Source organism: Monomorium pharaonis, chromosome 5 (genome assembly GCF_013373865.1).
Source record: "Monomorium pharaonis isolate MP-MQ-018 chromosome 5, ASM1337386v2, whole genome shotgun sequence".
Lineage (NCBI taxonomy): Eukaryota > Metazoa > Arthropoda > Insecta > Hymenoptera > Formicidae > Monomorium > Monomorium pharaonis.
The window spans coordinates 21668317-21740405 of record NC_050471.1 but is presented as its reverse complement, the minus strand read 5'-3'; the positions used below and the strand labels follow the sequence as shown (position 1 = coordinate 21740405).

At 32.0% G+C, this 72089-nt stretch overlaps 2 protein-coding genes and 2 long non-coding RNA genes across 6 annotated transcripts; 1 reads left to right on the top strand and 3 right to left on the bottom strand.

Annotated features, from left to right (window-relative positions):
• Positions 1-13419: 13419 nt before the first annotated feature.
• LOC118645553 (glucose dehydrogenase [FAD, quinone]-like) lies at positions 13420-16214 on the bottom strand. The gene is given in 4 exon segments (XM_036286861.1): positions 13420-13511; positions 13514-13607; positions 13771-14576; positions 14579-16214. Coding segments are annotated over 4 exon segments (1929 nt in total). The 5' UTR covers positions 15561-16214; the 3' UTR covers positions 13420-13464.
• Positions 16215-25991: 9777 nt separating this feature from the next.
• Positions 25992-40763, bottom strand: LOC118645554 (fatty acyl-CoA reductase wat-like). Of its 3 annotated transcripts, none has more exons than XM_036286864.1 (11): positions 40104-40188; positions 39737-39813; positions 35345-35484; positions 35132-35254; positions 33695-33820; positions 33009-33154; positions 32827-32936; positions 29896-30091; positions 27264-27503; positions 26861-27118; positions 25992-26780 (listed from the first exon to the last, which is right to left on the bottom strand). In XM_036286864.1, the coding sequence occupies exons 2-11, from the start codon at positions 39801-39803 to the stop codon at positions 26690-26692; spliced, it is 1497 nt and encodes a 498-aa protein (XP_036142757.1). In that variant the 5' UTR covers positions 39804-39813; positions 40104-40188; the 3' UTR covers positions 25992-26689. The 3 variants fall into 3 exon arrangements, with proteins under 3 accessions (XP_036142757.1, XP_036142755.1, XP_036142756.1); XM_036286862.1 differs by having other exon boundaries at positions 25993-26780; positions 39737-39838; positions 40098-40763; XM_036286863.1 differs by having other exon boundaries at positions 25993-26780; positions 40098-40761.
• Positions 36137-37019, top strand: LOC118645555. The gene is made up of 3 exons (XR_004963263.1): positions 36137-36188; positions 36514-36714; positions 36976-37019. It is a non-coding gene; the product is annotated as an uncharacterized LOC118645555 (long non-coding RNA).
• Positions 40764-53459: 12696 nt separating the features above from the next.
• LOC118645556 lies at positions 53460-70053 on the bottom strand. Its single transcript, XR_004963264.1, has 3 exons — positions 69408-70053; positions 53874-53880; positions 53460-53470 (listed from the first exon to the last, which is right to left on the bottom strand). It is a non-coding gene; the product is annotated as an uncharacterized LOC118645556 (long non-coding RNA).
• Between the last annotated feature and the right edge of the window lie 2036 nt (positions 70054-72089).

Here is a 72089-nt window from a genome sequence, read left to right as displayed (position 1 = left end):
CAGCATATATAATTATATATAAATTATTTATGGGCACTATATATAATTTATATATAATTTATATATATTTATATATATTTTTATATATGGACTCCATTGTTCTTGCCGGCTTATATCTGAAGAAATGCAAATGCTTTATATGATTATATATAATAATATCAGGTCATATCTGATTGTACCTATTGAAGTTGAGTAATCATATATAGATATATATATAATCCTATAAAGTCATATATAGTTTCATATATGAAAGAATAAGAACAACTGAGTCTATATATGAATCTTTCCGAGAAAAAATAATTATATATAATTATATCTAAATTATTTTTTCATGAGATAATATTAATGTGAGTTTTCAATTGCAACCAATCCAAATAAATTGGTACACTCAATTTTGAGATATCAAGATTTCTTTCTCGTAAAAGTTCAATAACATTATTTTCTTCAGATCTTCAAATGACATTATATACAATCATATAAAAAAATGGCATTATACAATCACATACGATTGTATGTAACCATATATAAACATATATAACCACATACCCATATATAATTATATACAACCATATATAATTATATATAATCATATATGATTATATATAATTAACATTATATACAATCAGATTGTATGTAACCATATACAGATATATAAATATTTATATATAAATAACCATATATAGATATTTCTAATGAGTAAATCATAAAAATAGTGGCAGTCCTCTTCCACATCAGACAGGAACAAGAAGCTAATTTTTGCTTGCCTTAACCACGCTACGAGTGATCTTTATGTAGCCGATCGACTGCACTTTGCTCCTGAGAGAGTACGCCGCCTATCGACGGCGCCGCGCTCTAACTAGCGGGCAAGTCTGCATATCTAATTGTATATGGCGCCATATATAATGCTATATATAATTATATATAGGATGCTCACATAGCATTATATCTGGCGTCACATACAATTATATAAAATTAGATATGGTGCTATATCTGATTATATATGGACCCAGATTAGCGACATTAATATATATGGCTATATATGACTATATAGTTGTATATAATGCTATATATAATTATATACAAAATGCACTACTAACACAGCATTATATATGGCGCCACATACAATTATATACAATTAGATATGGTATTCAGTTAAACGTATCTGCAATTAAAAATATACATTTTACATAACAATATATTAATTTTTTAATTAATACAAATAAAAAAAAGAATTATAATTATATTTAATGTATTGGCAAAAAAGATAATTAAGATAATTAAAAATTACTTGATAAATATGTGTTACTGTCGTGGGGTTCAACGTCTCTTCTCTATCCTTCTAACAGCGATGGAGTAACAATATAGTATTGGCACCCGTAATAGTTCTAGAGTTCCTGATAGATTTCAGCAATAGTTCTGTACATTAAATATATTTAAACAGTTTTTTAATTTGGCTGTTGGCATTGCACTACAAGAGTAAGGTACCACTTTTTGGCGAGTTTCAACTAACTTTATGGCATTTTCTAACAGTTCCGCAATAGTTTCAAAGCTTTTTATATGTTTCGTCGACAGTTCCGGTCTTTAAGCATTTTTAAACAATTTTTTTATTAGACGGCTGGCACCGCACTACAAGAGTAAACTACCATTTTATAGCGAGTTCCAGACGAGTACATAGCATTTTTCAATAATTCTGTAATAATTCCGAAGCTATTTGCAAGTTTCGTCGACATATCAGGTTTTTAAGCATTTTTAAGCAATTTTTTTATTAGACGGCTGGCACCGCACTACAAGAGTAAATTACCATTTTATAGCGAGTTCCATACGAATACATAAAATATTTAAAAAAATAAAATTTAAAAAAATGAGGTGCTAACTTCCAGTGGCACCTCATTAATGAAAATTGAACATTTTAACAGCAGTTCTACTTGCACCCGTAATAGTTCTAAAGTTCCTGATAGATTTTAGCAATAGTTCTGTACATTAAATATATTTAAACAGTTTTTTAATTTGGCTGTTGGCATTGCACCACAAGAGTAAAGTACCACTGTTTGGCGAGTTTCAGTCAACTTTATGACATTTTCTAAAAGTTCTGCAATAATGTCAAAGCTTTTGTAGATTTCGTCGACAGTTCCGGTCTTTAAGCATTTTTAAGCAATTTTTTTATTAGACGGCTGGCACCGCACTACAAGAGTAAACTACCATTTTATAGCGAGTGCCAGACGAGTACATAGCATTTCTCAATAGTTCTGCAATAGTTCCAAAGCTTTTTGCAGGTTTCGTCGACAGTTCCGGTCTTTAAGCATTTTTAGGTAATTTGTTTATTAGACGGCTGGCACCGCACTACAAGAGTAAACTACCATTTTATAGCGAATTTCAGAAGAGTACATAGCATGTTTTAATAGTTCTGCAATAGGTCCAAAGCTTTTTGCAGATTTCGTCGACAGTTCCGGTTTTTAAGCATTTTTAAACAATTTTTTTATTAGACGGCTAACACCGCACTACAAGAGTAAATTACCATTTTATAGCGAGATCCAGACGAATACATAACATATTTTAATAGTTCTGCAATAGTGACAAAGCTTTCTGTAGGTTTCGTCGACATATCAGGTTTTTAAGCATTTTTAAGCAATTTTTTTATTAGACGGCTGGCACCGCACTACAAGAGTAAATTACCATTTTATAGCGAGTTCCATACGAATACATAAAATATTTAAAAAAATACAATTTAAAAAAATGAGGTGCTAACTTCCAGTGGCACCTCATTAATGAAAATTGAACATTTTAACAGCAGTTCTACTTGCACCCGTAATAGTTCTAAAGTTCCTGATAGATTTTAGCAATAGTTCTGTACATTAAATATATTTAAACAGTTTTTTAATTTGGCTGTTGGCATTGCACCACAAGAGTAAAGTACCACTGTTTGGCGAGTTTCAGTCAACTTTATGACATTTTCTAAAAGTTCTGCAATAATGTCAAAGCTTTTGTAGATTTTGTCGACAGTTCCGGTCTTTAAGCATTTTTAAGCAATTTTTTTATTAGACGGCTGGCACCGCACTACAAGAGTAAACTACCATTTTATAGCGAGTGCCAGACGAGTACATAGCATATTTTAATAGTTCTGCAATAGTTTCAAAGCTTTTTGCAGGTTTTGTCGACACTTCCGGTCTTTAAGTATTTTAAAACAATTTTTTAGTAGACCGCTGGCACCGCACTACAAGAGTAAACTACCATTTTATAGCGAATTTCAGAAGAGTACATAGCATGTTTTAATAGTTCTGCAATAGGTCCAAAGCTTTTTGCAGATTTCGTCGACAGTTCCGGTTTTTAAGCATTTTTAAACAATTTTTTTATTAGACGGCTAACACCGCACTACAAGAGTAAATTACCATTTTATAGCGAGATCCAGACGAATACATAACATATTTTAATAGTTCTGCAATAGTGACAAAGCTTTCTGTAGGTTTCGTCGACAGTTCCGGTCTTTGAGCATTTTTAAGAATTTTTTAATTAGACGGCTGGCACCGCACTACAAGAATAAATTACAATTTTATAGCGAGTTCCAGACAAGTACATATTTTAATAGTTCTGCAATAGTGACAAAGTTTTTTGTAGGTTTCGTCGACAGTTTCGGTCTTTAAGCATTTTTAAAGAATTTTTTTATTAGACGGCTGGCACCGCACTACAAGAGTAAACTACAATTTTATAGCGAGTTCCAGACAAGTACATAGCATATTTTAATAGTTCTGCAATAGTTCCAAAGCTTTTTGCAGGTTTCGTCGACAGTTCCGGTCTTTAAGTATTTTTAAACAATTTTTTAGTAGATCGCTGGCACCGTACTACAAGAGTAAACTACCATTTTATAGCGAGTTCCAGACAAGTACATTTTTCAATAGTTCTGCAATAGTTTCAAAGCTTTTTGCAGGTTTCGTCGACAGTTCCAGTCTTTAAGCATTTTTAAAAAATTTTTTTATTAGACGGCTGGCACCGCACTACAAGAGTAACCTACAATTTTATAGCGAGTTTCAGACGAGTACATAGCATTTCTCAATAGTTCTGCAATAGTTCCAAAGCTTTTGGCAGGTTTCGTCGACAGTTCCGGTCTTTAAGTATTTTTAAACAATTTTTTAGTAGACCTCTGGCACCGCACTACAAAAGTAAACTACAATTTTATAGCGAGTTTCAGACGAGTACATAGCATTTCTCAATAGTTCTGCAATAGTTCCAAAGCTTTTTGCAGGTTTCGTCGACAGTTCCGGTCTTTAAGCATTTTTAGGTAATTTGTTCATTAGACGGCTGGCACCGCACTACAGGAGTAAACTACCATTTTATAGTGAGTTCCAGACGAGTACATAACATTTTTCAATAGTTCTGCAATAGTGACAAAGCTTTTTGTAGGTTTCGTCGACATTTTCGATCTTTAAGTATTTTTAAACAATTTTTTTTATTAGACTGCTGGCACTCCACTACAAGAGTAAACTACCATTTTATAGCAAGTTCCAGACGAGTACATAGCATTTCTCAATAGTTCTGCAATAGTTCCAAAGCTTTTTGCAGATTTCGTCGACAGTTCCGGTCTTTAAGTATTTTTAAACAATTTTTTAGTAGACCGCTGGCACCGCACTACAAGAGTAAACTACCATTTTATAGCGAGTTCCAGACGAGTACATAGCATTTCTCAATAGTTCTGCAATAGTTCCAAAGCTTTTTGCAGGTTTCGTCGACAGTTCCGGTCTTTAAGTATTTTTAAACAATTTTTTAGTAGACCGCTGGCACCGTACTACAAGAGTAAACTACCATTTTATAGCGAATTCCAGAAGAGTACATAGCATATTTTAATAGTTCTGCAATAGTGTTAAAGTTTTTTGTAGGTTTCGTCGACAGTTCCGATCTTTAAGTATTTTTAAACAATTTTTTAGTAGACCGCTGGCACCGCACTACAGGAGTAAACTACCATTTTATAATGAGTTCCAGACGAGTACATAACATTTTTCAATAGTTCTGCAATAGTGACAAAGCTTTTTGTAGGTTTCGTCGACATTTTCGATCTTTAAGTATTTTTAAACAATTTTTTTTATTAGACTGCTGGCACTCCACTACAAGAGTAAACTACCATTTTATAGCAAGTTCCAGACGAGTACATAGCATTTTTTAATAGTTTTGCAATAGTTCCAAATCTTTATGCAGGTTTTGTCGACAGTTCCGGTTTTTAGCATTTTTAGGCGATTTGTTTATTAGACGGCTGGCACCGCACTACAAAAGTAAACTACAATTTTATAGCGAGTTCCAGACAACCACACAGCATTCTCCAATATATTTCTGCAATAGTTTCAAAGCTTTTTGTAGGTTTTATCGACAGTTCGTTTAACAAACAATGGTATTTATAAGTAACCTCTTTCTAAACCTCTAAGGATAAGTATTTATACATGTCATGAATTACTGGTTAACAATAGAGCGACATTGTAAGTTGATTTACAAATAAAATATTATATTAAAATTAAATATATTTGACAAATAATATTGTAATTATGTTGGTAATTTAACTTAAACAAATCATATGACTTTTTAATTTAATATAAAAAAGTTTCTCATAATTAACTTTTACTTTAACTAGAAACAAATTAATCTTAACGTAAATTTAATAGAATTAGTATTTATTTACGTAACTTTTAACATAATAGAATTCATTTCATAATCAATTAAATTTCATTAACTTAGTTAAAAATTAGATTAACTAACCCAACTCTAAAATTTAAAAAATGTCAATTACATTACTAACACATACCTATCAGATACCATAAAATTGGCTGAAGTTTAAATACCATAGCGTAGTATTCATATCTGATAGTGCGAGACAGGATCAAATAAAAAATTGTTTAAAAATGTTTAAAGACCGGAACTGTCGACAAAATCTACAAAAAGCTTTAGAACTATTGCAGAACTATTGAAAAATGCTATGTACTCGTCTGGAATTTGCTATAAAATAGTAGTTTACTCTTGTAGTGCGGTGCCAGCCGTCTAATAAAAAAATTGTTTAAACATGCTTAAAGACCGGAATTGTCGACGAAACCTGCAAAAAGCTTTGGAACTATTGCTGAACTATTGAAAAATGCTATGTAATCGTCTGGAACTCGCTATAAAATGGTAGTTTACTTTTTTAGTGCGGTGCCAGCCGTATAATTAAAAAATTGTTTAAATATATTTAATGTAGAATACAGAACTATTGTTAAAATCTATCAAAAACTCTAGAACTATTACGGGTGCAAGTATAACTGCTGTTAAAACGTTCAATTTTTATTAATGAGGTGCCAGGGGAAAATAGCACCTCATATTTTCAAATATCAATTTTTTTTAAATAAATCAACGGAACTATTTCTGAAACTTATCAGGAATTCTATGAAAAAACTTTATGTATATACATAACTTAGTTAGAAAAATAACCCATCAAATTGATATCAAATTAAGGGAGAATTGATATAAATTGCATTGATCAAATCAAATTGATGTCGATTTGATGGTTATTTCTCACTGGAAGGGTTAGAAAGATAAACAGAGACGAACAAAAACAAGGAAGATATGAAAAAATAATATGGGCAAAATATAATAGAGTGTACAAAGAAATTAAAATAGATGAGAAGCTTTTGTATATTTTAGTCATAATATCAATGAGTCAGGTGTAGAAAATCAATATATTATTCGGTTTGTAGTTAATATTGACGCCAAACGGGTAGATATATTGATTTTCTTATAGCTGTCTTAAAATCAATCAATACAGCTGATACGGACATAAAACCATATATACACTGCAAAAAAATGTAATATATTTAATAAAATATGTAGTTGCGGACTGCCAACTACAGATGTACTCAAAGCAATAATATATGTTATTGCAGTATCAACATTGTACTTGCAGTAAATATTATTGTATTGAGTATTTTATGTAGTTGGCAGCTCGCAATTACAAATGTTATTGGCTATATATTTTTTCCGTGTGTGTATATTTGTACGTGTGCGCGCCTTAATAATACAACTTTAAAATTAAACTTCTTAAATCTTTCAGATTGCAAGAATTAAGTGATAAGTAGAAGGAGAGAGAGAGAGAGAGAGAGAGAGAGAGAGAGAGAGAGAGAAGAGAGAGAGAGAGAGAGAGAGAGAGAGAGAGAGAGAGAGAGAGAGAGTGAGGAGGAGAGGGAAGGAAGGGAGAGAGTGAGAAAGCGTGAGAGATAAAGAAGGGGATTAAGTAAGAAGGTAAAGTGTGTAAGAGTGATATTAGAAAACATAAAAATATAATATGATTAATAATTTGTGTTTAGACAGAGAAAGAGATAGAGGGAGGAAAGTGAGAGAGCGTGAAAGATAAAGAAGGAGATTACATAAGAAGGTAAAGTATGTAAGAGTAATATTGAACAACATAAAAATATAATTAATAATTTGTGTTGAGAGAGAAAAAGAGGGAGAGAAGGAGAGTGAGAGAGCGTGTGATAGAAAAAAATAAAAAATAAAATTTAAAATAATTAAGTAAATAATAATTTTTAATAAAATATGTTTTTATATAATATTATGTAGTTATTTATAAAATTACACTTACACGTTTTTTATTCAAAATTATAGAAGATAAAGGATAGATTAAAGAAAGGGAAAGAGATAAAGAAAAGAAAGAAGAATAGGAAAAGAGAGAGAAGATTCAAGAAAGCATAATTCTTTTAAATTAGTAAAGATTAAGACATTTTCTTATAAAAACGGAGGGAGAAAAAGAAAGAAAGACGAAAAAGGTATATAATAATTAAAGATGAGGTGATGGTTGTGCAGGAGAAGTTGCAATTTTTTATAAGAAGGATTTTTATAAAAGCGGATGCATTACACATTACTAATGAAAAAAACATTTTAAATAATCTGGATATTTTAGGTATTAAAATCAATTTAAAAAATAAAAATAAACTCTAATATATTGGTATTTATAAAAAACATGGTTAAATAGAAGACAAAGGAACATAAAAACAACTCATGGAGTAAATTCCATCGGATTTTGAGACAGCTATAAGAAAATCGATATACTATATCTATCCGGTCGGAGTCAACGTTAATTACAACCGAACGATATATTGATTTTCTATACCTGACTCGACTTAATAATCATTAATATTATGTACCTTTTTATAATATTATATAAAAATAGATTTTATTAGAAAATTATATTTATTTATGTTTTTAAATTTTTATTTTTTATAAATATCTATATACAGAATGTTTGGTAAAGATTTATGCAATCTTTATAAACAGGTAGAGCGCATTAAACTAAACAGAAAAGTCCTTTACCGTTTTTCCATTTTCGCAATAGTTAACGAGTTATTGATTACACAGGTACACAAAAAAGTGGTGTTTCCTTTTGAAATTAGGAAAAAATAAGCCAATTCAGCAATTCTGATCTTGGATTTGAATTCAGTAATTAAAATACATAAGGATTAATTAGTTTGGTCCGCCGAACCAACCACTTTTTTGTGTGCCTGTGTAATCAACAACTTATTAACTATTGCGAAAATCGCAAAATGTTAAAGAACTTTTCTGTTCAATTTAATGCGCTCTACCTGTTTATAAAAATTGTATAAACTTTTACAAAACACCCTGTATATTTACATATAAATGTACATATACATACGCATGTATATATGATATATGATACAAAACATATATATGTTCATAACATAACATAACATGCTATTTTATACAAAAATAAGGCACAAAAAATAACGCAACAGCTTTTTAAATAATTATTATATACTTTTTTGTCTTTTTTCCTTCTTTCTTTCTCCGTTTCTTTATGAAAATGTCTTAATCTTTACTAATTCAAAAGAATTATGCTTCCTTGAATCATCTCTCTCTTTTCCTTTTTCTCTTTCTCTTCTTTATCTCTTTTCCTTTCTTTAATCTATCCTTTATCTTTTGTAATTTTGAATAAAAAATGTATAAGTATAATTTTATAAATAATTACGTAATATTATATAAAAACATATTTTTCAAAAAATTAGTATTTACTTAATAATTTTAATTTTAATTTATTTTTTATAAAGTATTTACTTGATAATTTTAATTTTAATTTATTTTTTATAAACACACACACACGCACACACACACTCACACACGTATGTATGTATGTATTTATTTTAAAAAAGTTAAAAAATTAAGTAAATAATAATTAAAAAAAACATGTTTTTAAATAATATTGTGTAAAATAATTATTTATAAATTTACATAATTTTACACACACGCGCGCCCGCGCGCGCGCATGCTCACATAAAAAAAAATACAGCCAATAACATATGTAATAGCGAGCTGATAACTACATAAAATATTCAATACAATATTTACTCTTAACGCAAGTACAATGTTAATACTGCAATAACATATAATATTGCATTGAGTAGGCAGTCCTCAACTATGTTAATTACAACAAAACGATACATTGATTTTCAACATCTGACTCATTAATATTATGTACCTTCTTTATTTCTATTTTCAGTATATACCTTTTTAATATTTCTTTCTTTCTTCTCTTATTTTCTGCTCCCTCTATTTTTTTCTTTCTTTTTTAAACATAATGCTTATCTTCTTTAACCTTAAATAAAAAAAAACATTTAGATATGATAAAAGTAAAAACGCAAATAAGTCATATTAAAACATGACAAAACAAGCTTTATATTGTAAAAGAAAGGAAAAAAGGCATTTCAAAGAAAAAATTTAAAAAATATTTTTTTTAAATTATAGATATATAAATATTATTGTTTATAGAAATAAAATACTTAATGTTATAAAGAATTAAGCTTTTTTACTTTTCTGTCTCTCTCCCTCCCCCCCCCTCTCTCTCTTTCTCTCTCTCTCTCATACTTTACCATATTGACATGTATTTTTTTTAAATTGCTTAGAAAAGAATGAACTTTAAGAATCTGGATTAATATTAGCCAGATTTTAACGAGAAACTTGTGAAAAATGATAACAAACTTTTACTTTTTTTAATTAAAAAATACATGTTTGGTTTTTATGCGATACAAAAGATTCGCACTTAACAAATCAAATTTTCGCCTAGGGATTCTCAAAGTAGGGTCTTTGCCCTTTAATTTAAAAAAAAGTACATGTAATTTAGATGATTTTTCGCAAAGTTGCATCACTTTGAAGATTGCCTAAAAATCGGTTAAAATTTTTGTCTCGTTTTCTTTTGCGCCAGTGTATATATAGATATTTATAAAAAATAAAAAGTTTAAAAAAATGGCAAGAATTAAGTGATAGATAGAAGGAAAGAGAGAGAGAGAGAGAGAGAGAGGGGGAGAGAGAGAAAAAGAGAGAGAGAGAGATTAAGTAAATTTGAAAGAGATCTTATTAAAAGAGAAAAAAAGAGAGAGTGCGAGATTTCGAGAAGGTAACATTTGCGTTTTAAATATTTTGAAAAAAAGGAATCTTAAACTCTTAATTCTCATTTCTTATTAATTATCATTCTCAATAATTATTTTTTATTAATTATTATTCTCATTAAATATCATTTGCGTTTTAATTATTTTGACATTTTGTGTATTTTAATAGAAGAAAAGGAATGAGATTAGAGAGAAAGAATTGAGATCGAGAGAGTTTAAAAAAGAAATGCAGAAAATGAAAGTGTTGAAATTTAATTGAAAATTATCAGGTAACATTGCATATAATATATTGTAATTTTTAATTTATTAAAAAATTTAATTTTAAAGTTGTATTATTAAGGCATAAGATTTAAAAAATTTAATTTTAAAGTTGTTGGATGCTTGTTGTTAGAAGTTGTTGAAATGGTCAGAGAGAGATAGTGAGTTTTATCGAAAGAGATTAGAAAAGGAAAGAGATTAGATGGAAGGAAATTATGATTGAGAGAGATTAAACAAGAAAGCCAGAAAGTAAAAGTTTTGAAATTTTATTGAAAATTAACAGGTAGCATTACATATAATATATTATAATTTTTAATTTATTTAAAGGGGATTAAGTATAGAGGTGAAGTGTGTAAAAGTGATATTAATGGGATCCAGGAGTGCCTTTGAAATTTGATCGAGGTCGATAAGGTAGAGTCATTCGTGCACATCATTAATGAGATTTTATATGTATTTCTTGTATAGATTTAGAAATCCTTTTCCAGAATTAAAGTATACATATTAATATTAATCTATAAATTGGATTTTATATTGAAAACGAAAAAAATTTTTCTCATATTGCTCTACTTATCGACTTTTTACGTGTACATAACCCAAATTTTCGTTTTTTCCAATTTGCGGAATGCGAATCTTTTTTTCTAGGATTCTAATCTTATTTCTAATTGCACGATATTATTCCTGAGAGTTTTTTCTAGGGGGCGACGTGATTATTTTATACATATAAACTATAGATTTTTTGTATGAAGCAAATATTGTCGTTAGGTGACTAATAAATAACAATTTTTTTTTATTTATCAGAACAAATCGTACGTCGCCCTCTTCATTTTTGTGCGTACTTTAATCCTGTAAAAGGATTTTGCATTCTGTTACTCCAATTCGAAAATCCAAGTTCCCAAAAAAATGTCGGTAACTCTGTCACTCCCGGATCCCCTTAAGAAACATGAAAATATAATATAATTAATAATTTGTGTTTAGAGAGAGAGAGAGAGAGAAAGAGAGAGAGAGAGGGAGGGGGAAGAGTGAGAGAGCGTGAGAGATAAAGAAGAGGATTAAATAAGAAAGTAAAGTGTGTAAGAGTAATATTGAACAATATAAAAATAATATAATTAATATAATTAATAATATAATTAATAATTTAGAGAGGGGGAAAGGGAGAATGAGGGAGCGTGAGATAGAGAAGGGCATTAAATATGATAAAGTGTGTGAGAGTAATATTACAGAAGAAGAATAAGTGCAATGTTCAATATAAAAATGCTAAGTGGCGCGCGCGAAGCGCGCGCAATGTTGTGTTCTAGTTACATAAAAATAAGATTGCTTAAATTTAAAAAACATTATTGTAATACAATAATAATAATTGAAATAGGACCGATGAAACTGTCAAAAATAAATATACAAATAAGATCGCCTACATTGATCTATAACAGATCTCGGTGCTAAAAAATTTTGGTATAATTTTTATTATTTCTAACTCATATATATGAACTGTGCGCATTTTATCGGTCTTGAAAAGTACACAAATTATTCAGTACCAAAACCCGCTATAAACCAATATAAGCAATTTCATTTGCATCTTCACATTTAACAATTTCATCGATCCTGTTTTAATTATTATTATTATTATATTACAATAATATTTTTTAAGTGTATCTGCAATTTCTTGGATAAAATGTATTTAAGATATTTTCTGAAATGTTTCTGCTATCTGCATAGATATGTTTCAGAAATATTTCAGTAATATTATCGAAATATTACTAAAATCTTTCAAAAAGATCGCACTTGAAATGATCGCGGACATTGAAACATTGCAGAAGTGTTGCAGAAATAGTCGTGAAATATTTCTGTGATATTGCTGTACAGTGTAACATTTCAAATAAAATATTTTAGAAACATTATATGCCGAGTGGGTAGTGATTGTACAATTGAATTTTTTCTACATTAATAATAAAGATTTAAATATTATAGATTTCCTACTGACCAACATTAAAAAAAAATTTTTTAATCATCAAAAATTCTTCTCGTGTGTGTATCTTTTCTCTAAAAAGAACCTATTTTTTAAATTTAAACTAAAGTGGAAATTGGACGTTTTTGGAAGTATCGCCAATATTTTTTCTACATATTTTTTATGATATTCAGATTAGATTACAATATGTTAAAAACTTTCCAAATTATATATGGAAACACTCTCGTGGGTTTTCTTGTTAATTAATTTTAAATTAATGTTTAACTTTAACTAAGTTTTTGAATACATAAACGTTAACTTGTTAACTTCTTTCACAATTTAAAAACTTATGTAAAACAAAAACATGTAAATTTATGTAAAAACAAATATGCATTTATATAAAAAAATTTTACTTTAGTTATTTCACACATAAATTATCTTTACCAATAAATTGTTAAATTTATTTGACGACCTATATTGTAATTATTTTGTTATTTAAAGTAATCCATTTTTTAAAAATCACGATATTGTAATTTTATATAAATAATGCTTTTTAAAATTAACTTTTAACTTTACTTAAGTCTTAACGCAATTTTTGAATAAATTGGTTTTTCATTTGTATAACGTTTAACTGAATTAATTTGTAACCAATTAATTTCATAAATCCTTAACTTTAATTAAATTTAGAAAGACATTAATTAATTTTGCCAAACATTAATCGTTTTGTAAAGATTATAGAAGTATTTTACAATGTTTGTTTCCTGAAAATTTATTTAAACTTTTATTTTTATACATTAAAAATTATATATTTTTATTAAAGTTATAGCGATTGAAAATTTTTTGTTGATACAGTATCATAAATTACGTTTACGACTTGTCCAAGTATTTCCAATCTTCTTTCACCATATCCGCCAGTCGGCAATCATATACACAGGTATGTTTGTATGCGCCGATATAATCTCAGGCATGATAGAACCATCTGCTACTCGTAGTCCTCGAATACCAATTACCTGTAATATACACAAATTTTTTAATTATGGATCAAATGTGTATCTATGCACGGTGCGCACATGGGTGTGTTATGTATGCGTGCGCACGCGCATGTTAATGTAATAGGAATATTTGTTTTAAATTTAAGAATAATTTATTATATAGTGAGTTTTTCAACAATACCTTTAATCTAGGATCGACAACGGCAGTCGGATCTTTTCTCGATCCCATCTTGCAAGTACCAGAATAATGATAGATGGTGAAAGACAACGTCCTTATTGCGCACTCCCAATAGTCATCGGAGTCATACTTGTAATTTTCGCATCCGGATAAAGTATCGTTTAAAAGTCGTAAACCAAATATTTGCATAGTTTGACCGATACGTATTGCAGCTCTAATACCAGCAATCATCGTTTTGACATCTTCTGGATTGTCGAAATAATTTGCAATGATCTCGGGTTTAACATTAATATCATTGGCCAATAGTCTTATCTGTCCACGGCTTTTTGGTTTTAACAACATCGGTAGTATGGTCCAACCGTGATTTTTGTTATATTTATTCCACGTCTGACGTATTCGATTGTTGAGACCCAATATGATCGGAGCAATGAGATCTCCTTTAAATCCACCACCGATAAATAACAGTTCGATGTCCGGCAAACCGTCACGGTTTTTTAGATTTTTTGTGTCGATAAAACCGAGAGCCTCACATCCATTCGGGACCGTTAATGGTCCTGATCTTCGCGTTAGAAAATCCCTTATATATGGATTAATGGGATTTATGATGTTGAACGTTTTGATACTTATCGGCTCATCTATTGTCCACGTTAATCCTCCATAACCTAAATGATCCATTAGATTTTCGCCAACTGGTAAGTCCTGAACAATGTCGATCTCGAGTTCGCTAAGATGTTTAGCCGGTCCGATGCCGGATAGCATTAATAATTGTGGTGATCCAATTGCACCCGCGCACAAAATCACTTCTTTGCAAATACGTGGATAATTTGATTATGTTTGATAAACTCTACGCCAATTGCCCGATTCGTGCGACGATCGATCAGCACTTTCCTCACCATGCTCTCGCGTGTCAAGTAAAGGTTCCGGCGATTTTTTGCGGGATGTAGATATGCTTTATTGCTACTCATACGAGTACCATTCACGGTTGTGCTTTGAATATACGAGAATCCTATCATATTTTTTCCGTTATAATCCAACAATGGATACCCCAGCTCTTCTCCAGCTTTTAAAAAAGCTTCTGCCAGTCGCGTATGAAATGGTGGATAAGAGATAAATAATGGTCCTTGTGTACCATGATAAATATTATCCGATTGCAGCTCTGAGATATTGATTGTTTCCAACTTTTTAAAATATTTGAGAACGTCTTTGTAAGCCCAGCCTTCATTTCCCATCTCAGCCCATCGGTCATAATCCTCGGCGCCGCCTCTGGTTGCAATCATGTAATTTAGCACACTGCTGCCGCCCATTACTTTGCCTCTAGGCCAATTACATCTGTTGTTATTCATGCCGAGACAGTATCTGTCGGAAGATTTTGTTCTGTATTTCCAATTATTATCATTGCTTAGTTGCAGCGTGTAAGCGAGAAGCGGAATGTCCATGAGCAAATTCTCGTTAGATCCAGCTTCGATCAACAATACTTTAACTTGATGAATCTCGCTTAGTCTCGCGGCTATCGTAGCACCGGCCGTGCCGGCGCCGACTACTATGAAGTCGTACACGGCTCCGGACTGTGGGATTGTATCTGATATCTCTTGATTTATAAAACGTTGGTTTTGCTCCACAAAGTTTAGGGCTTTGAAGCCTAGCTCTAATATATTTTCTAACACGTGTCCACCAATGTCATTGCCGTAAATACTGCGATTTCCTTTCGGTAACAGTTGTCCGCCCGACTTCAATGGAACGATTACAACGACCGCACTGAGAAGGTAAAAGAACGTCGGATTATGTGTAATCATATCAAATTGGTTATTGAACGTATCAAGTGGGACGATATACTATAATAGAGAATCTGAATGTTTGCTTGGAATATATACCTGCCAGTCAGGTTCATGTTTTCCAGGTAACTATGGTGGGATAACCGTGCTTGTTTCTCAACAAGCACGGTTATCTCACCATAGTCGCATTAGCGTTGCTTAATATCTGTAGTCACCCATCCAATTCTGAACCGCCGCGCCGTCGATGTTGTTTGACTTTGAAGACTTTACGCAACTCATAGAACTTATACTAATGAAAGCGGAATAACGTATACCGTCCGTATGCCGTAACTGTGTCCAATATTTGTGCGACAAGGATAGGTAGAACATGACTTAAGATGAAATGACAGAACTAGTTTTCTGTCTCATTTCATAACTTTTCCTCATAATACGCATGAGCGGCCGTATTTGTAGGTATGAGACAGAACTGGTTTCTGTTTCACTTCTTGGACACACTTGTACGGGTTCTTTTCTTCTTCCATTAGTATAAGTTTTATAACGCAACCTAACACTTCGTGATGATCCATGAACATCTAATGCTCATGAATACATATTTGTTATAGATTAGTTTAATAGATGTCAGAAAGATAAAACGTGCAGTTAAATAATATTTTTATAAATAAATATAAATTTAGTTTTTTAACTGATTTTTATATATGTGAAATAACTTAATAAAAATATCTGTTTTAGCTCTGTTCTTTATAAAGCTAAAATTATGTTATTATAAAATATTAATAGAAAATAGTAACTTAAGGGGATGCTGAAGTTGTCTGTTTTACCAACAAAAAAATAGTAATTTTTGTTTAACAATATCTTTTTATTTCTTTTATAGATTTGGAAATCCTTCTCCAGAATAAAAAAATACGCATTGTTATCAGTCTGTGGAGTGGAATTTCCTTCAAAAACGAGAAAAAATTGTTAATTTGCTGTCACATCATAACAATGTTTGCTTAATATAAAAGATCTACAGTTTGTACCTATGAAATTCGTATTCACAGACTAGTAGACGACGAGAACAAACAATGTCGAGTTTTGAAAATTAGATTTTAGTGCCTAATTGAGACAAAATTGTGAAACAAAAATTTAGGTTATATACGCGTAAAAAGTCGATAAGTAGAGCAATAAAAAAAATTTTTTTTGTCTTTGATATGAAGTTCAATTAACAGATGGATATTAATATGTGTACTTTAATTCTGGAAAAGAATTTCCAAATTTATAAAAGAGATATATTCAAAATCTCATTAATGATGTGCATGAATGACTCTAATACATTATCGACCTCGATCAAGTTTGAGAGGCAGTCCAGCATCGCTTTAAGCGATTTTTCTTAATTTCTACAAAAAATATTTATATCAAACAATAAATAAATTTATTTAATTTTAGTACATTAAATACTATTATTTATGAATAATTTTAGTATTATATGAGTATGTATTTACACATACTCATATTTACATAAAATATATATTTTAATTAATAATATTTCAAATCTTAAAAATTTTTTAACTTTTAATTTTTTGTACTCATTCTTATAAAATTCGTATTATAAACACATAAAAAATATTTTAGATTATGTTTGTAAAATTATTAAATGTTTAGATTTTATGCATTAAGTGACTAATATTTTAAGAATATTTATAAAATTATGTTATAATGTTTAATAACGTTAATTTAAAACACATATGTAACTCGTGTATTTAAGATATTAGGACAGTATATTATTCAGTAATATTTAAAAATTATTTTTCAAACGTGTCATAACGTTCAAAAACATTTAAATAATATCTAATAAATTTAATGTTTTTAAAATATCTTAATAATATTAAGACAGCAATATTATTAAGTAATATTCTACAAATATTTATAAAACATTAAGTTATAATGTTAAGAAGTTTCTCTAAAATTAACATTTCAAAAATGTTGATCAATGTTTCTTGTTTACTCGGGAGGTAAATATGTTTGATACCATAGGCGAAAAGTATCATTATAAACGATAGACATTTTAACGCTTTCGACTCTATTTCTATTCGCCATTTTGTATTTCAACTCTATATCGATAATGCCGCAGCACTACGTCAAAGAACAAACTTTAACGAGCAAAACAAGCCAAACAAACTTAAAATCGGTTGACAATTGCACTGTAGATAGATTTTTGTCCAAAAATGAGCCTGTTTTTCCACGGCGCGCCGTAACGAGAGAGACAAAAAAACATCTCACACAATTCTAAGAATACAATTACAGCAAAAAAACGGTTTATTTAAGCTTGTACTTGCATTTTTAATCATATCTTCGGTCAATATCAATGTTTGTTGATATTTGCTCACAATTTATTGTTGCAATTTTTTTAATAATACCGTTTTTGACGATTTGTTATTACTAATGATTAAAGTAATTATTACTAATAATAACAAAGATGAGTAATTTTGTTTGCAGATTGTATCTATTTTTTAAACAGATTTCACAGAAATGTCGATAATGTTATTTAATATTTGATATAATTTAATATTGAAGTTTGCATAATTGTTGTGAAATGATAATGTTTAAAAATTGATTTATATTAACTTAAACACAGCGTAGCGTTTAGCAATAATTGCGAAAACTTTGACAAAACAGGAGAAAGCATAACTGAAATATATGTCAATCATAAAATTAGCTTTAATTAAACTTTGACGTCAAAGATTACATTATCCATGGTTGCACATCGTTTTTGCTTTGAATAAAATATTTTCAAAAAATGGATAGCGGTATTACTAACCATTAAATATAGAAAGCGTTGTTACTAACAATATTATAGTTACTTTTAGAGGCAACATGATGCCACACGCCTTATCATTATATGGTGGCCTAGTTAAGATTAAGTTGAGACCATACATTAGATGTTAAACAATGTTATAAGTGTTACAGATTTGGGCATGTCCAAGCAATATGCAGAGAAAAGAAGAGGCTATGCATTATCTGTGGTGACTATTTCCATGGCAGATGTGAAAGAGTTCCACGCTGCAGAAACTGTGGAGAAGGGCATAAAGCGAACAGCAAATTATGCAAAGAGTTCCTACACCAAAGAGACATTTTAAGACATGCAGCGAAAAAAAACATATCAATAACTGAGGCAAAACAAGAAATCGGACAGCGAGCAACATACTATAGAGATGCGGTACTAAGAAGCGAGACTACAGACAAACAGAGAAGACAGAACAAGGAAAGAGAAGATGAAAGAGGAACAAGTTCAAGGACACAACAATCAAGAAGAACACAAATCATTGAAAGAAAAGGAAAAAATACCATACAAAGGAAGAGGATTATGAGAAAAAATACTAAAATAGATACCCAGACAACACGCTTGTCAGAATGAAAACTTTAAGAGAACTTTTTTAAGAAAACATTTAGATATCTTGGAAATGATGTCAAAATGGTAACATTTACCAGAGACGTCTACTAAGAGAGGTCTTTGAGATATCTAATTAAAGAGTCTCATTTAAGTTTCTTGAAAATGTTATCTTTATAACATCAGCTAAATGATATCAGTTTGATGTCTCATAAAAGATATCACAACGCTGTCCGATTTTTGAACCGTCCATGCGCGTCGTAGTTAACTCAGAAATCAGACAATACTAAGAGGTCTTTGAGATATCTGATTGAAGAGTCTCATTTAAGTTTCTTGAAAATGTTATCCTTATAACATTAGTTAAATGATATCAGCATGATGTCTCATAAAAGATATCACAATGCTGTCCGATTTTTGAGCCGTCCATGCGCGTTGTAGTTGACTCATAAATTAAATAACATTATAATATCTTGAATGAGAAATCCATTTGATATTATTTAAAAATTATTATAAAGATAATGTTTTCAAAAATAACGGTTTGCCTACAATTACTGTGCACAAAAAATGCACAAAATCTAAATTTATTATGTACTAAACAAAAACAGAATAATAAAAACCATCTAATTAACCACTTGAACGCTTCAAACTATTAATGCTACAAATAGATCGCAATTTCCATCAAATTATTAAGGCTATGGAAAAAGATAAATTTAACAATATGAAATTAATAAGTAAATAAATTAATGTTATTTATTTCTAATGTTTTGCAAAATTTAATTGCTTTTATAAAAAATTATATAATTGCGTCAGTTTATAACATATTGGTATTATATGTATAAGACAATAACAAGTACCTATATCGATTAGTCAAATTGGCGTAGCAGATAGAGTACAAGATTCGTCATCCTAAGGTTCCGGGTTCAAACCTACCAGCGGCAAGTAAGAATAAAATAAAATAATTTAATTTAAATTTAATTAATCAATAAAAATTTGTCCTAAATTTAGTATGTTACTGTTGATAAAAATAATTTTTAAAAAATGAATTTTTATTTTATTTTTTTATCTTTAATTGCAGTTTTAAAATATCCGATTTAAGAAATCTTTTAGATATACGATTTAAGAAATTTTTTAGATATCCAATTTAAGAAATCTTTTAGATATCAGTTTTATGATATCTTTCTGTTCTCAAAAAACGGCGCATTGGTTAACATTCTGACATCATTATTATGTTATCTTTTAGGAGTCTCTTTATGTTATCATTTTCAGAAACAAGATATCTTTTAGAGATCTTTTTGACAACGTATTGTTCACTGGGTAGTCAGGAGGACGAAGAGACGTATTGGCAAAAATACGAGGTAAGTAGCGTACTTGCCACCAGGGGTAGTAAAAGCTATCAAAAAAGTCGTGGTAAAAAAGCAGGAATGGAAAGCAACATAAAGAAACAAGAAAAAAAAGCTACAGTAGCAAGAAGCATAAAAAAATTAATCGAGATAAACAAGCAAAATGACTACTTCCTGGAAGCATTAAAGGACATAATTGAGACAATGCACGCAGAAATAATGAAAGTAATGAAGGAAAAGAAAAACAAAGAAAGAAGAGAAGACAAAGGAAAAGATAAAAAGTAATGAACATAATACTATGGAATGCAAGAGGCATCAGAGGCAAAAAGAATGAAATACAGAATAGAATCAATGAGACAGACATCTTATGCATTATAGAAACCAAGTTAAAGAAAATGGATAAAATATACATGCAAGGTTTTAAACATGCAAGGTTTTAACATAAAGCAATCAGCGAACAGATATAATAGCTCAAATATATAGGAGCAGGAAGAACAATTATAATAATCAACAAAGGAATAAGATACACAAGGGGAGCGTCCCAGATGCGCACAGTAATAAACGGACACAGCAGGCTGAGTGAAACGGACACAGTAACAAACAGACACAGACCAAACGGACACAGTAATAAACGGACACAGTAACAAACGGACACAGTAGTCAACGGACACAGTAACAAACGGACACAGTAATAAACGGACACAGTAACAAACGGACACAGTAACAAACGGACACAGTAACAAACGGACACAGTAACAAACGGACACAGTAACAAACGGACACAGTAATAAACGGACACAGTAATAAACGGACACAGTAACAAACGGACACAAACCAAATGCGCACACTGCACATGCGCACACTGCACGTGCGCACGGACCAAATGCAATCCATGTACATTGCAAGCAGAGTAAAGTCCACATAGGTTAGCGACTTGGACGGGGTGGGTGCGGGAGGAGGGCCGAAGGCCCCCTTTGCACCCGCCGTGTGTGTGTGTGTGTGTATGCGTGCAAAGCATTCACTGCATCACATGGGTTTGCGACTTTCCGTGTATGCATTTGGTCTGTGCGCATGTGCAGTGTGCGCATTTGGTCTGTGTCCGTTTATTACTGTGTCCGTTTATTACTGTGTCCGTTTATTACTGTGTCCGTTTATTACTGTGTCCGTTTGTTACTGTGTCCGTTTGTTACTGTGTCCGTTTATTAATGTGTCCGTTTATTACTGTGTCCGTTTGTTATTGTGTCCGTTTATTACTGTGTCCGTTTGGTCTGTGTCCGTTTGTTACTGTGTCCGTTTCACTCAGCTTGCTGTGTCCGTTTATTACTGTGCGCATCTGGGACTCACTCTACACAAGAGTGAACATTACCAACACTCCGAGTCAATGCGAAGCCACTGCAATAAAGATAGAAATACTAAACCATACAGATATTAACGATAGTAGTAATGTACCGTAAACCAGAAAATCTAATAAGAAGACAAAAGTGGAAACAGTTCCTAGCACAATTCGCTAACAAAAAAATATAATAATCACTGGAGAAATATAATAATACAAAAAATATAATAATCACTTTAACGCACACAATATAGCGTAGAATTGCAAGAATACAGATACTAATGAAACCATACTAGCAGATATAACATGGGACGCGGGTATGATCATAATTAATTCGAACACTAAGAGCTACAGATTGAGTCCCAGATGCGCACAGTAATAAACGGACACAGCAAGCTGAGTGAAACGGACACAGTAACAAACGGACACAGACCAAACAGACACAGTAATAAACGGACACAGTAACAAACGGACACAGACCAAATGCGCACAGAGCGAAACGGACACAGTGCGAAACGGACACAGACCAAATGCGCACAGAGCAAAACGGACACAGTGCGAAACGGACACAGACCAAATGCGCACACTGCACATGCGCACAGACCAAATGCATACACGGAAAGTTGCAAACCCATATGATGCAATGAATGCTTTGCACGCACACACACACACACACACACACACACACACACACACACACGGGGGTGCAAGGGGAGCCTTCGGCCCCTCTCCCGCACCCACCCCGTCCAAGTCGCTAACCTATGTGGACTTTACTCTGCTTGCAATGTACATGGATTGCATTTGGTCCGTGCGCACGTGCAGTGTGCGCATGTGCAGTGTGCGCATTTGGTCCGTGTGCATTTGGTCCGTGCGCATTTGGTCTGTGTTTGTTTTGCACTGTGTCCGTTTCGCTCTGTGCGCATTTGGTCTGTGTCCGTTTGTTACTGTGTCCGTTTCACTCAGCTTGCTGTGTCCGTTTATTACTGTGCGCATCTGGGACGCTCCCGAGCTACATGGGAGATCATAATAAAGCTAGTTCAAACTTGGACCTAATAATAACTTCCCTAAACATGATAGATAAAATTGACTATGAACAAGAAGGTGACACGTGGGGTTCAGATCACCACCCTATTAATATTCAAATATGTACGTCAACAAAAAGATATATAAAGAAGTCAAATAGAATTACAAAAAAAGAACACTAATTGAAAGGAGTATGGCAAAAAAATGTTGGAATGGTTCAAGTCAAATCTAAACTGGAGAAAGGAAAAACCAATGAAATTATATAATAGCCTGGTGAAAGAAATGATAAACGCGTTAGCAAAAAAAAAGCCACTGAACAATAATCCTCAAAAAACAAAGGAAAAGGATGCACAAAATAACAAGCAAAATGATAACAGGAATCGACAGAAAGACAGCACAGAAAATAAAAGAAAATCAAGTCAAAAACCATGGTTGGACAAAAAATGTAAAGAATGCATAGAAAATAGAAAAAAAGCACTCAAACAGTTTTACAAAACTCAGACTATGTTCGACTTTATAGAATTCCAAAAGGCAAATGCTCAAGAAAAAAAGTAATCAATCAAAAAAAGAGGATGTCTCTTTATAATTTTATTGAAAGCATTAACAAGAACATAAGTATGAAATATGTACGGAATAGACTTAGAATACTCCGCAACCCCAGTAAAACGATTAATTGGAATAAGTGGCAGAACAAAAACAGAAATGAAACGATTATAGCCAAAATGCAAGAATATGCCTCAAGCTAGACAAAAGTTGAAAAAATATAAAAGATCAAAGAGCACAAGAAAGAAAATTTTAACAAAAGTATCAAGGCAGAAGAACTAAGAAGAGTATTAAAGAAGGAGAAAAAACAATCAGCGCCAGGATTAAACCATGTGGAATATTCGATGCTAAAAAAATTACCGAGAGAACTGGAAGATGTACTTACATTCATTTTCAACAAAATTTTCGAGGGAGAAATGGAAATCCCAGATAAATAAAAAAAGTTTCAAGTTATATTCATTGATAAGCAGGACAAGGAGGATGTAAGGCCAATCTCACTGTCATCATGTATGAGAAAAATGTATGAAAGAATAATAGCTGAAAGGCTCAACTGGTGGGCAGAAGCCAACGATGACAAACAACAGGCAGGCTTCAGAAGAAGAAAATCGTACCTGAACAACTTGATGAAGTTAACAACACATATAAACACGCATAAATTAAGAAATAGGAATACCTTGGTAGCATTGATAGATATATCTTCGGCCTACGGTAATGTGCTTGTTTAAGATTCTCGCATTCTCTACACCAAAATTTCTTAATTTTATTGCCAACATTGTTGAGAGTTGGTCGGAGAGATTTTCTTTGCAAAACATTGCCAAATAAGATAATGTTTTGAGAGGAGATCAACAGATCTCACACTTTTCATCCACAACAACAACGGTTCGATGAGAGGTGCCACGAGTTAAGCACGCCACTGAGGCCCAATCCGGGCCGCGAGAGAAGATCGGCGCATGACAAGTAGCAAAAGATTTGCTATCGTCGTCGCTGATCTCCAATCACCCTCGGCGGTCTCAGGTGGCCTTGCAAACTCATGGTGCGGCGGAATTCAATTGGCTCATCTCGATCTTTCCGAGTTTTCGTAACACTCGTAAAAAGAATTCGTCGTCGCCGACTTACTCGACCATTCACCCGAACATCGTACGGACGCGTCTCCGCTCTCGCGCGAAGAGTCACCTCTCTTTCAACTCTTGAAGCACCGCTAATAATTTTTCGCGTGAATTCCGCTCACCAAGCGCGTGAAGGGTTCTCCGATCTACCCATTCGCGATCCTTTTAACCGCGAGTGCGTGGAGAAGTGAACGTATCCACAACTGTACATAATTTTAACTCATGTAAATAGTGTATAATAGACAAGAAATACAGTTTTTTTGTGACTAGACCAGTGTAACTCCACTTATCCCAACACTCCTGAACAGTGCTATATGATGTTATGATCAATAAATTACTGGAAAAAAGATGCCCAAGCAAGATAATAAACTCTATTAACAAACTATTATATGTAAGAATCGTTGATTTTAGCACAGAGGATGGTAACATAAGAAAAAAAGTTAACAAAGGTTACCACAAGGAGCTGTCCTAAACCCAATATTGTATAATATATACACAAATAAAATCACGAGTACAATTCCGAAAGAGATAAAACAAGTCCAATTTGCAGACGACGTGGCTATATTCTGCAGCAAAAAATAATTTACATCAAGAATAAAACTAATAGAGAGTGCTTTAGAAGACACACAAGAGGAATTAAATAAAATCGGGCTAAAGATAAACCCTCGCAAGACCAAAATAATTGAATTTAATAAACAAGGAATAACAGACAAACAGAAAGGATTAAATTTGAAAACGAAGAAATAAAACTATTATCAGAAGCAAAATTCCTTGGCATATGGATGGATACAAAATTAAGCTTTGACAAACAATGTAACGTAATAAGAGATAAAGCAAGAAAAGCAAACAACATATTAAAATATGCAAATAAGGTAGCAAGAGGAATGGAGGTAAATACAACCCTCCTACTATATAGAAGTTTAATTTGAGCCACAATGAAATATGGAATCAAAGCCTATCTACCCATTAACAGGAATGAAGCAATGAAAGCACAATTCATGAGTGCGAGAACAGCCATGGGATACAGAAATAGCACGCCAACAAATGTCCTACTAGCAGAATCAAAATTACTAAGTATGACAAATAGAGCAAGATTCTTAGCAATCATATGGTCAAGATTGTAAGTAAAAACCCGACATCAAGAAATGAAGAAATAGAGGGAATAAAAGAGCTAGATAAAGAAGAAATGAAATACAAAATGATCTCTCCATGTTACAAGAGAAGTATTGCAGTGGAAGCTTGGAAACAGGTTAAAAGGGATACCGATGCCATAAAAACATTCAAGAGAAGAATTATTCAAGACAAACTAATGGGATGTAATAGACAATTTAACGCTAGATATGGAAATTGGAAAGCAATATAGCATCAAGGAGAAAATAATAGAAAAAGAGTTACTTCAGGACATTCAAGGAAAATACGACTTAAATCAGGATACAATTAGGATTTACACGGACGGTTCCAAGTTGGAAGAGGAGCCATCAGTGGGATGTGCCTTTCTGGTAGAAAACAAAGAAAGAGGATACACGAGTCTTAATAACGCAGCTACAGTGTTTACAGCGGAAGCATGCGCAATAGCGAAAGCCCTGGAATGGGTCTACTATCCTACACTTGGCGCGAGACACTACCATGCCTCTTGATTATTAGTTTCAATAAGTTTTTTTCAAAGCTAATAGTATTTCTGTAAGCAAAATGCGCGCCATGTGTTAACAGATCGGCAACAGATTTTCTCAAAAGTTGATAACAAAATAAAAGTTAATTGGCATTAATTGTTTTAGCAATATACTTACAATTTACAGAGCTTACTCGCAGAATTTGATAGCAGACTAATGGCAAGAATCGAGTAAAATCTGCACGTGCAAGCAATCTGACTGCAGATTAATAACAAAAAGTGCAAACCTCGCTCGATCACTGACATCAACCTGTTTACATAGCATGATCAACAGGTTTTGTCATATCGATCTTTGTTTGCAATTTGTAAACACCTTGTAATATTACAGATATATTTTTGCAATTTGTCAGCCTTTATGCTTGACAACGGTTGATAGCAAACAATTGGCATAATCAGTTTTCAACAAACTTGGCAATTTGGAATTTTTTAATAAGGAACGAAATATCACGTAATTCGATTGATGAATTTTTATTATTAACAATTACAAAAGTCGATCTTTTTTATGCAACATCCATCTAATTTAGAATTAAAAAATCGTCGATAAGATCTAAGTTAGTCTGCAAGAGATTAAATATCAAAATCTGCTTTAAATGAAAGCTGATTTTCAATGTTATTCATATATTAATCTAATAGCTAACTTATTATTTTACTATTTTATTAAATTATGGCAATTGCAGAAAAAAAGAGAATGCATAGATGATAAATCTATTACATGTGTCATGAAGCAAATGTAAAACAAGGTGATAAGATAATAAATATTTTAATGTTAACATTATATAAACAATTTCTTAAATATAATTAATGTAATCCAAAAGACAGCAAAAACAAATACAACTTTTATCATTTGGTGTATCCAATAAAATCTGAAATTAAAAGTTTTGTTTATATACAATAAATTTAAACTAAAAGAAGTAATTGAAAATTTACAAAAATTATTCGTTACCTTTTATATTTAATACGGCTGATTTCTAGAGTATTACCATCATCCTTGACTAAGTAGAGGTGTAAGCCCTGATAATGATCAATAAAATATTTTGTCCAGTTAAATTCTATCATGTTAAACTTAAATAATTGTTGATCCATTTTATTGAGACGATCCCACATTGCATGAACATTGTCAGTAGAATAAGTCCACTCTTTATTACAAAAAGGTTCGATTGCTTTGGAAAATTTGTCGATCTTTATATACAACTTGCACATACTGAAATACATGAGAAATTACTAAAACTTTTTATATTGTAAATGTAATTTTATTTGATTAGATAGATATAGACTATTGTACATAATTATGAAGTGTACAGAATTATTAATCTATTAAATATGTATAATAGTTTTATTTCTAATACCATGGACTACGATTTATACAGATGCTTGCAATATCCATAAATAAAGCCGGAAGAAAGTGACCGAGCCAAATACAAATTTTATAGGATGCTTTATATCGTAAGAAAGTCATTAAGGGTATGTATATGGCATTTCTCAAGGGATATGTTTTACTCATGTCGAGAAATGAGTTTTTATAGTCATTCCAAGTAGGCCCATCAATTGGTGATACAAAATTATAAATTAACATATCTCTGCCTCTCCTAAAAAATTCATTAAGATTTAGTTAAATTATGTATTATATTTTTTTATGTAACAGTGTTACAATTACATAAATATTCACAAATTATAGTAATACCTTAATATTTAAAATATTTAAATATACATCTTCATATAATAATAGAAGTTTATTGTTAATTTTATAAAAATGTTTATTGTTAATTTTAATAAAATGTTTTGCTCGATTACTCTATGTATTATTATTGTTATTATTATTATTATATATTATAAACATTTACATATAAATAAATATGCAATAATAAATGTTACGTCCGGTAGACTCCACGATTTCCCTTTGTCAGAAAAACAAATAATTTACAAAAGAAATTCCGTTTTAACGGTCTCTGATAATTTTTTATGCGTCTAGGATTAGTCTGTTAGAAACGTAATGACAAACATAGATGGACGAAACGACCAAGTTGATAATTCCGACTTCTTTTGAATATTGAGTCAACAAATAATAAATTCTAAAGATAGAAATTCAAAAACAAACATGGGATCTAAGCAAAGTTTCACGTTTCCTCACAAAAAATGAGCAATAAAGTATCTGAACATAAGCAAAAAATAAATAACCGTTTCCTCCATCTGCAACCTATACCGTAGCACGTCTAGCACGATAAAAAAAAATCATTTATCTCTTAAACCCAAAGGGAAGATAACCTACGCGATAGGTCGGATCTCTTCGATAAAATTGAAAGAAATTGTGGGAAGAAACAGAGAAACTTTTGATAGATTACTCAACGTATGATTGGGCAAAGAGGAAAAACTATTTTTCCAATAAGAAAACTTAGAATTCACCCACCACACAATCCTGAAAAAGAATCCTACCAGTTAAAATATTTGAATCATCCACATCTGGATCCTCCCTCTGTAAGACTCTGTATATATAATACCAAATCTTGAAGAGTCAGTTAGTTAGTTGTTAGTGATGAGTTCAGTTACGTTTAGAGTTTTTAGAGTTACGTCAGTAGTTAGTTAGTTAGTCAATGAGTATCATGAGTTGTGAGTGCAGTACAGTTCAGAGTTTGCAGTTCGATTCGCAGTAACGAGTAAGAGAGTTAGTCATTTAGTTAATAATTATGTAGAATCATTGAGCAAGTAAACTTTAGTGCCGTTCGATCCGGTCAAGAAAACCCTTTGATTTCGACGAATTCGTTCGAGAACCAGTAATGAGTAAGTCCCACTATCACAATTTATTTCTTTGTTTTTACGTTACTCATCTACTCCCTTCCGTTTTAATTCTTTAAGACACCCTTCTATTATTTATAAATAATTCCCTCACACTCATACAAACTTGAGGCTCCCGTGTGCGAATCTCAAGTTCCCGACACCATCTCACAACCCTGAGGAATCTTTGTGTGATCCTCAAATATCCCGTCACCATCTCACAACTTTGAGGAACCCTCGTGCGATCCTCAAGTTATCCCTACGCCATCCCCTAATCTTGAGGAACCCCCGTGTGATCCTCGAAACGTCCCCGCTCCTCCTCTTTCTCTTACTTATTCCTAGATCAGTTCTCTAAAACCCGAAGATGTTCCACCCTCACTCTCTCCCACGTTATTCTTTATCCTCTTACAATTTCAAGCATCTCTGTTTTCCCCATGTAACCATTTAATAAACCCTTCGTCTATTTCTTTGCTCCGCGTTTACCGTTAATACTATAGAATAAAAAAAAAAAATCTCTTGTTTCCTTTTCTCCGCCCACCACATACTTATTTAATATTTGTATAACTATATACATACTCACTATGCGTTTTAAATTCGATTATACCGTTATTACAAAATTGTCAATTGACGACTTCAGCACTTATTTGTATTTTCTTTTTCTTTTTATTTTTATTTGTTATTAGAATAAATACTTTTGTTAATTTTACACCAACTTCGTCATTCATTTAAGTTTCAACGACCTCTCCTCATCCCGAACAAAGAATGCACCTGGTCCGATCCCGAGTTAAAGCGATTCAATTCGTTGACTCGAAACTTGGACCGACGGACGTACGACTTGAAACGGGTTATAGCGGGCCTATCGGCACGTTGACCTATATTTTTGAGTCATAAAAAGTGCGTTCGACCCGAGGCACCTACCCTCTCTTAAACAGTGTGCCTACAGGAATTTTACACGTTTTGTTACGTTCTTCCCTGCCTTACCTGTTTTGCCTGAAATATCCTTCCTACCGAATAAAGAGTAAAATCCCATAAGGCTGGACGTAACATAAATAAAAAGTTATAATAAAAAAATTATGTGTAAAATTAAAATTATATTATAGTCTACTATTGTCTGTGGCAATAATTAAAATAATAAAAGTAAGATTGTATATAAATTAATTGCATTAATTGATACGTAAAGTAGTGGCATTGTTTAGTACACGGTTATACCTTGATTGATTATGGACGTCCCAAGCACTAACAATTAATGCATTTGCGGTGAAATCGACTGGCACTAGATTTGCCTTGGTACTAGAATCACAACGTTGAAATCTTGCTAATCCAAATAGTGAAGACATGAACAAGCCAACTGGTCCATACTTATTGTCGATCCATCCAACGAGTGGCTCACTGGCACTAGATAAAACTGTAAGAAATTTTAACTATTTTTTCTTGTAGATTTATATATGAAAAGTGTTTAACAAAAGATAAGAGAAAATTTAAGAATAGATTTTATATGTAAGTAATAAAATAATATTAAATAACAAAATTGCTCGTTTTATTAGTTTGATTTTTAATTATAATTGTTTTCAATATTCCCCCTTATGTTTGAAGCTTTTTTTACATAAATATATTTGAATATTTTTATAATTTATGTCTTTCAAGACTGACAAAATTGTCGGCACGCAATTTATACAAGCTAAGAAAATTAATAGAAAAATTATATTTAGTATCACCCTTTCAGAAAGGATTTCTGATATCAAGACAAAAAAATTTTTGACATACGTAATCTTATTACAGTCTCATGTAGTATAAAATTAAAACAAGACAGATTAAGATTAAATCAGAAATTTCTATCTTCCGATCAATTTATTCTTAAATTTAGAATATCATAAGATTGTCATAAATTTACTAAATCATTCTAAGAAAATTAATAAGATAGGCATCAAAAGTCATTTTATTCTAGATTTAAGACCTTTCTATTTAAGAATAAAATATTTCTTCTTTGATAATAAATGTGATTGGGATTATATCGATCCTATCTTATGATAGATCAAAGAGTAATAATATTAGGTCCAGAAATCTTTTCTGTAGGTGTGAGAGTCTCTGCAGACCAAATAATTTCGATTTTAACTTTATCTATATGTTTAAAACATTTATTGGTCAGAGAATTAACTTTCTATTATTGTATAAACGCGTCGTTTGAAAAAGGACTTACTTTAAGATATACTAAAGAGATGTGTTGCGGAGAATAATATCATATGCCTCTATATGATATTTACAGACATTACTTACACACGTAATAAATGTGTGTGTGTGTATTAGTGTTATGGTTAGATGACTTCAAATTATTTAAATAATAATAAGATAAATTATATAGAAATGTATCCTAGGTAAAATAAACATGGTTTTATATTAAATTTATCTAAATAAAAAATTATATCATTTTATTAAGATAATTTTAGGATTGCGAAAGAAAATGTTGTTCAAAAGTACTACGGTTTAGAATATATATCAAACAATATATTTATATTTAAAAAAGTTTTGTTAATCACAGTTTTTCAAATAATTCAATTGAGCAAAAAGTATTTTTCTTGTAATTTGAATAAATACGCAAATGAACATCAAAATTTAAACGTATAGAGAATATGTAACTCACAAAATTTATGATAATAAAGTTTTTGTAAAAGTTTTAAACTTATAATTTTTGGGCAATTTTTATATTATACTATTATTTTTTGATTTGTGAAGTCCGTTGTTGTTACATTAAAAAAATTATTTATAATAATATAAATTTAGAAGTTAAAACTAAGAATTGCTTCATACTCGTTTAGCTTAATTATATATAATTTTATTCCTGTAATTACACAGGCACACAAAAAAAAGTGGTTGGTCCGACGCACTAGATTAGTCAATCCTTATGTATTTCGACCCGCTGAATCCGAATCCAAGGTCAGAATTGCAACGTTTGCTCGCATTTCTTAACCTCAAAAAAATTTTTTTTTTAATGTTGGTCCGGCGCACCAAACTAGTCTATTCTTATACATTTTGACCCGCTGAATCCGAATCCAAGGTCAGAATTGCAAAGTTAGCTCGCATTTCCTAACCTCAAAAAAATTTTTTTTTAATGTTGGTCCGACGGACCAGACTAGTTTATTTTTATGTATTTTGACCCGCTGAATCCAAATCCAAGGTCAGAATTTCTGAATTGGCTCATTTTTTCCTAACCTTAAAAAAAATTTTTTTTTTGTAATTAATGTTTTATTGTGTGCCTGTGTTATTGGACAGAAACTCATTTTAATTATATATATTTATTTTTTATATTGTTTAATATTTTTCTGGATAAACCGAGAATGATATAAAGACAAGTTATGCATGTCTCTTTAATAAATCAATTAGCGTAATGTTTTTACAATGTTTAACAATTTGTTCATAGCAATTGCAAAACTGATTTTTGCAAAGTGTTTTTTATGTCAGATATGTTTTTTATACTCTTTTTTTCTTTCTGATTATTATTGTGTAGCTATACTCTTGCAGGTTTAGCCATAAATCTTAAGGGGATACTAAACTGCATTTATCATTAATTTTCGGACACCGAAATCTTTTTATTGATTGCATGGAATTGAAAATCCTTCTCCAAAATTAAAATACAGATAATAACGCGGTGCGCTGCGATCAATTTTATACGAAAAACGAAAGAAAGTTAGAAAATTATAGTTTTGAGCTATATCGACTTCTGTAGTCGACTCGTGAAAACATTGGCTGCGTATAAAAGTTTTAGACTTTGTACGTATAAAATAAGCATGGGGCGCACTTCACATTTCAGCAAAGAACAATACTGTGCTTTTAGAATGAGCCTAGGAACCTTAGAAAAAAAGTTTTCAGTGTTTAAAAGGATCTTATCTGTTTTATCGTCAGAATTGTACAATTTGTTCCAATGTACAACTTTTTATTGCATTTACAGAATTAAGAATTCTCCACAATTAATTCTGGAAAAGGATTTCTAAATCTATAAAAGAAATACATACAAAATTTTGTTAATAACGTGCTCAAATGACTCTACATTATTGACCTCGATCAAGTTTGACGAGCAGTTTAGCATCCTCTTAATGGGTAATAAACTTTTAAAGAATCTGTTAATTTTTATAATTATTTTGTTACCTATGCCAGGCCGAAATATTCCAACTGGTAAATCTCCGCTTTCGTATCTGAGAAATCCTTCCGCCATTGCTTTTGTGAATGTATAAGTATTCGGCCATTGTGATACAATTCTAGTCAAATAATAATTTAATTATCTATATTAATACATTTTATTATTTTATTATACTGCATATTACACATACCTAGATATCTTTTCCTTGATTATATTTTCAGGTAAATTACGTGTAAACGTAATAAGATTTTTGTGATTAATAGGATATGAGTAAAATCGTTCTTCAATATGGTCCACATAGCAATTCGCATATACGGTTGACACGTGAATAAATGACTGCAAGATAAAAAATCGTTAAATTTAATTTTTTAATTTTTTAAAAATAAATAAACGTACTAATACCGATAACTTTTGTTAAAAATTGTTATTCATTGAAGAGAAAATGTATGATATTTGGAACTAATAAAAAAATAGTTCCAAATATTATTTTATAGTATTTAAATGTTATTAAAAAAAATTTTTTTTATAGTGTTTAAATGTTAATAAAGAATTATTTTAAAAGATAATTTTATTTCCGAGCAGAGCTGAATTCTCTTAGTCGGTTTCCTAGCCGGATGAACAGGCTCAGGATTATAATACAATCATAATACAATGAGATAACAAGGCACAACTTGTAGATGTGATATATGTAATATATTAAGAATAAACAAAAATAAATCTAATTGAACATGATCAAATATATAAAATTCTAAATTCTAAATGTTTAAAATAAAAATATGTTTAAGGCAAAAGTTAATTATAAAATACAGTGAGATTATGGTTAACGACATTTTTTTCTCTCAGTATTGATATGTAATTATCAGACCAAAAAATTACCTTTAAATTTATCATGTGTTTTGCAAGCTTTAAGATGGTAGCAATAGCTTCAATGTTTGCTGCCGTAGAAACTTTGATTTCTTCGTTAAAATGTAAATTTGCTGCCATATGAAAAATGACGGATACCTATATATTATATTAAAAATATTGCACTATAATATTTTTAGTTAAAAAATTAGGTAAAAGAAAAAAAGTTTATTAATTTTTAATTACGTTAATTTATACAGTGCAACTTCCCAATAGGACTCCTTGAATAAGCCCGCTTCCTCGCTTTTGCATTCGATCGCGATCCTCCACTATACCACCTTTCTATTCGAACTTACATTTCAAACATGACCCTCTCAATAAGACCACATACTATGTGCGTAAAAATGCACACATTTTTTACACCATATAATGTTAAATTATTTATTAATTATTAATATATTTAAATAATTATATTAAATAATGTACATTAATAAAATTGAGAACAAATCTTTAAACTTGCATATTTGTATTTTAAAACTACATATATTTTAAAATTACGGCCGGCCCTATTAAGAGGAAAGTGAATTTTTCTACGATGACGCGGCGGCGGTGCCGAATTAGTGGGGGGCCGTCAATTCATGGAAAAGTATTCTCCTCCGATCCAATCGCGGAAATATAGAGAAGTTGCACTGTAATTAAATTACAATTAGATTATGATTTATAATTAGATTATGGTTAGATAAAGGAAGATCATCAATACACTGCAATTTTTCTTTCGTATTTATTTGAAAAATGGACAATTTATTTAAAATTATGTTATAAATAGAACAGATTATACAGCTTAGATTTTTAGTAAGAAAAATACAGTTTGTGTTCTACAATAATTTTATATTTTATACCATACATTTAAAAAAAAATACAAAAAAGAAAATATTAACAAAATAGTTTAAAAAATTATAAAAATGTAAAATAATATAAAATAATTATTTAATATAATATAATTAATAAGGTGTGTTCTCTATTTTTTAAACTATGTAACTTGCAAAAAATAATACAAATTTTATTTTTATTTTTGAAGAAGTTATTTTAACAAAAGAACTCCATAAATGTGAATAAATGTATATAAACTTTAAATTTTTTATATCTCTAACTAAATTATGTTTTTGTCAGTATTAATAATACAATGCAATGTTTAATTTTCGAGAAATAAAAGGATGTCACTTTAAGAAGCTTATTCCATTGAGAAATGACAAAATGACTCATTAAAATAACATCAATGTTTTTTGCATCGAAAATACATCAACTTAACGTCGATTCGATATTTTTTCGGAGAGCATATTTCACTGGGATATCAGTATTGACGATTTTCCTTTATATATAAAATCTGTACTCTCGTTTAAAACAATAATTTTTATTGTATTAAAATATTATAGTACAGATAAAATAATTAAAGTAATCTGAATTAAATACTTTATTTATTAAGATGCTCTTGTCATTTGCTGACAATCCAAAGTCTTCGACATTTAAATCACCTATAATTGGGACGACTTTTTGGCGGAAATTCGGTACTTCCTTTTTTACTCGATTGTAAATCTACACAGATCACACATATCTTATATGATAAGTTACAAATACACATTGCGATATATTATATTAATTTGATATTGTTTCCTAGATTCTTACAGGTTTTTCAAATATTTCGTCTAGTCGACTGTTGGGGCATTTATTATTTTTTGATCGTATCAGCAGATATATCGTGGAAATATCGGCACAACTTCGTAATAGTTTTTCAATCAAGACTTTTCCAAGAAATCCGGTACCTCCTAAAAAATAAATAAAACGTAAATTATACACGCACATGAACACACACACACACACGCGCGCGCGCGCGCGAAGAATTTAAAAGCCATTATATAGAAAGAACATTCTATTTTAATCTGAAAATCCTCTGAATAGTTCTTTTACATTAGAAGTGATCAAAAATGTTTAATTTTTGTGTAATTTTTTGTACGTTAAGATTCTGCATGTATTTTTAAAAAAATTTGTCCTTTCTTATATTTGTGCATATAGAAACAAGTTGTGGTCTAACTTTGTAAAAAAAACTTTTTTTAACACTTTTAGAAATCTGTTTTCCGTCCTTGAAAATATTAAAATTTTTTTTTATAAAAACCATTTTAAATATGTTTTGCTAAAGAAAGTTATTAGAAGCTTTGACTATATAAGTATGGACTACCAGTAGCTAACTTCAGACTGATAACTAAGATGTGTCGCGCCACAATCGACCAATTCAGAAATTGGAGAACTAAAATAACGTTAGGGTTGCGTTCAGAAACGTCACCCAAATGTTCTTGGGTATCATTCTATCCTTAGAGAAGAGAAGAGATTAGAGAGGGCAGAGGGGGAGAGAGAGAGAGAGAGAGAGAGAGAGAGAGAGAGAGAGAGAGAGAGAGAGAGAGAGAGAGAGAGAGAGAGAGAGAGAGAGAGAGAGAGAGGGAGAAAGGGATGAAATAAGAAACTAAAATATCAGGTAAGATTATTTGTTATGTAAGAAAAGGAATTTAAAGATTGTTTGTTATAGAAGATTAGGAAATAAAGTAAGGACATAACATTGATTTGACATTTCGCGTACTTTTTAGGAAAGAGATAGATAAAGAGATATATAGATCTATAATAAATAGATATATAGATATATTGATATATAGATATATATAGATAGAGAGAAAGAAAAATACGGAACAACATAAAAAATATAATATAATTTATAAATAAGTTAATTAAAATTATATACTTTAAAATAATCAAATATATATATATTATATAATAATATCTTTAAAATTTTTAAATTTTTTTAGAAAGAAGGAAATAGGAAAGGAAAGAGATATTAGGTCGATAAATAAATCAAGAGATAGAAAGAGAAAGAAAGAGAGAGAGAGAGAGAGACAGATTACGAAAAACAAGAAATTAGAAGGAGAAACAGTGATTTTTGCAGAAAAAAAGAAACGGAAAGAGAGAGAAAGAGAGTTTAAAAGGAAAGATATTATGAGAAATATCAGGTAATAATATAATAAGAAATAACGACGTTGCACAATAATGTCTGTAATCTGTAAATGTATATGTTTATATACATATTTTTTTAGATATATCTTTAATTTGTTTTAATTATAAAATTTTAAGTTGTTAATTTTTATAGAAGTAAAGGAAAGAGATAGATAAATACATAGATAGAAAAATAGATAGATAGATAGATAAAAAGGAAGTGAGAAATAGGGAACGACATTAAAATATAATGTAAGAAAAAACAATGATTTTTGTAGAAAGAAGAAAGATAGACTAAGAGTTAGAAGAGAGAGGGACAGACAGAGAGAGAGAGAGAGAGAGAGAGAGAGAGAGAGAAAGGGGGAAGTAGAAATAAGAAGAAAAGGTAGATAGATAGATAGATAGGAAGAGAGAAATAGGGAACAACATTAAAATATAATATATAATTTATAATTTAATTAAAAATTTTACCTTAAAATAGTATGTAAAATATATTATATGACAATAATATGTTTAAAATTTCTTAATCTTTTAGAAAGAAAAAAGAAGGAAAAAAAAGAAATAGGTAAATAGATAGAGAAATAGAAAAAGAGAGAGATAGAGAGAAAGATTACGGAAGACAAGAAACTAGAAGAAGAAACAGTGACTCTTTTTGCAGAAAGAAGGAATGAAAACAGAAAAAGAAAGAGAGAGAGTTTAAAAAAGAAAAATTAAGGAGAAATATCAAGTAATAAGGAAATGACATTGCACAATAATGTTTCTAATGTATGTTTATATATACATTTCTTTTAAATATATCTTTAAAATTTTTTAATTGTAAAATTTTATGTTGTTAATTTTTGTGGAAGAAAAGAAAAGAAATAGATAAATAGATAGATAAATAGAGAGGGAGAAAGAAATAGGGAAGAACACATTAAAATATAACATATAATTAAGAAAAACAACGATTTTTGTAAATAGAAGGAACAGTAAGAGAGTGCAAAAGAAAAAGAGTAAAGGATAGAGTGTTAGAAAGAAGTAATAAAAAAACATATCAGGTAATATTTAATCTTTCAATAACATTATTAAATATTATCTGTATATGTATGCTTATGTATGGAGTTAAATAAATTAACATTTTGCATACTTCTCAAGAAAGAGATTGATAAATAGATATATAAATAGAAAAAGAGATAGAAATTTGGAACAACATGAAAATATAATATAATTTATAATTTAATTAAAAATTTTTTTTTTTAATAATTCATAAAATATATATCATGTAATGATAATATCTTTTAAATTTTAAAATCTTTTAGAAAGAAAGAAGTAGGAAAGGAAAGAGATAGGTAGATAGATAGATTTAGAGATAGAAAGGGAGAGAGAGAGAGAGAAAGAGAAAAAGAGAGATTACGGGATTCAAAAAATTTAAAGGAGAAACAGCGACTTTTGTTGTAAAAAGAAACGGACAAAGTGAGATAAGTTTAAGAGAAAAGAAATAAGAAGAAATATCAGGTAATATTAAAATAAAAAATAACATAGCACATCATGTCTGTATATTTATGTTTATAAATATATTTCTTTTAAATTTATCTTTAAATTTTTAAAATCTTTTTTAATATAAAATTTTTAATTTTTAATTTTTATAGAAGTAAATAAAAAATATGGATAAACAGATAGATAGATAAGTAGATAGAGAGGGTGTGTAAAATAGGCAACAACATTAAAATATATAATTAGGTAAAACAACGACTTCTGTAGACAGAGGGAACAGATATAGAGTGCAAAAGAGAATGAGAAAAGAGTAAAAAAAAAGTAATGATGGGAAATATCAAATAATATTTAATTTTTTAATAACATTGTTTAATATTGTCTGTACATATACGCTTATGGAGTTTTAAATAATTTGGCATTGTGCGTATTTCTCAGGAATGAAATTGATAAATAGATATACAGATAGATCGAGAGGGAGAAAGAAATATGACAACATGAAAATGTAATATTAATTATAATTTAGTTAAAATTTTTACTTTAAAATAATACATTAAATATATTATATAATAATATCTTTACAAGTTTAAAATCTTTCAAAAAGAAAAAACTTGGAAAGAAATGATATTGATAGATAGGTAGATTAAAAGATAGAAAAAGAGAGATAGATAGATAGATAGAGAGAGAGAGAGAGAGAGAGAGAGAGAGAGAGAGAGAGAGAGAGAAGGGTAGAAAAGTAATTAGAAGGAGAAACAGTGACTTTTGTAAAAAGAATGTAAAAAAAGGAAAAGAAAAAGTGAAAAAAAAGAAATAAGAAGGAATATCAGGTAATAATAAAATAGGAAATAACATTATACAATAATATTTGATGTTAATATAGGTATTTCTTTTAAATATCTTTAAATTTTTTAAATTTTTTCCAACGTAAAATTCTAAATATCCTTTTATTTTATAAATACAAATGTATTAATTAAATTATAAATTATATTTAAGTGTTATTTTCTATTTTTTTTATTACTACCTGATATCTATCTCAATCTCTCCATTCCTCTCTTTTCCTCTCTCTTTTTCTCTCTTTATCTTTAATCTTTTTCCTTCCTTTAAATTCTCTCTTTTTGATAAAATTCATGTTCCATCAAATACGTAAAGTACGCAAACTATTAAAATGTAATATTTTAAATTATTTATCTTTTTTCTTTCTCTGTATTAAATTATAATTTAATTTATATTTATAAAATAAAAGTAAAAGGATAAATGGCGCGCGCAAAGTGCGCGCAATGTTGTGTTCTAGTTGGAATAAAAAATATATAAAGAAATAATAGATTGCAAAAGAAAGAAAGTGATAACGAACGGATGTCAATTAGAATTTTAATGTTTAGCAAAAAAAAAAAAAAAAAGAAGACGGCACAAAATTTTATAGAATGAGAAAGGAACAGTTTTGCAAACTTGCATGGTAGGCGCATCATAAAATTCGGAATTGAAATATAGGTTACAAAAATAAGAGAGTGTTTTGGAATGAAGAATATTACTTAATACAAATGTTTAGTAAGTTGCATGATAAATAAATACCTGTGATGAAGATCGACTGTCCGGCATAGAAATTCTGTATTGGCGTTCTGCGTATTTCAGTTTCCATGTTTTGTTCACTTATCATAATGCGTAAAATTAACACTAAGATTTAAAAATTAATATTTTTTAATCTAATTAATATTTACTGATTTTCGAACTTTCTTTAGCAAATATTTACTAGATTTGCAGTAACTTCGAAGATTGAGACTTATAAAGAAAGTCTTGTTCCATATATATATATATATATATATATATATATATATATATATATATATATATATAAGCGTATACTATGAAATGGTCTGGTATGAGTTAAAAGAATAGTATTTTTTTTTAGTTTTATAAAGAATTTTTCTATTACAATTACGTGTGACGACCCGTACGATTATTCTTCAGTTTACAAAATATCAGTCCGCAATTAGTACAGGGTATTCTGTGCTCCACTGGCTGCTTCGTTCTTTTCTCGCCCTTTTATATACAATAACTCAGTATTAGGCCTACCTTTCTATCAATAAATTAACTTTCTCGATTCAACTTGACCTTTATCTATCTTTTTCTAATTTTTGGTACTGGAATAGGATAACAAGTAAGTTAAGTAACGCAAAAATGTGGAAGGCGTGTGAAGTAGGTAAAGGGGCCAATCCATGGGGCTCCAAGCAGGGTGAAGGGTGTGGAAGGGGGATAAAGCGGGAGAAAAAACCAGTCCGTATCTGGGTCCGTTGAGGGTGGGGGAGGGGACGCAATAAAACTCTGTCCTACATACTTGTCTACATACTTGTCTACAAGGTGTTTCCTTAGGAAACGACTCTAAGTAAGTATCGATAATCTTTATTAGGAAAACGATTTTTTTCGGACTGCAGTTTTTCTAATATTGTTTACCTCGTCGGTACCGATTTTTTTCACAATAAGCACTATTTTGATGTTCGCTACTTGATTGAGATTTGTTACGGCGAACGCGATACTGGAGATCTGCGTAAACTGCGGAACAACAATATCGACAGTTTTAACTAGTTGATCGTTACATCATTGCAGCCGTCCAGTTCGAACATACGACGTACAATCAGCTTGATTATTACTATGCGTACGTTTTAAGATTCCAGACGTATGAAGCATCGTTGATTACATAAATTCTGACCGTTAATGGTCCAACACTTATAAAATTGTACGAGTTTTTGTAATCGGTCCGGAGGAGATTCAGAACGTTTTATCGCTGCTCGTAGATTTCCTTTCACGTTTTAAGAGACATTACTAATTTTAATTTTATTTCTTTCTTTCACGTACGTAAATCATACATTGATGAACATTGGCTCGTACATGTTCTTTCTTCTACATGTACATACGTAACCGTGCGCGTATCTCCTCTTTCCCACTACCGCTCTCATACGCGTTTTTATTACACTAGAATTGACTAGTCACTGGAACATTGCGCGTGCTTCGCGCGCGCCATTTAATCTTTCACTTTTTTATTTTTATTTTATAAATATAAATTAAATTATAAATTAATACAGAGAGAGAGAAAGAAAAAGAAATAATTCAAATAAAAATTCAATTTAAATATTACATTTTGATAATTCGCGTACTTTACGTATTTAATGGAACATGAATTTTATCAGAAAGAGAAAATTTAAGGGAAGGAAAAAGATTAAAAATAGATAGATAGATAGAGAAAGAGAGAGAGTAAGAGAAAGGGAGGGAGGGAAAGAGGGAGAGATTGAAATAGATATCAGGTAGTAATAAAAAAATAGAAAATAACATTTAAATATAATTTATAATTTAATTAGTAAATTTATGTTTATGAAATAAAAAATTGTTTAGAATTTTATATTGAAAAAGATAACAAAATTTTTAAGTGTTACGTCCGAATAAATATTTCACGCCGTCCGTCACGAATGTCACGATAATATAAAGCGTCGCGCCGCGAAACGCGTTACTATAGCAACCGGACGCTGGCAGACTCGCGCACTCTCGCTACCGGGGCCTAGTCCAGCGGAATTAGACTGAAAAAGAGCCGTTTTGGGAAAAAATTGGTAACTTAGGTTTTACTGTGCGTAAAGCACAATTAATATCCGTAGATTAAGATAGGTACGTTTGCCACTCGCAAAAAGCTGGGGGTTATTGCAAAATTACTGATTAAGGTGAGAAAAAAGTAGTCTTTTGCTTGCGCCTCGTAAACTAAAAGCGGAATCAAAAAAAGTTTTAAATAAAAGTTGTTCGTATTAAGTAGAGCTACAATAATAAATTTGGTTCACTAAGATCGGTCGATTAGTTTAGTTGTAAAGTAGAAAAAAACCATGAAAAATGGCCATTTCTTACAGTGTTAATAACTTTCTTAAAAATTAACTCAAGCATTTAAAATTGTAGGAAAATATAGCTTTTATGACGATAAAAAAGTGTACCAAATTTCATCAAAAAATGTTAACAGCTTTTCAAATAATGTCTATTGTTCATCCAAAACGCGCTCCACTAAAATTTAATTTCTACATTTTTGAGATCATGCACGAATCCGAACCAAAGTTTTTTTCTCTTTTTAAAAAGTATCATGTACCGGTATTGCGAAATGTGCAATGCAATTAAGTGCCTCAAATAAACGTGTAAAAAATAAGCTTAATTAACAATTAAATAACTTTTAAAATATTAACGCTATCAAAATGGAGTAAAATACATTTGAAAGATGCGATTTTTCTTTAAATTAAAAAAAAATATTGTTCTAAGTTGCTTAGAAGCCGAGATAATTTTTTTCTTTGAAAAATCACTGTTGCTACAGTTATGAACATTAAGAGCTGAAATTTTGACAGCGTCGTAATAAATAGCTAAAGTAATCTTTCCCAAAAGTTCGATGCTATTCATGAAGATTAACCACTGTAACCATGTTAACAAAAGTAGTATTACTTGAGAGCGGCGGCCGCGCGCGCACATTGTCTGCTAGCGCGTGGCCAGGCGAGCGCGTACAAAATTGATCTGGCACGTTCAAATTATTTCAATCGTCAATATCTCGGGAACTAAGCGTCCTAAAAAGACATTTTTTTTTTAATGGGCTATTTCAACGAGACAAGACTAATGAGCTAAACTATTTTCTTATATCTCCTCAAATAAACGTTCTAATTAATTTTTTCCTTCTTTAAATTATTTATTTGACGCGTTAAATATGTGTAAATAATTTATTTACTTGCGGACCAAAAGCCGGTCTTAACATATTCTTCCGGACGCTTGACGTCCGCTTTTGAGAGCAGGTTTAGAATTTTAAAATGATTTTGCGTACCTCTTTGTTCTGCGTCATCCTGATTAAGTCTCACCGTAATGATGCATGCGTCTTTGTGTCCTGCCTTGAAGATTTTCTTTTCTTCCTTAGCACTGGGCAGCTCACTAGGGTTGAAAATTATTTTGCCGTTCTTGAAATGTAGGGTTTTCTTATGTAGTTCTTCACTCGTGTGGTAAGTTGAGGTCATTGTATTCCTTGAGTTCTGTGTCGTTGTAGAGGCAGCTGATGATGTGTCTTTATCAAATATTGGGAATGTCAAATATTTAAAAATAAATAAATAAGAACGAAAAATTTCAATAAAAAGGACCTTGAAATAAAAGTAGCTTAAATTAATTGTTTTTTATTGATATGCATATAGGAATACAAATATAGAAATCCTTGTAGTAGTACGATTTAGGAAACTTGACAGGTTTTATAAAAATATAAATGTAATTTTTACAATAATTGTAAATATGTATATGCTATAAATTTAAAATATATTATAATAATCCTTTTTATAGAAAAATATAAAACTTTAGTGTAAAATTATATGCTTACATCATTATCACTATATACTACATATATAATACTATATAAATAAATAAAACGTTATATTAGTTGTACTTAATTCTTTTTAATGTGATAGCATGCACAAAACGAGCCATAATCTGTTAATTTTTGTCTACATTACTGATTTCCCATTTACTTCATAATTTAATTACTATAATAAATATTGTTTATATTAAATAAAACTGTAAAACATTGAAGAGGTATAATTTAGGCGACCGGTACGCATTCAGCAATTCTTCCCTAGTAACAATGTGTAAAAATATGTAAAGCCTACAATAAACGCAATTGCCGATCGCAGATCGCGGATGCAGTGACCTATTAGAAGCGTCAGTAATATTATTAACACCTTTGTTTGATTCGAATGTACATCTGTGACCTATGATGTGCGTTCTGTGTTTTCTATTAAATTTACACATTGTTTTAATTGAATATTCTGCATGTTATTTTATTAATATTCAGGCTTTCCTTAATTAAGAAATCTTTAACGTGTTAATGTTATTGAAAAATTTACATATTCTTACAGAAAATTTTTATGTATTCTTTTTTTATGTATTCTTTGTAAAAAAAGTCACATGTTAAAAGTAATTTATTAAAACATTGTGTATCAAATCATCTAGGGTAAAGGCGGGCATTATGGCGGGTAATATGGCCACAATGTCCGTATAATATTGAACATTCTAAACATTGATAAACGTTGATAATGTATAAAAACCAATTATTGTAGCTATTATTGAAGTTTGGTAACAAGAACCTCTCTATTTTGTTGTTATTTGTGGTTTGGTGCTTCATTGTTCTCCATACCATTAAAATATACACGTCAAAGTCAGACATCGCACTTCCAACTAAGCAAGATTTTCAAATTAAAACAAAATAATTTTGGCTTTTTTTATTACACATTTCAAAACTTGAGCCTTAGCTATATTTTTGTAATAAATTTATTGTCCTAAATTTATTAGCTTTGCCCATTATTATAATATAATGCACATTATTAAATCTATATTCGGTGGCTAATATGGCCAGCAAGTGCAACGAGAGAGCAGCGAGTATAACAGAGTGTAGAGTACGCCAGTGCTGAGAGTGACAATAACAGCGAAGCAAGAAAATAGTGATCACAACAGCGTGCACAAATAGCGGGTGCACAGATTTAACATTCTGATTAAATGTTTATTTTGCAATGTTTTTTTATTAAATGTTTATTTTTTTAATGTGTATGTTTTAAATGTTTCAATGTTTATGTTCTGTACGATTAAAATTACCTCATTTTTGCAAAATATTACTGCTTTGTACATTTTTCTTATAGTTGGCCATATTACCCATCCCACGTTTAATATGGCCAAGACGCATGCTTTCAAATTCTTTTTTTTTCTTCGAATATGGATAGATTTTAATTGATCAAGACATTTTGTCATCAAAGCTTATTAAATACATTAGAACTTCAGAAAGTTACAAAATAAAAAACCAGCGGTTTGAAAATTATGACCTCAAATAAAAACTATGGCCATAATGCCCGCCTTTACCCTAATTATCCAATTTAATTACGTGGAAAACTGAAAAGAAGCTAACATGTATTTTTCCATTATCTATTATAGAGTGGATATAATTTGCCCACGTTTGAAATGGCCACGCGTAAATTTGACTACGTTCAAAATGGCCACGTTCGAAATGGCCACGTCTGAAATTGATTCTCAAAATATATCCACTTTTTACCGCCAGTCACAATTCGATAGAGAAATGACTTTCTTTTGTACCTGGCCAGCAGCATTTTGCAAGTTGTTTTTCGATTTTTCTGCTGTCTTTTATTCAGTTCATGTGGAACCCATTTTTCCATCTTCTAGATCTTTCCCATGGGTTTCAAACGTATGGAGACGGCTTTTCGTGTCACATTTAATTGATCCGCGAGTTGTTTTGGGGTTTGAGCGTCATCCTCATCGAACAATGCTTGCAATTTGCTGTTTTCAAACTTTTTCAGTGGTCTTCCACGTTCTTCGTTTCTCACGTCAAAATCGCCACTTTTGAATTTTTTAAACTACTCAAAGCACTGTGATTTACCAAGAGCATGCTCACCTTAAGCTTCGACAAGCATTCGATGCGATTCTGTAACAGTTTTTTTTCAAATGGTATGATAATATAATAATGCAATTTTTTTGCATTAAACACATAAAATTTATATAAATTTTATTTTATATTAAAAAGTACAAAAAAAAATTTAGCGCATACGTAAAGTTATGTTAGCATTTGACTGATTTTCTTTAATATCTAAAGCATCTTTACTGTAACAGATCTGAACATAGAAATATTAAACATTTTTTAACGCGTCTCACTTATCAGTGGGATTTAACTCTAACATTTTGGTAATTTTGTTTTTAATTTTGTCTAAATAATTTTAGGAATCAAGTGGTGCTATACCAGGTCTGTAAATATGAAATCGGATTTGCCCATAGATAGTGCTAGCTGTCAATGTACTTATCGTCAAACCGCATTATTGGCGCCATTTTTTTGTTTTGACATCTGATAAAGATTTTCCACTCACAGCAATACAAGTTTCATATACAACAGCATAGTTTTTAATAGCGTTGAACATGTCGACTTTTGTGCCTGGAAACTACGATTTGCGGACAGCATTGATTTTCTGTTACCGTTTGAAGAAAACTGCAGCAGAATCGCATCGAATGCTTGTCGAAGCTTATGGTGAGCATGCTCTTGGTAAATCACAGTGCTTTGAGTGGTTTAAAAGATTCAGTGGCAATTTTGACGTGAGAAACGAAGAACGTGAAAGACTACCGAAAAAGTTTGAAGACAGCCAATTGCAAGCATTGTTGGATGAGGATGACGCTCAAACGCAACAACTCGCGAATCAATTAAATGTGACACGAGAAGCCGTCTTCATACGATTTGAAAGCCATGGAAAAGATTCAGAAGATGGGAAAATGGGTTCTACGTGAACTGAATGAAAGACAGCAGAAAAACCGAAAACCACTTCGCAAATTCTGCTCGCCAGGTACAAAAGAAAGTCATTTCTCCATCAAATTGTGACTGGCGATGAAAAGTGGATATATTTTGAGAATCCTAAGCGTAAAAGATTATGGGTAACTCCAGGCAAACCATCGACATCGACTACAAGGCCAAATCGCTATGGACGGAAGACAATGCTCTGTGTTTGGTGGGATCAAAAGGGTGTGATCTATTATGAGTTACTAAAACCTGGTGAAACCGTTAATACTGAACGCCAACAACGAATGATCGATTTGAATCAAGCTTTGCGTGAAAAATGATCAGAATATTAAAAAAGGCAACACAAAATGATTTTGCTTTATGATAATGCACCATCACACACAGCGAAACCGGTCAAGGAAACGATTGAGGCATTTGATTGGGAAATATTTTTGCATGCGGCTTACTCACCAGATTTGGCTCCATCCGATTATTACTTATTTACACCGATGGGACACGCACTTGCTGAGCATCGCTTCACATTTTACGAAAATGTACGAAAATGACTCGATGACTAGTTTGCCTCAAAAGAGGAACAGGTTTTTGGCGTGGCATCCACAAATTGTCAGAGATGGAAAAAATGTATAGCTAGCGATGGACAATACTTCAAATAAAATATTTTTTATTATTTTCATACAACAAACGTGTATTTTCCATACAAAAATTTCAGTTTTATATTTACATACCTGGTATATACGCCTATATTCAAGATGTGCTCTTAATTTGTTAATGCAATTTTCAATTATTTTATCTTTTTCGTGTTTATTAAACGCAAAAGGAGAATAAAATGATAAGAAAACGCGCTAACTTCTTTAGAAACGCGTTCCAAATACAAATCATAAAGTACAAAGCTATTATTTTATTAAGTCAATAATCCTTTTTTATAAATTTACACTTATATTTTTGTCTTTCAATAAATTTTTAAATGTATATAAAAGAATCATGTGAAAACGGAAGAGCAAACAATGATAGCGTCACTATTAATATTTCCAATATAATTGATTTTATTAAAAAATTCCATTGTGTCCAAAGTGCCATTTTACTATTCTTTGACCTTTCCTTATTTAGGAAATCATATGTGACGTAATACGTATCAATGTTATTGAAAAATTTATATATTCTTTTATGAAGAAAATTGCATTTTAAAGGTCACTCATTAATACATTATTCTAAATCATCTACATATAATTAAATTTAATGCAATTAAAAAAGACTAAAAAAAAATTAAACAAATGTATTTTTCCATTATTTATCATACTAGAACACAACATTGCGCGCGCTTCGCGCGCACCACTTAGCATTTTTATATTGAACATTGCACTTATTCTTCTTCTGTAATATTACTCTCACATACTTTATCATATTTAATGCCCTTCTCTATCTCACGCTCCCTCATTCTCCCTTTCCCCCTCTCTAAATTATTAATTATATTATTAATTATATTAATTATATTATTTTCATATTGTTCAATATTACTCTTACACACTTTACTTTCTTATTTAATCCTCTTCTATATCTCTCACGCTCTCTCATTCTCCCCCCTCCTCCCCACCTCTCTCTCTCTCTCTCTCTCTCTCTCTCTCTCTCTCTCTCTCTCTCTCTCTCTCTCTCTCTCTCTCTCTCTCTCTCTCTCTCTGCGGTGAGTACAGCGTGCGGACGCACTTTTCTTCGCTCTGTAATTTTTCCGCTTTTACTGCTTGTCTTGCTCTTCGGGGCTTTCTTTTTGCAGTCACACGGTCAAGGGCACACTTTCTTGACACTCTCCTCTTAGGTGAGTGTCCACTCATCTTTATTACACACGCTACATTAAAATTTCTGATTCGGACGCACCGTCATACTTTGGAGAACTTCTTCTGTCCTGTCATCTCCATTGGCTATCTCTTTTCTGCGCACGCGCCACCTCCGCCTGCTGCCTCTTTCTGTACTTCATCGGGCTACCGGGTCTCTGCCTTGCCTCAGCGGTGTGAGCTCTGCGTGTTCTCTGTATCTACTGGGTGTTCAGTTCGAATCTTTATGGTTAACATAATAACAGCGTAGTGTTAACAGTGACTGACAGCTTTCGTTTTCTACCTGTGATTGTTACGCTCATTATTCTGAGTGTTAGCTGTGTAATTACTTAGTGGCTCATGCATTTTTGTTAATATACTGGGCGCTTTATATCTGCGTGATTTCTCAGTGTTTCTTCGCTTATTTGTGCGGTTTTCGGGTTTAGTTTTACACACTGTGACTGCTATCTTTCACACTGTCTAGTACAGAGTTTTTGGGGCATATTCAGTGCTTATCGAATTTAACTTATGTCACCCGTGTGCGCTAAGTGTAAGAAGTCGATCGCGACCGCGCTAGTTGAATGTGTATGTAAGAGAACGTTTCATCCTGGGTGTGTTAAATCCTACTCTGTTAATAAGTATGCCGATGCGTGTTGTAAGTCGCTCTCTTCATCTCTGAGCCTTCCTCTTACTCCTGTGGCTGACAACAACACATCTTTTAATTTTAACACTGCCGGTATGTCTGCGTCCGTGAGTGATGACGCTCGATCGCTGCCGCGGTCACAAGTGGTGGTGGAAACCTCCATGTCTCATGCTTCTATCGGAGAGCTTTTACTTAAATTGAGTGATCAGCTAAAGGAGTCAGAGGCCAGGTTCACTGTTTTTGCGGACGAGCAGCGACGCACTAATTGTGAACTAAATGATAAATTAAATCAGCTTAACAGCATAGCGAGTAATGTAGAGCGAAACAGTCAGCGGATTGCTGCGTTAGAGCATCAATGTACTGCTCTTGCAGACGAGGTGCGTAGCCTGAAATCGAACATAGGCCTGCATCCGATCAATCTGATAATTCGCTTATCCTTTCCGGCGTCCCAGCTACAATGCCCATTACCCCAATGGCTTGTGCTCGCAACATGTTCACGGCTCTCGAAATCCCTGAACTGTCGTGCCACATTTTGGATGCAAGAATTATTCGCAAGACTCAATCTGCGATAGCTAGCGATCGACCGTTGCCTATATCTGAAACTGGCTCGATTATTGTTACTTTGACCTCGCGTGCGGCTCGTGATACTGTTATAACTAAAAAGCGTGTGCGACGTGTGCTTCTTCAGAGTGACATTTGTGGTGGCGACTCCGTTCGCGTTGTTTACGTCAATGAGCTTCTCCCTAAAAATACATATAAGCTACTTAAGACTACTAAAAGCATTGCCAAAGAAAAATCTTACAAGTATGTTTGGGTTAGGGACGGCCATATTTGCGTTAGGCGCTCTGACGGTGAGCCGATTGTTCATATCGACTCGGAAACGGATTTGGATAGGCTCATTTGACGTGCACATCCTGTTCGCTCTTTGGCACCTGTCTCGCGTGGCGGAATGGATCCCAAGCATCAGTTACGCATTGCTCAATTTAATGCAAACTCCCTTCATGGCCATATTGAGTTTATTCGATTGCATTTCAGTAGTAACTTTTATCATCTTATCTCAGTCTCTGAAACTTGGCTCAACGCGAGTATTTCTGACGATCTTGTTGCCATCGATGATTACTTCCTTATTCGCAATGATCGTATTGGCCGAATGGGTGGCGGTGTTGCTTGCTATGTACATAAATCGCTTGGAGCTTCCATTGTTGCCATGTCTGATAGCGGTCATGTAAATGATCCGGAGTATTTAATTATTGATATTCGCTTACCGCATAATGATTCCGTCTTGTTCGCATCCATTTACAGGAGACCCAAAGGCTGCTTCCTTCACGACTTTGTTACATCGCTCACTAGCTTCTCCCATCTGTATAAAAATATTATTATTGGAGGCGACCTTAATTGTAACCTATTGACCAACCAAGTAGAAGCATCTTATCTACGCGATCTTATGTATAGCCTGTCTCTTCATATTGTTCACTCTGATGCCACTTTTCACACGGCCACTTCCGACTCGTGGCTTGATGTCTTGATTGTTAATGACCGAGATAAAATATCATCTTTTTCTAAATCATTATGTCCTTTCATTGCGGGCCATGACCTTCTTTCTCTCTCGTTCTCTATTAAGACTTTTATCAGCACCGAGCGCTCCATTCTGCGGCGCTGTTACAGACGTATTGACAATTCTGAGTTCCTCGAGCTCCTTAATGTTAATGTCGAGAAAGTTTCTGCCACATGTAATATTTTGTCCGACAGTGCCATTGTTAATGAATCATGCGAAACGCTTTCTAGCGTACTTTGCAATGCGCTCGACGTATGTGCACCCGCCCGCGCTTTCGCGATCAGGAGGCCACCGGCACGATGGCTGACTGATGACTTGAAGTGTCGTCTTCGTGCTCGCAACAGTATGTATAAGCAAGCTAAGAGTTCAGGTAGTCTGCTCGGTTACTTGAGATACAGACATTTTAGAAATCAGCTAAACTCCGACATTAAACGTGCAAAGAGTGAATTCCTTGCTGACTCTCTCGATAATATTGTTGATCCGGCCAAGTTGTGGAGAGAGCTTGCCCGTCTTGGTCTTGTAAAGTCTACTTTGGTTTCCCCTCTTCATTTCTTTACCTTATCCCAGTTAAATTCGTACTATGTCTCAGTCTCTTTCGATCTGCCATTGAGTCATTCTGACCTCAGCTCAGCCATTTCATCCTTTACCTGTCCACCTACACGCCCAGAGTTTTCGTTTTCTCCTATCACTTCTAGTATGATTTACAAGCTCATAGTTGCCAGCCCTCTTCACTCTTACGCTTCTGGTGTTGACGGCATTCCTCCTTTTATACTACGCATTGCTTGGCCGTGCATTTCGTCCTGGCTTACTGAGCTTTTCAACAAATCATTGAAATTCTCTTCTTTTCCAGCTGCTTGGAAGCGCGCTCTTATTCGTCCGCTTTCTAAAATCAGCAAACCGACGTCCCCATCTGACACTCGACCGATAGCCAATCTGCCAGCGATGTCCAAACTCCTTGAAAGAATAGTGGCTGATCAAATGGTGGATTATTTAAACGAACATAATCTTTTTGATCCAAGGCAATCGGCATACCGCTCTAGCTATAATACACAGTCTGCTCTATTGCGTGTTTGCAATGATATCAAGGAGGGAATAGACGCTGGACTTGTTACCATCATGGTACTTTTTGATTTCAGTAAAGCATTTGACACCGTTCCGCATCTTCTACTTCTCACAAAGCTTAAAAAATACGGTTTTTCTGATGCCGTGATCATGTGGTTTTACTCATACCTTACTGGCCGTTCCCAAACAGTAATTGATGATGTTGGAATCTGCTCAGAATGGCTTCCCACTTCCTTGGGAGTTCCTCAGGGTTCTGTGTTGGGTCCCTTATTGTTCTCCCTTTTTATCAATGACATTAGCAATGCTTTGTCCTTCTCAAGCCATATGCTCTTCGCTGACGACTTGCAGATATATCTTTCCTGCTCTCCTAAAGATATTCTGCGTGGCCTTGAATTAATATCAAGGGACGCTGAGGCTATATCTGAATATGCTGTAGCAAATGGCCTTAAATTAAATCTCACCAAGTCCAAGTCGATCGTCTTTGCTAGCCATGCTTACTCCAATTATATTGATACTTCCCTTCTTCCTCCAATTACTGTCGACTCTACACCTTTGAGTTTTGTTAGTGAAGTGAAGAATCTGAGCGTAATTTTTTCCTCTAACATGTCATGGAGTAAGCATGTCAGACGAGTGTCTAGGAATGTTCATTTTGCCTTAAATAAGTTAAAGTTCAACAGGAACTCTCTCTCAACTGAGCTTCGAATTAAACTAGTAAGCACTCTGATACTGCCTCACATCGATTATTGCTGTTTGGTCTACCATGGACTTGGAAATGATTTAAATATCAAGTTGCAAAGACTTGTGAATTGCTGCATTAGGTTCATCTTTAGTTTGAGGCGAGATGAACATATCACGCCATTTAGACGTCGACTTGAGTGGCTTTCCGTCGAAAATAGGAGGCTGTTCTTCCTTGGTTGCCTGATCTATTGCATTCTCAATCATCAGTCCCCCTCATATCTCAGTGAACTCTTCACTCCTCTTGATCCTTCATTAAGAAGATCTAATCGCACAATGACATCATCACATATTTTTCATATTCCTAGTCATAGAACTACTTCATATCGTAATTCCTTTCATTTATCGGCGATTTATTTCTGGCATTCTCTTCCAGACAACATTGTTTCTGCTCCCTCACTTGCATCTTTCAAGACTCTCCTGCGATCACTTCTTCTAGTATCGGAGTTAGCATGATCTCTGCTGCACCACTGAAGCACGCCTGTTTACGCCTGTTAACCGTTATTTTTATTTTTATTTTTATTTTCTATTTTATTTTTTATTTTTACTTTTATTTCTAAACTTATTTGTACTTAATTTTATTTTTTTTCTTCTATTCTTTGCTTACTCTTGATTCTTAGTCTTGCTTTGACTTGTCCTTCATTGCGTTATATAGTTTTAGTTTATATTAGTTTTAGTTAGGTTAGGTTAGATTAGATTAAGTTAACCTACCTTGTATTCTTATGTTGCGTTTATTACTCTGCGTTTTATCTAACTTTTGTTCTTTATATTTTTTCTTTATTCCATGTAACTTATACTTTGCCCTTTAGCTTATGCTTGGGCATAATAAACATATCTATCTATCTATCTATCTCTCTAAACACAAATTATTAATTATATTATATTTGCATGTTTCTTAATATCACTCTTACACACTTTATCTCCATACTTAATCCCCTTTAAATAAATTAAAAATTATAATATATTATATGTAACGTTACCTGTTAATTTTCAATAAAATTTCAAAACTTTCACTTTCTGGCTTTCTTGTTTAATCTCTCTCAATTATAATTTCCTTTCATCTAATCTCTTTCCTTTTCTAATCTCTTTCGATAAAACTCACTATCGCTCTCTGACCATTTCAACAACTTCTGACAACAAGCATCCAACAACTTTAAAATTAAATTTTTTAAATCTTATGCCTTAATAATACAACATTAAATTTAAATTTTTAAATAAATTAAAATTTATAATATTATACGTAATGTTACCTGATAATTTTCAATCAAATTTCAACACTTTCACTTTCTGGATTTCTTTTTTAAACTCTCTCGATCTCAATTCTTTCTCTTTAATCTCATTCCTTTTCTTCTATTAAAATACACAAAATGTCAAAATAATTAAAACGCAAATGATATTTAATGAGAATAATAATATTTAATAAAAATTGATAATTATTGAGAATGATAATTAATAAGAAATGAGAATTAAGAGTTTAAGATTCCTTTTTTTCAAAATATTTAAAACGCAAATGTTACCTTCCCGAAATCTCGCACTCTCTCTCTCTTTTTCTCTCTTAATAAGATCTTCAAATTTACTTAATTTCTCTCTCTCTCTCTCTCTCTCTCTCTCTCTCTCTCTCTCTCTCTCTCTCTCTCTCTCTCTCTCTCTCTCTCTCTCTTTCCCTCTCTCTCTCTCTCTCTCTCTCTCTCTCTCTCTCTCTCTCTCTCTCTCTTTCTCTTCTTCTTCTACCTATCACTTAATTCTTGCAATTTTTTTAAACTTTTTATTTTTTATAAATATCTATATAAACACTGGCGCAAAAGAAAACGAGACAAAAGTTTTGACCGATTTTTAGGCAATCTTCAAAGTGATGCAACTTTGCGAAAAATCATCTAAATTACATGTACTTTTTTTAAATTAAAGGGCAAAGACTCTACTTTGAGAATCCCTAGGTGAAAGTTTGATTTGTTAAGTGCTAATATAACATATAGTATTGCATTGAGTAGGCAGTCCTCAACTACATATCTCATTGGATACATTACATTTTTTTGCAGTGTATATATAGTTTTACGTCCGTATCAGCTATATTAATTGATTTTGAAACAGCTATAAGAAAATTAATATATCTACCAGTTTGGAGTCAATGTTAATTACAACCAAATGATATATTGATTTTCTACCCCTGACATTCATTAATATTATGTAAATTTTTATTTCTATTTTCTGTATATACCTCTTTAATATTTCTTTTTTTCTTTTCTTACTCTCTGCTTCCTTTATTTCTTTTTTTCTTTTTTTAATATAATGTTTATTTTCTTTAACCTTAAATAAAAACATTTATATATGTTAAAAATAAAAACGCAATTAAGTCATTAAAAATTCAAAATTTTGACAAAACAAGCTTTACAGCTTTTTAAACAATTATTAAATACCTATCTCGTCTTTCTTCCTTTTTTCTCTCCGCTTTTTTATGAAATGTCTTAATGTTTATTAATTTAAAAGAATTATGCTTTTTGAATCTTTTCTCTCTTTTTTTTTTCTCTCCTTTCTTTATCTTTTTCTCTTTCTTTAATCCTCTATCCTTTATCTTCTGCAATTTTGAATAAAAAACGTGTAAGTATAATTTTATAAATAATTACATAATATTATATAAAAACATTTTTATAAAAAATTATTATTTACTTAATTATTTTAAATTTTATTTTTTATTTTTTTTTATCTCACGCTCTCTCACTCTCCTTTTCTCCCTCTCTCTCTTTCTCTCTTTCTCTCTCAACACAAATTATTAATCATATTTTTATGTTGTCTATATCTATCCTCTATCTTCTACAATTTTGAATAAAAAACGTGTAAGTGTAAGTTTATAAATAATTACATAATATTATATAAAAACATATTTTAATAAAAATTATTTACATATTTTTTTTAAACTTTTTTTTATAAATACACACACACACATATATGTATGTATTTATTTAAAAAAAGTTAAAAGAATTAAGTAAATAATAATTTTTAATAAAATATATTTTTATATAATATTATGTAATTATTTATAAATTTACATAATTTTACACACACACACACACGCGCGCGCACGCACAAATATACACACACAGAAAAAAATATAGTCAATAATATATGTAATTGCGAGCTGCTAACTTACAATAATATTTACTGTTAATGCTCTAACACTCTTCTTTTTCTTCTTTCTTACACTCTCTTTCTCTCTCTCTCTCTCTTTCTGCTCCTTCTTTCTATAGAAGTCGCTGTTTCTCCTTCTGTTTTCTTTTCTGCTTCTTTTTTCAACAAAAGTCGAAACTCTCTTTCTCCTACCAATCTATTTCCTTTCCTTCTTTTTTTCTAAAAGATTATAAAATTTTAAAGATATTATTGTTATTTCCGAGAGAGAGAGATTATATTATTACTTAATATATCTCTTTATTACTTACCTTATTACTTACACACTTTTGATATAACCAATTTTGATTTGAAAACACAACTGTCAAACACAACTGTCAAACACTACGAAGCATGCGGCTCAATGATCAGCGAAAGAACCAATCAGCATCGCGGATTAAAGGCAACAATTCTTCGAGACTTTCGAGATGACTTCGATACATTCGATAAATAAATAACATATCTTTTTTAGAAAAGGACTAGAACATGCACGCGCTTCGCGCGCGCCAACTGTTATTTTTTTATTTGTTATTACACCCTGCATAAAATTACTATTGCATATAACATATATACAACTCGTTTATTTCTTAAACATTTTGGCCTTTGAAAAAAGGTTACATAGCTTAATTACATAATAACATAGGACTCTTAATGACTATTTACGCTTTTCTTTGTCATTTCTCGTCTTTAATACATTTTTCATCCATTTTGTACCTATATCTACCTCTGATAACATTTTCCTAACAGAGAAATTTTGTCTTCGCAATTCTGTAAATTCTTCTAATATTGGTTCTAAAGTCTCTACTTTTAAATTGTATAGCCTACACTTTTTCCTTTTTCCAATATCTATTCCCTAATGCCTCGTTTCCGCACTTAAATCTCGCTATCATAGACTAACTCCCTACTCTTATTTTACCCCACTAAAATATACAAAAGCTTCTCATCTATTTTTATTTCTTTGTACACTCTATTATATTTTGCCCATATTATTTTTTCATATCTTCCTTGTTTTTGTTCGTCTCTGTTTATCTTTCTAACCCTTCCAGTGAGAAATAACCATTAAATCGACATCAATTTGATTTGATCAATACAATTTATATCAATTCTCCCTTAATTTGATATCAATTTGATGGGTTATTTTTCTAACTAAGTTATGTATATACATAAAGTTTTTTCATAGAATTCCTGATAAGTTTCAGAAATAGTTCCGTTGATTTATTTAAAAAAAATTGATATTTGAAAATATGAGGTGCTATTTTCCCCTGGCACCTCATTAATAAAAATTGAACGTTTTAACAGCAGTTATACTTGCACCCGTAATAGTTCTAGAGTTTTTGATAGATTTTAACAATAGTTCTGTATTCTACATTAAATATATTTAAACAATTTTTTAATTATACGGCTGGCACCGCACTAAAAAAGTAAACTACCATTTTATAGCGAGTTCCAGACGATTACATAGCATTTTTCAATAGTTCAGCAATAGTTCCAAAGCTTTTTGCAGGTTTCGTCGACAATTCCGGTCTTTAAGCATGTTTAAACAATTTTTTTATTAGACGGCTGGCACCGCACTACAAGAGTAAACTACTATTTTATAGCAAATTCCAGACGAGTACATAGCATTTTTCAATAGTTCTGCAATAGTTCTAAAGCTTTTTGTAGATTTTGTCGACAGTTCCGGTCTTTAAACATTTTTAAACAATTTTTTATTTGATCCTGTCTCGCACTATCAGATATGAATACTACGCTATGGTATTTAAACTTCAGCCAATTTTATGGTATCTGATAGGTATGTGTTAGTAATGTAATTGACATTTTTTAAATTTTAGAGTTGGGTTAGTTAATCTAATTTTTAACTAAGTTAATGAAATTTAATTGATTATGAAATGAATTCTATTATGTTAAAAGTTACGTAAATAAATACTAATTCTATTAAATTTACGTTAAGATTAATTTGTTTCTAGTTAAAGTAAAAGTTAATTTTGAGAAACTTTTTTATATTAAATTAAAAAATCATATGATTTGTTTAAGTTAAATTACCAACATAATTACAATATTATTTGTCAAATATATTTAATTTTAATATAATATTTTATTTGTAAATCAACTTACAATATCGCTCTATTGTTAACCAGTAATTCATGACATGTATAAATACTTATCCTTAGAGGTTTAGAAAGAGGTTACTTATAAATACCATTGTTTGTCAAACGAACTGTCGATAAAACCTACAAAAAGCTTTGAAACTATTGCAGAAATATATTGGAGAATGCTGTGTGGTTGTCTGGAACTCGCTATAAAATTGTAGTTTACTCTTGTAGTGCGGTGCTAGCCGTCTAATAAACAAATCGCCTAAAAATGCTAAAAACCGGAACTGTCGACAAAACCTGCATAAAGATTTGAAACTATTGCAAAACTATTAAAAAATGCTATGTACTCGTCTGGAACTTGCTATAAAATGGTAGTTTACTCTTGTAGTGGAGTGCCAGCAGTCTAATAAAAAAAATTGTTTAAAAATACTTAAAGATCGAAAATGTCGACGAAACCTACAAAAAGCTTTGTCACTATTGCAGAACTATTGAAAAATGTTATGTACTCGTCTGGAACTCACTATAAAATGGTAGTTTACTCCTGTAGTGCGGTGCCAGCTGTCTAATAAACAAATTGCCTAAAAATGCTTAAAGACCGGAACTGTCGACGAAACCTGCAAAAAGCTTTGGAACTATTGCAGAACTATTAAAATATGCTATGTACTCTTCTGGAACTCGCTATAAAATGGTAGTTTACTCTTGTAGTGCGGTGCCAGCCGTCTAATAAAAAAATTCTTTAAAAATGCTTAAAGACTGGAACTGTCGACGAAACCTACAAAAAACTTTAACACTATTGCAGAACTATTAAAATATGCTATGTACTCTTCTGGAATCCGCTATAAAATGGTAGTTTACTCTTGTAGTGCGGTGCCAGCGGTCTACTAAAAAATTGTTTAAAAATACTTAAAGACCGGAAGTGTTGACAAAACCTGCAAAAAGCTTTGAAACTATTGCAGAACTATTAAAATATGCTATGTACTCGTCTGGCACTCGCTATAAAATGGTAGTTTACTCTTGTAGTGCGGTGCCAGCCGTCTAATAAAAAAATTGTTTAAAAATGCTTAAAGACCGGAACTGTCGACGAAACATATAAAAAGCTTTGAAACTATTGCGGAACTGTTAGAAAATGCCATAAAGTTAGTTGAAACTCGCCAAAAAGTGGTACCTTACTCTTGTAGTGCAATGCCAATAGCCAAATTAAAAAACTGTTTAAATATATTTAATGTACAGAACTATTGCTGAAATCTATCAGGAACTCTAGAACTATTACGGGTGCCAGTACTATATTGTTACTCCATCGCTGTTAGAAGGATAGAGAAGAGACGTTGAACCCCACGACAGTAACACATATTTATCAAGTAATTTTTAATTATCTTAATTATCTTTTTTGCCAATACATTAAATATAATTATAATTCTTTTTTTTATTTGTATTAATTAAAAAATTAATATATTGTTATGTAAAATGTATATTTTTAATTGCAGGTACGTTTAACTGAATACCATATCTAATTGTATATAATTGTATGTGGCGCCATATATAATGCTGTGTTAGTAGTGCATTTTGTATATAATTATATATAGCATTATATACAACTATATAGTCATATATAGCCATATATATTAATGTGGCTAATCTGGGTCCATATATAATCAGATATAGCACCATATCTAATTTTATATAATTGTATGTGACGCCAGATATAATGCTATGTGAGCATCCTATATATAATTATATATAGCATTATATATGGCGCCATATACAATTAGATATGCAGACTTGCCCGCTAGTTAGAGCGCGGCGCCGTCGATAGGCGGCGTACTCTCTCAGGAGCAAAGTGCAGTCGATCGGCTACATAAAGATCACTCGTAGCGTGTAACTAGATCCATGTATGTTCAATACCGAATGGCTGTACGAAATAATGTCAATGTTTTTTTAATGGGTAAACGGTTATTTCAACAATGGCTTGTTGATAGCTATGTAAAAATAGAAAAAGATAGAATTAATTGGTGTAAAGAAAATCAAAAACATTTGAGAGTGGAAAAGCATCAAGGACTGATTGATTATTTAGAAAAAAAAGTGACTGATACTAATGTTCGTATTGGACGTGTAATAATACTTCCTTCTACATTTATTGGTTCACCTAGAAATATGATGCAAAATTATCAAGATGCGATGGCTATTGTTCGCAAATATGGTAAACCAGATATTTTTATTACAATGACCTGTAACCCAAATTGGCTTGAAATTAAAGAAAATTTGCTTTCAAATCAACAACCTAATGATAGACCTGATATTTGCGCTAGAATTTTTGATATAAAAAAAAATTATTTAATAGATTTGATTGTTCGACAGAAATTTTTTGGTGAAGTAAAAGCATTTGTTTATGTAATCGAATTTCAGAAACGCGGTTTACCGCACATACATATGTTAATAACTATGAAACAAAATTGCAAAATTACTAATTCGGAAACTGTTGATAAGTATATTTCTGCTGAAATTCCCGATCTTGCTATTGATAAAAATTTACATGAAATTGTCATGAAGAATATGATTCATGGACCATGTGGTGATTGGTGTATGATAAATGGAAAATGTTCAAAACATTTTCCAAAATCCTTTCATGAAGAAACAACTATGGATGAAAATGGTTATCCACAATATCGTCGAAGAGACACTGGCATTTTATATGAGAAACCCGGAGAATTTATAGTAGATAATCGGTTTGTTCCTTATTGTCCCATATTATCAAAAATTTTTAATTGTCATATTAATGTTGAAGTTGTTTCAAGTATCAAGTCAGTAAAGTATTTATACAAATATATTTACAAAGGTCACGATGCAGCATCTGTAGTTATAGAACAAGATGTGAATAATGTAGAAATTGTTCATGACGAAATCAAAGATTTTATCGAAGCACGCTATGTAGGACCAGTTGAAGCTTACTGGCGTATTGTAGGTAAAACATTACAAAAGAAGAGTCATGCTATTATTCGTTTACCTGTACATTTGCCAAATGAACAGAATGTTATTATATCTAATAATTTAAATGAACAAGATTTACAATCTGCTTTAGATCGTATAACAATGTTAATGGATTATTTTGAATTAAATAAACGAGATGTTGATGCACGTCAGTATGTATATACAGACATACCTTTATATTATGTATTTAAAAAGGTAACATTTAACGGAAAACAAATTTATCGTTGGGAAAAACGTCAATGTCATTTTAACTGTATTGGACGCATGTACTCAGTTAGCCCAACTGAAATCGAATTATTTCATTTACGTATTCTTTTATTGAATGTCAAAGGAGCAACATGCTATAATGATTTAAAAACAGTCAATGGTGAATTACATCAAACGTTTACTTCTTCATGTTTAGCTTTAGGCTTAATTGAAGATGATGAAGAATGGAAACGTGCAATGAACGAAGCTTCTGTTTGGATGATGCCAAGACAACTTAGGTTACTTTTTGTTCGAATACTAATACATTGCCAACCAGTGCATCCAAAAGAATTGTGGGATGAATTTCAAGTTGCAATGTCAGAAGATTACATACGACAATTTGGACGAGTCACTGGAATAAGAAAAGCTTATATTCGAATTGGTCAATTGCTTCACAAAGAAGATTGGGAACTTTCACAGTTTCCAGAAATGGAACAAATAACGATTGAATATGAAAAAGAACATGCCGAACAATTGGAAAAAGAAGTCTTACTTGGTCAACAACAATACAGTCAGTTAAATCATGACCAAAAAATAATTGTTGATTATGTTTTAACTCTTTTAGAAAAAAATGACAATCAACAATTAAAATGTTTATACATTGACGGTCCGGGAGGTTCAGGTAAAACTTTTGTTTATACAACATTATATTATTTACTCAAGTCTCAAAACTGACAGGGATTTAGGCTAAACGAAGGTACTCGTAGTAACACACACAACTTTGTACGTTGGTAATTATATTTAGTAAACAACAAAATGATATAATTGAGTGGTTATAACTTTTATAAAAGAAACGTGTGATGCACAGGCACCGCGTGGCGCAGATCAGCGAGAAGAACATAAATGTACCGCATACTAGGGCGGAAACTTAAAGACCAAAAATTAGGCTTGTGGCGCACGCACACGTCGCGTACTCTCCATGAACTAAATGTGATCCTAGAGACCTTTTCGATACACACACATATATATCTTAGTTTTCTCACACTCCCTCTATCGACAAGATCTCTATCAACAAATAATAGAATTTAGATTTAACATCTGTACGCACCTATCGTGTTTACATTTAGTTAACGGTTTCGTAAGTATGTCAGCAAGCATCGAATCTGTCTGTAGATAATGAATTACAATTTCTTTCTTATCAACTAACTCGCGTGTGAAGTGAAAGTTAATATCAATATGCTTACTTCGCTTATGGAATACAGCGTTTTTTGACAATTCAATCGCGCTTTGGTTGTCGCAGAACACATTAATTGGAGGTGTCACATATTTTTCGAAACCCATATGAATTAACAGCCGTTTGATATAGACTACTTCACGTGAAACCTCTGAAAGTGCCGCGTATTCTGCCTCCATGGTCGACAAAGCCACAGACGCTTGCTTTTTTGATTTCCAACTAATTGGACCCGTAGCTAGTGTTAAGACATTCCCGGTGCACGATTTGCGGTCGTCAATGTCTCCTGCCCAATCCGAATCAGAGTATGCTCTTAGACGTTCCTCATCCTTAACGTATGTAATTCCATAATGAGACGTTGCTTTTAGATAGCGTAATACTCGCTTCGCGATGAGCCAATGATCATTTCCTGGGTCTGCACAAAACCGACTTAATGTGCTGGCTGCGAATGATATATCAGGACGTGTGGCATTCGCTAAGTATATCAGTCCGCCGATTAGCTCTCTATAAGGTCGATTCCTCATTTCTTGCCTTTCCTCTTCGGTTGATGGACTTGCTTCCTTAGTAATTTTCAAGTTTGGCTCGATTGGTGTAGATACCGCTTTAGCCTGCTTCATATCGAATTTTTCGATTAAATCTTCAACGTATTTCTTTTGCGAAAGGTGTATTCTTCCGGTTGCACCTTTGCGCTGCACACTTATTCCAAGAATATTATTTATTTGACCAAGGTCTACCATCTTGAACATTGATTTCATCTTCAACTTGACATCTTCGAGTCTGTCCATCTTCTTTGAAGCCAAAATTAAATCATCGACATAAACGATGATAATGACTCGTCTTTCATTTTCACCGATTACGTAGACGCAGGGATCTGCCGATGTGCGCTTACCACCAATCTCCATAATATAGCTGTCGAGCTTCTTGTACCATTCTCGTCCTGACTGCTTTAGGCCGTATAATGGTTTGAGCAACTTACAAACTTTTTCTTCGTGCCCACGTTTAACAAACATCTCGGGCTGTTCCATATATATTTCGTCGTTCAATTCTCCTTGTACATATGCTGAGATCACGTCCATTTGATGCACATGCATTTCTTCATCCACAGAAGCGGCGAGTAACGTGCGAATTGTTTCATATCTCGCCACAGGGGCAAACACTTCCTCATAATCTACTCCCCATTCTTGGGTGTTTCCTCTAGCTACAAGCCGTGCCTTGTATTTCTTGATCTCGCTATCTTGACCGACTTTGGCCTTAAATACCCATCGGTTAGTTAAAATCTTCTTATCCAATGGTCTAGGTACAAGGGTCCATGTCTTGTTTTCTAGTAAGATGTCATACTCTCTCTTCATGGCTGATAGTCATGCTTCTCTGTCATTTCTCTCTAACATTTGTGATGTGGACTTTGGATCTGGATGTCTAGCGTTGCTGTCTTGATAGACTTTTCGTGGTCTTCCCGGTTTGCCTGTCCTAGCGATCCTAGGACGACCTGGCCCCCGGCGCGGCTCACTTACTTCTTGTTCTGCTGTTTGGAGATCTGATGCATTATCCATAGGTTCGTCTTCCGTATCTCCATTGTGACTTTCTCTAGAATCTCCTATGACTTCATCCTCAGTATCTTCATTACTCGTTTTTCCGTCTGACGTTTCAATGAAAGTATTAGGTGCGGCAAACACCTTTCTTGACGGGGATTCTGGGAAAGATTCGATCCTTTCAAAGAATTTTACATCCCGTGCTTTGATGACAGTCTTCGTTCCCGGTTTCCACAATCGATATGCTTTTGACTCATCGGAGTAACCCACCAGCAAATATTCGTCGCCTTTCGGTTGGAATTTCCTTCCTCTTTGATTCTTATTTAGCGCAATTGTCTTACTTCCGATCGTCCTAAAGAAACCCACGTACGGCTTTCGTTGCGTCCATGCTTCAAATGGTGTAATCCCATCAAGACACTTCGTTGCGCATCTATTCCTTAAATACGCCGCCGTGTTTACCGCCTCTGCCCATAGAGAATCAGGGAGACCAGCTTGCAGCATCATACACCTGGCCATTTCCACCAGCGTGCGGTTGGCTCGTTCTGCCATACCATTTTGTTGGGGTGTATACTCGACACTCAACTGATGTCGAACTCCTTCTTCTTTGAGGAAATTGGTAAAATTATTAGACAAGTATTCCCTCGCGTTATCTGTACGGAGCTTCTTGATTCGTTTGCCAGTTTGATTCTCCACTCTTCTCTTGTAGTCCTTGAATGCTTGAAAAATGTCTGATTTATTTCGGAGCATGACAACTTCTGTATGTCTGGAACAATCGTCAATGAAAGTGGCAAAATACTTTGCGCCACCGATCGACTCAGTGCTCATCGGCCCGCAAATGTCAGAGTGCACTAACCCTAAAACGCTCGGTTCACGACTAGACGATGGTTTAAAAGGTTTCACGTGAATTTTACACTTTGCGCATACCTCGCAATCTATTTCATTTATCTTTGACGCAAGACTCATACCTAGTACCATGTCTTTAGTTTTTATCGCTTTTAAATCCCTAATATTAAGATGTCCGTACCTCTGATGCCATTTTATTAATTCGATTTTTTCTCTTTCATTAACAAACGCTGCCTGTTCTCTTCTTTCGTTGACAACATATAACTGATCACGTTTTGACGCTGTAAAAACTATAGAACCGTCCTTCCGATTAACCGTTGCTCGATCCTTTCCGAATTTGACCGTATAACCATTTTTAGTAATATTCGACACTGACAAAAGATTATTTCGCAACTCTGGAACGTATAACGCATCTTTTAATTTTACGGAGTTAATTATTTGTCGATTTGATTTCGCGTCTAACTTTATATCGCCTCTACCGCCTGACTCCACGAAGTGATCCGAGGCTGTATTTATTTTTACTCGCTCGTCGTTTTTTATTGTCACAAAAGCACGCTCGTCATTGCACATATGCCTGGTCGCGCCGCTATCGAGGTACCAAGTATTCGATTTCTTAATAATTTCGGTATTGCACGCTATTGCCGTCATCGCATCAGTCGCATCGTTTGATTCACTGCGTTTCGGTTTCGCTTTACAGAATCGACTCATGTGCCCGCTTTTACCGCAACTATAACATTTTCCGCTAAATTTATTTACGCTTGCCTTTGTATGACTGTCTTTTGATTTTGCATTCGACCGATTTGACCGTTCGGGACGTCCTTTCGTCAGTAACGCTTCATTATTATTACAGTCTTCGTTGGTTCTCGCGACGCGGTCACTCTGCCTAGCTTCTTCCTCGATGAGCTTTATTTTTAAGTTTTCAAGTGTCGGTATTTCGTCGCGTGATTCTATCGCTACACTAAAATTTTCGAACTCGGCCGGTAATGAGCCTAATAGCATTATCGATAACAACTCATCTGGTATTTCGATGCCCGCTTCTTCAAGCTGTTCCGCCTTCCGTGTGAAGTCGGTTACATATTGCGTCATCGTGATGTTCGGCTTCTTTTCCATCCTCTGCAACTGCTTGTACAGAGCTGCCTTCCGCACAGGGCCTCGTGATTCGAATACCGCCTTTAGTCCGTCCCATGCTTCCTTCGACGTCGTAGCCTTCTTAACGTGGTTGAGTTGGCTGTGCGTGATACTTAAATTTATCAACGCTAATGCCTTTGAGTCTTTCCTTATCCACTCTTGTGCATCTGCTGCCGGTTTTATTTCCGTGCCTTCAGCGTACCTCCACAAGTCGTTGAATACTAATACGCTTTTCATTTGTACCTTCCACAGCTCGTAATTAGTCTCAGTCAGCTTCTCAATATTTGCGAGACTCGATGCAGTAGCCATCTTTGCGTGTCCTTTCTTTGAACACTGAATTTACTTATTGGCACAGTGTGCGATCCCTGGGCCCATAACCTGACAGGGATTTAGGCTAAACGAAGGTACTCGTAGTAACACACACAACTTTGTACGTTGGTAATTATATTTAGTAAACAACAAAATGATATAATTGAGTGGTTATAACTTTTATAAAAGAAACGTGTGATGCACAGGCACCGCGTGGCGCAGATCAGCGAGAAGAACATAAATGTACCGCATACTAGGGCGGAAACTTAAAGACCAAAAATTAGGCTTGTGGCGCACGCACACGTCGCGTACTCTCCATGAACTAAATGTGATCCTAGAGACCTTTTCGATACACACACATATATATCTTAGTTTTCTCACAAAAACAAAGTTGTTAGTACAATGGCTTTCACTGGTATCGCTGCAACGTTACTACCAAATGGAAAAACAACACATAAAACTTTAGGTTTGCCCGTGCCTCTTTTTGCTGATTCAACATCAAATATAAAAATTCAATCAAAAGAAGCTGAATGTTTGAAGAAAACAGATGTTTTTATTTGGGATGAAGCACCAATGGCACCGCGATATGCTCTTGAAGTGATGGATCACCTTTTGCAAGATTTAATGCAAAATAATGTAAAATTTGGTGGTAAAATTATTATTCTTGGTGGGGATTTCAGACAATTATTGCCAGTACAACAAAACGCTACACGATCTGAAACTGTAAATTTGTCAATTAAATTTAGCTCATTATGGCAACATTTCAAAATCTTTTCATTAACGGAAAATATGCGTATTTTACGACATGAACAAGAATTTGCTAATTTTTTATTAGATTTGGGAAATGGTACTTTAAACGATCAATTTAATAATATTGAAGTTCCACTGAGATGTGTGGCAGATTTAAATGCAAATATAGTAAAAGATACATACGAAGAAATATTCAAACACCATCAGTATAAACTTACAGCAAAACGTGCTATACTTTCTGCACGAAATGTTGATGTGGAGGAATTAAACAAACAAGTTGTAAATTTACTTGACGAATCAACAGAAAAAGTGTATACAAGTATAGACACTACAGAAACTACTAACGATAATCATGATATTAATGAAGCTATTTTAACAGAATATTTAAATACTTTAAATCCAGCGACTCTTCCACCTCATGAACTTCGATTAAGAAAATACACGGTTATCATGTTGATTAGGAATCTAAACATCAGCGAAGGTTTATGTAATGGAACAAGATTGTTAATTTTAGAGTTAAGAAATAATTTGTTAAAATGCGAAATTTTAACTGGTGATAAAAAAGGGGAAATAGTTTTTTTAAATCGCATAACTTTATATTGTGAAAACGTTTATCCATTTGTGTTGAAAAGAAGACAATTTCCGATTAAAATAGCTTTTGCTATGACAATAAATAAATCACAAGGACAAACATTTGACAAAATTGCAATTGATTTAAGAAAAGATATTTTTAATCATGGTCAACTTTATGTGGCATTTTCACGAGTTAGATCTTGGGAATCATTGAAAATTTATTTAGGACAAGAAAGACAAAATAGATTAATAAAAAATTATGTATATACAGAAATGTTTCAATAAAAATGTCTTTAATTGATTTTACAATATAAAACAATTGCTATAATAATAATAAATTTTATATAAATATATTTAAAATAAATACAAAAAAAATAATTTTGAATTAATATTTTATAAATTTATAAAATAATACTTTAAAATATATTTATTGTTAGATAGCATCCTGTGATGAACAATAAATTTTGAGAATGAATTCAATATGACCATATTAAACACGACTCTGAGGATGTACTATCTGCAATAAAATCATTTGTTGTGAAAAATAAAAACAATTATTTTTTATAATAACAAAAAGTTAAACAAATTTTGCAAAATTTTAAAATGATAAATTACAATTTAATATTTTACATAAAAAAACTTTATGTATATACACATAACACTTAGTGAAAAATAACTCATTGAATTGATATCAAATTAAGAGAGAATTGATATAAATTGCATTGATCAAATCAAATTGATATCAATTTGATAGTTATTTCTCACTGGAAGAGTTAGAAAGATAAACAGTGACAAACAAAAACAAGAAAGATATGAAAAAATAATATGGGCAAAATATAATAGAGTGTATAAAGCAATAAAAATACATGAGAAGCCTTTGTATATTTTAATGGGGTATAAAAGTAGAGAGTCAGTCAATGATAGCAAGATTTAAGTGCGAAAACGAGGCATTAGGGAATAGATATTGAAAAAAAGAAAAAGTGTAATTTTAAATTGCTACACAATTTAAAAGTAGAGACTTTAGAACACTTATTAGAAGAATTTACAAAATTGCGAAGACAAAATTTCTTTGTTAGGAAAATGTTATCAGAGGTAGATATAGGTAACTATTGAAAAATGCTATGTACTCGTCTGGAACTTGCTATAAAATAGTAGTTTACTATTGTAGTGCGGTGCCAGCCGTCTAATAAAAAAATTGTTTAAAAATGCTTAAAGACCGGAATGTAAAAATGTATTAGAGACGAGAAATGAGCGTAAATAGTTATAAAAAATTCTATGTAAATATTTAATCATGCCATGTAACCCCCTTCCAAAGTTTGAGAAGTAAGAGAAAATAAACGAGTTGTGTATATGTTATATGCAATAGTAATTTTATGCAGGGTGTAATAACAAATAAAAAAATAACATTTGGCGCGCGCGAAGCGCGCGCATGTTCTAGTTTTATAAGAGGATATTTTAGACGTAAAAAAGAACAAAATAATATAAAAACACGCTAACATCTTTTTCCACATAGTACGTAATATTACTGAGATAATATTATTGTGATATTACTGTAATATTACGTGGTATATGGGTAGAAACACGTTCGGAATACGAGTCATAAAATACAAAACCATTATTTTATTAAGTCAATAATTTTTTAATAAATTTATACTTATTTCTGTGTTCTAATAAATTTGTAGATATATGTAAAAGACATTCGAAAACAGAAGAGCAAAGAATGATGACGTCACCATTGAATATTTTAACATATTTTATTTTATTTAAACATTCCATGTGTCATTTTATTAGTCTTTGACCTTTCTTTATTTAGAAAGTCTTATTTGACGTAATACGTGTCAATGTTATTGAAAAATAGATATATTCTTTTGTGAAGAAAATTACATTTTAAAGATAATTTATTAATACATTATATGTCAAATTATCTACATATGATTAAACTCAATGACAAAAAAGACTCCAGGAAAATCAAATGTATACGTTTTCTCATTATTTATTATACATATAATGTAATTATGCATTACTCAGATTTACATAGAAATTATAAATGATGTCTCTCCGTTGATTGCATTTGAGACTTCATGTTCTTAAAAATTGTCACATGATTACCTTCTATTTAATGTACTTTTACTACATTCTCAGTTACCTTAAATAATTGTATATGTTACGTCCGGGAAACCTCACGTTTTTATTATCTGCTGACCTTTTAGAAATAAATAAGTTAGACAAAACATTCTGGGACTTATTTCCGGTCGACGGGTCGCGGAGCCAAAAAACTCCGCGCTTGAGGGTATCTAGTTCTCATAATCAGAAAGAGCCAGACATTACCCATACAGCACAGAAGCTTTCAGCAACATTGCTGCAACGATACAATATTACGAGTTGCAATGTAATATTGCAGAGATGTTTCAGAAACATGCAATATCAATATTACACCGAAATGTTCCAGTAATGTTGCAGAAATATTATAAAATTCCGAAAATATACATATTAAAAAATATGCATCAAGTGTTCCAATGTACGTGCAACTTCATGTAAGAAAACATTTGTGACATTTTTAAATAGTTTTGTGAGATTAAAATATTTCGATTTGTGAGCAATATTTATACCAAAGATTATAGATCTATTGAGCTGTCTAAGCCAAATTATCAGAACGCAAAAAACAATATATGACAATTTTTTGCTAATTATTTGCTTTTTTTGCTGTTAAAAATAATTTTTTTGCTGCATCCATAAAAAATACCAGCGACTAGATAGCTTAATATTAAGCTATTCAACCATTAAAAAAATTAGTTGCTAATAAGTTACCATGTTTATTAGTTTGAAATTCCAATACCTCTAATTCATATTATTTTTCTTTTAAGTTCCAAGTGTTTACTACTACAGCGTTGTCTACTACTGGGGCATTTACTTTATTAAACGGATATATATGTTAATAATTTTGATATCTCTATATATATTACGCCTATTTTTGTATATACTTTACCTTCGTATCTGTATATACGTCTATTCGAGCTTAAATATGTTAATAAATATATATACACTTCTCGCAAAAATTAAAGGAACAAAAAAATTTTCTAAATTTTTTGCCAATTTTCAACAGGCTGTATTTTAGTGAAAAATGGTCGTACAGGAAATAAAAAAACATAGCTTTTGAAGCTTGAAGACTCTAATTTTAGAATTTTTTGGTTAAAAATTTTTCTGAGCACCGGTAGCCATGCAATTCTTGGATAAAGCACGAAGAAAAAATTTTCAAAATTTTTTACATTTTTTTTTGCTCTACGGGCATGAAAAAAATTTTTCGAGCTAAACCAATGCATAGGTCGCATAGCCTGTTCATTCAGCTTCAATTTGCTTTTTTCGGAAGTCAGATACGACTATTTGTCTTCGAGATATCGAATTTTGAATGCAAAAGGACCCTTTTTCACTCAACTGCCGATATCTCTGAAACTACTGGTCGCCTAGCGAGCTGACGAGCGGTTTCGTTTTCTGCAGAAAATTTCCTACAAAAATCTGTCATGGTTGATTGAAAAAAAAATTTTGTCCCACCTGAAACGGTAACGTGAAAAAAGAGCAAAAAAATGCCATTTTCCCCTTTTTTGATAAATCGACTGTGTCTTCGACAATATTGGGGCAAAAGCTTAGGTTAGAAGAAAATTTTACAGTCTAATGTACCCCAAAGACCCCCCTAAATTTTTAGATCGATCGGTTCAGCGGTTTCCCCGGACCGATTGATTGAAATTTTGAAAAAATTAAGGGAACAAGACTTTGTTCCTTAAATTTGACCTAATCTTTTTAAAATTCAATAATTTCATTTTTTTTACTTTTTACTCAATTTTGAGTTTTTTGAAGATTGAGTAACAAAAAAAGTATTTTGCGACTCCAAACTCATTTTCTAAAGTGTGTGTGTGTGTGTGTGTGTGTGTGTGTGTGTGTAAAGTGTGTGTGTCTCGTGTTCAGTATCGAGTGTTCCCGCCTCTACTCCTAATCACAGCTTGCAATCTTTGTCGCATATTCGAAATGCAATTTCGGATCATCTGTTGAGGGATCTGACGCCAAATTCTTATCAAAGCGTTCTCTAATGCTGCCAAATTATTCAGATTCGGATAATTTTGACGCAATCGGCGGCCCAATATGTCCCAGACGTGCTCTATCGGATTCAGGTCAGGACTCATTGCAGGATGCCTCAACAATGTAATGTTTTTGAATAAAAATTTTTGAAAAAATTTTTTTGAATTTTTTTTTGTTACTCAATCTTCAAAAAACTCAAAATTGAGTAAAAAGTAAAAAAAATGAAATTATTGAATTTTAAAAAGATTAGGTCAAATTTAAGGAACAAAGTTTTGTTCCCTTAATTTTTTCAAAATTTCAATCAATCGGTCCAGGGAAACCGCTGAACCGATCGATCTAAAAATTTAGGGGGGTCTTTGGGGTACATTAGACTGTAAAATTTTCTTCTAACCTAAGCTTTTGCCCCAATATTATCGAAGACACAGTCGATTTACCAAAAAAGGGGAAAATGGCATTTTTTTGCTCCTTTTCACGTTACCGTTTCAGGTGGGACAAAATTTTTTTTTTAATCAACCATGACAGATTTTTGTAGGAAATTTTCTGCAGAAAACGAAACCGCTCGTCAGCTCGCTAGGCGACCAGTAGTTTCAGAGATATCGGCAGTTGAGTGAAAAAGGGTCCTTTTGCATTCAAAATTTGATATCTCGAAGACAAATAGTCGTATCTGACTTCCGAAAAAAGCAAATTGAAGCTGAATGAACAGGCTATGCGACCTATGCATTGGTTTAGCTCGAAAAATTTTTTTCATGCCCGTAGAGCGAAAAAAAAATGTAAAAAATTTTGAAAATTTTTTCTTCGTGCTTTATTCAAGAATTGCATGGCTACCGGTGCTCAAAAAAATTTTTAACCAAAAAATTCTAAAACTAGAGTCTTCAAGCTTCAAAAGCTGTGTTTTTTTATTTTCTGTACGACCATTTTTCACTAAAATACAGCCTGTTG

Coding starts and splice junctions, on each gene's coding strand:
- LOC118645554 (XM_036286862.1), bottom strand. CDS start 39,821: ATGATAAGTGAACAAAACATGGAAACTGAAATACGCAGAACGCCAATA. Junction 32,937..33,008: donor ATCAAGGAAAAGATATCTAG/GTATGTGTAATA, acceptor TTATTTGACTAG/AATTGTATCACAATGGCCGA. Junction 26,781..26,860: donor AGCCGTATTAAATATAAAAG/GTAACGAATAAT, acceptor TTTTAATTTCAG/ATTTTATTGGATACACCAAA.